We start from the raw sequence: 72,089 nt of genomic DNA on the forward strand, positions 1-72,089 counted from the left end.
AGAAGATACTTTCTGAAAAGGAGTTTAAACATTGAAGCCGCTCATAAAGGGAGAGATGAATGATGAAAATGAAAAAGGGTGTCAAGATGAGAAAAGAGAGATGGAAAAGGCTCATAGTTTTGCTCTCCATCTTGTCTCATGGTGCTATAAAAGGAAGATGAAATGAAGGAGCTGTTGGGTGGAAAAAACAGAAGCTTTACCTGCCTCCTGTAACGGAACAAGGGGGGAGCTAGAATGACATGCATCATTTTTCCTTCACTTGAAAAAGGGGTTGCCTGTCAAGGGAACAACAGCATTTTGAGTTGGGATGATGCAAGTTGAGCCAAAGGGTAAGCAGCCAATTTTTAGCACAGTACTTGTATTCTATGTTTATTTATATTTTTTCAAGAATACTGTGTATTCATTCCACAGAAAGCACTTAAAGAAAATGACTACTCATGGACCTGTCTGGCCTACAAAATGAAAAATGAAACAGACAGAGGCCTCGTATCTATCCCATTTAGGATTGGAAATTGACCCTATGAGCTGTCCAGGAAAATAGAAAAATAGTAATTGTAGAAACAATCCACTGTGGAAACATACAGTAGACAACATGGGCCATTTGAGTCCTGAGCCCACACAGTGAGGTGAGGCATGGCCATATTGCATGCTTAACCACACAGTCAGAAATCACAGCCTCACACCCAGCTCCCCCACAAAAGTGAAAATGAAAACTTTCTCCTTCCTTGCATGGTGGGAGGAGAACAAGCAAGTAGGAAAGGACATGAAAGAGGAAGGAAATGCAAAAGGAAAATAAATTGGTAACCAAGTAGGACATAATGCAAAGACTCTTATCAGTGAACAACATAGCAGGACAAATTAAAAGTTACACCACCTCCTGGAATTATACCTAGTTGTCAAGTTGTAAACATCATTATTGAAAATAGCCATATTTCTAACACACACAAGTAATCATCACATATAATCTGTACGCTCCGATCTGCAAATTCCCAAAGCTGTTTATCATTGTTCTGTAAGTGGGTGTTTGTGAAATGTGAATACGTATTCTTGTATCATCATTGCTTTTGATCTTGGCCCAGTTAAGTGATTAGGTTGAGAAAATAGAATAGGGAGTGTTGCAAATGTGAAACTAGAAAATAAAATGTTAATGTGGAAATGACCTTTCGCCGAGCTGCCATGCCGAAGTAAGACTAGATTACCTTAAGGGAGGGGTCACCAGGTTGCCCCCAAGAGAACCAATTTCGGATAACACCAATCTGACTGGCTGTCGAGTGGATCTTTGGAGGCAATAGCACAAAGTATTTGCTTCTCAGCATTCACAAAATGGAATTCAAAGTTATTGCACACACAAAACATTTTGAGGTCATATTTTAAGCATACCGGTACAATACTTTATACCAGCACTCAAATGAGCATTGTTAAAGACATTAAGTGACTCTTCTTTCAAAATTAATCATTCAGTGTTTTGGCAAATCATGTTTCCAATATTTTATATTTTGTGATGAAAAAGCAGTGTCATAGGTGAAACAGCAGTTCCAAGAACATTGCTTTTAAGTTGATATATACTCACTTTTTAATTCACTTTCTTTCACTGTGGGCCTAAAACTCCTGTTTACCTACATGTGAAAAATCTGTTGGCAGAGAACAAGACAGGTTCGCACAAAAGGTTTTATTTAACAAGTTTACATTTCTTCCCAGTGCTGACAACATTTGCTACAAACTTTGGTGTGATACAGTGGGAAGTGTCATCCCCCATACATCCTCCCCTTTTGTTTTATGTAGGAAAGGCTGACATTTTCAGGAGGACAATGTAAAAAACAAACAGAGTCACTGAAAACTTGAATTAGTCTTTGTATATATCTTTTGTCTCCCGCAGGTTCCTCGGGAACAGGCACTGATCATTCCCTTAAGGACTGAAAGGTAGAGTTAATCGCATCAAACATCCGCATGCCTTCCAGTTATGGCCGACCAAACACATTTGAAGAATACTGATATAATACAAAAGGTTTGATAAGATTCCAATGGCGTAGAATGGACTTTGTGAAAGAATCAGTGGTGTTATTCTCCATCCTTTATTTCTGCTTAGCCAAAAGCAAATTGTCATTAGGTTCATGGCCGTGCAGTGCTTCTGCTGCAAACTCAGTTCCAAGGTTTAGGCTACATCAAACTCCTTCAGTCTCCCCTTTAAAAGAGAAAGGGACATGCCAACCAGGGAGTATGTGTGCGTGTGTGTGTGTGTGTGTGTGTGTACACGCAGACACAATTTGCCTGTCCGTCTGGTTGTTTAAGTCATCGATAGACAATCTTTTCGATCAGTGTCTCGCATTGTCCCACTGTGGCACAAATGAGTCAGTAGCTCCACAATGCAGACCAGACCACATTGTCATCTGTCTGGCAAGAGCACTGAGACGAAAAGGCCATTTAAAAGTTCCACAGAGTTCTACTTTACAACGTCCTGCTTCTCTGCATCTCGTTGGAAAGGTCAGCCCACAGAATGTGCTTCAAGGAAACAAAAACAAGGTGAATTACAGATCGGAAATTCTAATCTATGATTTGCGCTCACATAGTTTATAAGACGTGAGAGCCAAAACATATCACAATTACACTCAGGACATGAAAATATATATATATATATATATATTTATAATATATATAAACTATTTATATAATCCATTATATACAATTTTCACATCACATCTGTGGACTCTGGTTGTCAGTGTTGAAGCACTGCTTCATTGGGTTCTGCTCAAATACTAAAAAAAATACAAAAGACGCAAAAAAGTGAACCCTCTGCACTAACCCCGCACCCACCAAAAGAAAAGGCTGCACGCTGCAAAAATCATCTCTGTGGCAGCTGTACTCAGGCAGGGGTGGATAAAAGTCTTGTGTGTTATGTTCCACTTTGCGAATAGATGCAGGGAGGTTCAATGAAAAGAGTAGTCTTAGTAGAAGTCCGAAAGCAGAGTGAGAACGTCGCTAGTAGATGACCTCGTAGACTGTGGCCTTCTTGTCTCCAGAACCTGTCACAATGTATTTGTCATCTGCTGAAATGTCACAGCTCAGGACCGATGAGGACTCCTTGGACTGCAAAAAAAAAAAAAAAAAGTCATGTTTAACACTTCTATAAGATATACATGAAACAGTCATAACCTGCTGTAAGGAGATCTGACATGTACACTTCTGAAGGGAACACAAAAAATATGGTGCAGAATCTCTACTCTAGTCTAGTTGGACAGCTACACGTTAATAACAAAATACTACAGGAGAGAATGAGGGTCTCCTGTGTTTACTTTGTAGCATCTGGCCATTTCCACAGTGAGGCGAGGAGGAGAGGAGTTGTTGCGGAATACAGGTGTTGAGATGAGTTTTATTCTTTTAGTGACAATCCACTTTTCTCAAAAAATATTTCCTCATTAAAATTAATGGAAATACAATTAATCTTAAAATACCACATTTTTATCAAACTTTTCTAAAATAGAAGGCAGTAGACAGTAAAATAGTCATAACAACAAAAGAAGAGAATGAACTGGTTTTATAAAGCGTACTAATGACCAAAATGCCCAAAGTGTCATGTTTTCCAATTGGTGTTCCATGTCTTCTGTGCTGATTTTGTTGGTAATATCCACCTGTTAATGTTTGCCCTCCTCCCTTGTGTTGGCCATCAGTTATATCCAGCCAGTCATGTTTTGTCCAGGTGTTTCTCGTCAATTTCTGTGTATTAAACTCCCTGGTTTCTTTCAATTCTTGTCAGTCCATTGCTTTGTTGCATATTGCTTTGTTGCCTTATTGGATTTTTGAAGTCATGTCTCTCCATGCCCATGCCATGGATGAGCTCTCTGTAACACATATTGTCTAGTTTAGGTTGACTTAAGTTATACTTTACTTTGAATATTTTGTTGTCTTTTATTTGAAATATATATTTTTTTTTATTCCTGTATTCGTGGCTTGCGTCCCTGCATTTGGGTCCTCCATGCCTTGCCTACCTCGCCTTTCACTCACCCCAAATGTGACAAAACCTCCCATGCAATTTAAATTAGAAATTAAAAAAAAAATACAATCTTCTCAAATGTATTTATTATTTTTTTAACACCAAATAAGATAAACAAGGAAGCTGGTGTAAACAAATTTTGTGCAAAACTACTGCTAAAACTCTCCCAGGCGATGCTGCTGTAAATTTCACTGTTTCTCTGCTTGTATCAAGCCCGGTTGATGTCACACCCCCGAGAACAATATACCCCACCGTATTCGGTAGGATCGTCATCTCTGAACACAATACTATAAAAGTGCAATTAAAAAAAATTCGAATACCACGCCAAGACTAAACTTTCACATTAAGGTGAGGGTCACAAAATATCATCTCGTGGGCTGCAAATGACCCCAGGCCAAAAATTTGAGACCCCTGCTGTTTAGGAAACTCCAACTGGTAATAGCAATGTATAGCTTGAAGCTTTTTTTGTGAAGAATATTGTTTGTCAAATGAGTGGAGTCTCTTTGTTCATCAAGTTTGGGCTTGAAAGTCGAAGGAAAAACACTCCCATCTCGAAAAACCTCTGAGTTGGGTCACTTATATCACAAGGCACCATGTATATGGTTGGAAAACAGACATAGTAACAGATAAATACTCTAGCCACAAAAACACAGCCATGGGGGAAGTCAACATTAGCACATGTTTAATGGCCAATCTGCTCAACCACTCAGTGTCTAGCAGAGATTTATGACAATCGTACAGGTATGTACTAGCTTGACATGCCTGGAAACCCATCTAACCGGATACTAACCACGACCCGGCTTCTTTGGTTTGAAATGTAGTAGAGTTTTGCTAATGAAAAAACAGATATGTAGTCCTTTCACAATTTTTCTCCCCACCAAAAACTATTACGATGAATGATGACATTTTTGGTCATTTTTATGCCTCAAATCATAAGAAGGCCTGTCCTTGAGGTGGGTGGTTGAGATTGTTGTTGGTGCAATCAAATATAGACTGATGTTCACTGTAGTCAATTACAGGTTAAATAATTTGTTGTTGAGCAAAAATGATCTCTACTGCCTTAAAATGGAGAGCAAAACCAGAGACACGTGGCAGAAAACAGAGGATAACCCTCAAAATGGATTGCAGAATAACCAGAATGGAAAAGGCCCAGCCAATGATCAGCTTCAGTACGATCAAAGAGAGTCTGGGTTTACCTGTAAGTACTGTGACAGTGACATCTGTGTGAAGCTAATCTATTTAAAAGAATCCCCCCCAAAAGTCCCTTTGTTTAAAAAAAAAAAAAAAAAAAAAAAAGCCATGTGCAGAAGAGACTACAATTTGCCAAAGAGAACATCAACTGGCCTAAAGAAAAATGGAGGAACATTTTGTGGAATGATGAGAGTAAAATTGTTTTTTTTTAGGTCCCGGGGCCACAGACAGTTTGTGAGATGACCCAAAACGTCTGAATTCAAGCTACAGTGCACAGTGAAGACAATTAAGCATGTTGTACAAGCATCATGATATGGCATCATGGATCAGTTTGCATATCTCAAAATACTTGGGAGTTATGTTGCCTTATGCTGAAGAACAGATGCCCTTGAAATGGGTATTTCAACAAGATAATGACCTAAAACCAAACACACTGGTAAACATGCAAAGTCTTGGTTCTAAACCAACAAACTAAATGTCATGGAGTAGTCAGGCCAATCCCCGGACCCTAATCCAATTGAGAACTTATGCTGTGACATAAAAATGCTGTTTCTGAAGCAAAACCAAGAAATATAAATGAATTGTGGAATGTTGTTAAGGAATCCGTGAAGGCAGAGCCGACCCACCAAAGGTGAAGGACCCAGGGGCTGACCCAAGAGTCACCCCGTGGATGGGACATGCCCCATACAGAGGGACTCAAGGCAGTCCACAGATACCACCAAGCTACCCCATACCTCTCACCCAGCCAACAACCACTACCTGATCCAGACCAAGAAATGTGTGCTACATTTTTTGTTCAACAAATTTGTGCTCCTATTAAAGCTGCAAAAATAAAGGGAGGAGTAACCTGACATGCAGCACCTGTTGTTCCTGAGTCAAACCTTCAGTTAATACAGTCAGCCTCACTAACACAACAAAGAGCACTTTGATTACGAAAGTTTTGTAATGTTTTGCTACAAACGTTACCATGGTGACAACAACAACATGGATCACACCAACGTATTATGCTGGAATACGAGACCAAAAAGTGGACAAAAACATGTCGATGTAACAGGGTGCTTGAGAGAGGATTTTTCAAGGAGAGACTGAGTTAAGTTCACATATGGGCTCGCAAACATGAAAAAGAACATTGTGAAGGTGTGACTCATAACTTCCACGATTGCCATAAACCGTGGGATTGACTTGTTGGGTCGGATCGAGGCCGATTCGGAATAACACAAACAGCCCCAAGTCCATTTGGAAGCAGAGCGAGACCAGCTCAAAAAGGAGGTCCTGGAGAAATTATTTGATGCGCACAAGGATTTGCTTGTGTGGATTTAAACCTGCACAAAAGGTCAAGTCCAAGGGGGAACATGAACATGTGGCAGGTGTGAATATACCCAAAGACACGCAACATCTTGGAATGAATCCACCATTTCAAACAACGCCACCATAGAGTGTTACCTTGCAGGGTAGCTCGTTAGTTCATAGGCTAGTGAAAATAATAATTCCCAGTCCTTTAAATGTCGGTCTTGTGTGTACTTGCTGCACATGGAGGAAGGCTGTGACGTATTGGATGGAGCCTACAACTGTAACAATCTCCACCGGCATTCCATGACCCACTAGCGGCTGATGACACACCCGTCCAATTCTGTCGGTTCACTGTGTAACCTGTCCTCCGGCTCCCCACATCAATGACAATTAACCAAATCTTGTAAAATCTGTACTGTAGTGTCCATTTTATTTATCAAATGATAAATCGATATAGAAGATGTTGTGACAGGCCTACTTATGTGCAGTGAAAAGGGGCAAGAAGGAAGAAAGCTGCCATTGCAGCAGTGGCAAAGACCTGTGTTTTTCTTTAACTGATTAAAGAATTCTAAACTGTTGATGTTAATACCTGGAATATGCTGGCGCCATAAGGAGTCCTCCATGCGTTCAGAAGATTGTCCTTCCCTGTGCTTACAAACCATTTACCTGGAAACACAAAATAGGCATCTTCACAATACATACATAATCTTGAATGTAGTTGGAGCATCTTCTAAAATAGCAATATTGATGCCTTGAAATATAACTCCAGCCATCAGGCAAATGTATAATGACATTATCCATCAATGGCCATAAAAGCTAATTGGGGAAAATAGTACAAGATAAATGATTAGAAAAATCTTATAATGGGGTCCTGTAGTATTTCCACTCAGATAATTATTTAAATCAGCTTCTGAATAATTACCCAAATGACTAGTTGGCTAATGGTGTAATTAATGGCAGCAAGAGTCCAGAAGAAGCATCATTTGAATAAACTAGCTCTGTAGTGGCTGAAAAACGACACTCTGCTTTAGGGGGCTTAGAGGAGAAAAGGGAGGAAATGTTAAATGATGGTAAAAACTCATTTGTCTGCAGCTTAAACGTGAAAGCAACACTCCCACAGGCTGGAAGGGATCTCAACATAGAAGTAGCAATTCTCTCTGAATGGACATGCTTATTTTTTATTAAAAAAAAAAAAAAAGGGGCCCATTCAATCCTCATAAGCCTCTAAGGTGGCATAAACGAACAGCAATCGCACATGCTGACAACCTAATTGGAGGAGTTCCGTGTGCAGAAATGTGTCCAGATTTTTTTTCTTCACAATGTCTGTGTTGAACTGAGAATCTCTCTGCAATATGCTTACCATCAGGTTGCAGATAACAATGGTCTAAATTGCATTTTGCCATGGAAACATCTTAGCTGTCTGAATGACTGAGGTGTGTATAGATGTACTGTAGATTATATAACTTCAGACAGTATTGGACACACAAACCCAACTGACAGTATTAGCTCTAACATATCCACAGCTGCCCCAAAGAATACACCTTTCGTGTGTAAAAATGCAATGAACAAATTTCATACCACAGTAGGCGAACTTGAGTGAGAGGACGCAGCTTTCGTGGAGATGTAGCTGGTATTTGTCAGGCTTAGTGTGGTGCAACACCTCCACATTGCTGCTCTCCATGCCCACAGCTAGCCATTCTCCAGTGGGGCAGTAGCCTAGAGAGAAGATCTGAAAGGAAAGAGCTAACTATCAAACCTTCTACAACGTTTAAATCAAAATGTGAAATGTTGGCTTTAAATTCAAAGAAATCCAGCATCAGTTCTGGTATGTCTCAACCTGTGAGGTAAAGTCATGTTGCTGAAGCTGACGCCCTTCTCTCAGGTCCCAGGAACGGACTGTGTTGTCTAGGCCTCCGGTCCAGAGTTTGGTCCCATCATGCGAGATGTCGATACAGCTGGCTCCATCTGTGTGGCCCTGGAACTGCCTAGAAGACAGCAGAAGGAGAGGACTAAATTAACACCATAGGCTATGACTCTGCTTGGAGTGAGAGATTTATGTTTATTGACATGTTGGGGACTGGCACGTATGCCTCACAATTCTGAGGACCCGGGTTCTAATCCAATCTCGCTTTTTGGAAGTTTGCATATTCTCCTGTGCCTGAATGGGTTTTCTCCGGGAGCTCCGATTTCCTCCCACATCCCAAAAACATACATGGTAGGTTAATTGAAGACTCTAAATTGCTTTTACGTAGGTGAGAATGGTTGCTTGTTTATATGTGATGAGGATGGGTGGTGACCTGTTCAAGGTGTACTCCACCTCTCATGCAGAGTCAGCTGGGATAAGCTCCAGCACACCCGCGACGCAAGTGATGATAAGCGGGTACGAATAATGGACAAAAGAGTGACATGTTGGAGTACTTACCTAACAAGGGTCTGATTATGGAGGTCCCACACAGCAATGTTGCCATCCGAGCAGCAGGAAAAGCAGACCTTGGCATCGGGACTTATGGCCAGTGCGTAGCAGGCCGGGGCAGAGGAGGTAAGCTCCGCTTTAATGCGTGGCGTCTGTGATGCCAAATCCCAGATGGTCAGTGTGCTGGCCTCGCCACCCACGATCAGGGTGCGGCCGTCAGGCAGCAGCTTGCAGGAGCGGATGTAATTGTCCCTGTTCTGGAGCAGAAACAAGAGGTGAGCATTGTCAAATAAATGGAAAACATCAGGGTACCTCCCCCCCCCCCCTACAAAAAAAATTACGATTATACTAGCTTTTCTATGACTACTGCAGTTTTCTAAAAACCTATCGTGTCTCATGACCAAGTGAAGATGACATTGTCAGCTTTAACAAGAAATGCAGTGAGGGAGTTGGGGTGAGAGTAAGGACTGTGGATGCTGTTAGTTGAATTAAAACAGTACAGTGGGGGCTTTACAAGAGCCAATTGCACTCCCAATGCACCTCGAGAATATTTGTGGCTATATGAATAAGATGAAGTCACAGTATGAAAATGAGAAAAGGAAGACGCAATGAGCTTGGAAACGGCAGACAAGGTCAGCCAATCAGAATATCTTTACTCAGCAGGATTTTTTTTTCCTGTGGCAAAGGATTATTTCAGCATAGCACGGCACAACCAGACACTGCCAAATTACTCACATTTGGGGATGTGGGATCAAGCTACAGTGGAATGGGGAATCAGGCTCAAGGAATGAGCTGTCATACAGTGAGTATACTATGTATCACAACTGGTTAGCTTGTATTTAAAAAGAAAGGCTCTCTGCCATGACCATGTAAGAAACAATAGGAATGAATTACCAGACAGTCAAGTTGGGACACAGGGCTCTTGCTGCCTGGTTGGCTGATGTCCCATATCTTCACACAGCCCTTGCCGCCTGTATAGACGTGCCGAGTGGGATTGCTGATGGTGACAGCACACACAACTTCCCCATGGCTCAGTGTGTTGATCTGACGGGCGTGTCGTGGGATGCCTGGCCCTATCAGTGCATCTGGAGGGAAGGGCACTGGCTGCATCTGACCGTCCGCACTCACGTGAAAAGAATATGCCCTGCAAAGGAGCCAAGAGGAGAGAGGGCATCAACTTGATCAGTGTATGTCTCTTGTCAGAAAGGCTTTGTCATTTTCACACAGAAAAGATACATTATACATTTATAATTTCCCCCTTCTGATGCCAGTCGATTAAAAAGAACGTCAGTTTCAACAAGCCAATATGCGCCCGTATTGCAAAACTCCTCTTTACAAAATGTTTTATAGTTCAAGTGGGAGTGCATCAAACTGAATCTTTATTAATCGATGTTTACAACCAAAAGTGTTTGTCATAACATGTTTGGCTCGGTCAGAGTTACAAGCTGAAAGCAACGTGAATAATCTCAAATACTTACGGTTTTCCACCTGAAATGGAAGGGAGGCTTGTTGGCAGGCCGGGAGCTCTCATGTGGGGGTGAGGGTCGAACCCTGCCTGCAGGAACAAGTAAGAATAAAGCATTAAAACAAATGATAACCGCTGGATATTAATTGGGCTATTAAAATATTCAAATGGGTAATTATGCATTGTTTCATCTTCTGACAGCTCAAGAAAGCCCTATACAGTTGTTTCCAGACAAATCCCTTGAAAGCCATAATTTCTACTCCATTGCGAACAGAGAAGCTTTACACAAGATAACACTACATCCCACTTGGTAATACTAATGAAAAACCTGGGAGATTTTCAAACATGAGATTCATTTTAGGGAAGCGCCCTTTTTAATCCTTTAAAATGCTAACGAATGAACATCAAAGTAATGGGATCTTGGCAGTCTTTGTTCTTTTTCATTATGTACACAAAGCTGAAGCAAGGGGAGCAGAGATATTCACAGAGTTATGGAAATACAGGATGAATAGTTAAGTTTCTCAAAGTCATGTTGCATACACATTGTACAACTTACAGCTAAGATGGTTAATTCATGCCAACGCTGGTCAATGCGCGGGTCAAACTGAGGAGGCTGAAGTATACAAAATGTGGGAAAGGTGTGTGCAAAATTAATAACCTTTTACAAATTCAATATTCAAGCCAAAATATTTACAATTGGTGAGCGTCCATAAGCAGCAGCAGCAGCGGCCGCTGCACTCATCTGAGGTGAAATCAGACCAGGATAGACGCCCGGACTGGTCAGGGATCCGTTCATCTCATGATGACCCATCATAGCAAAGGGGGTGGCGTAGGAACCCGCAATAGACAGCGGAGTGCGAAGGGCAGGGGCAGCTACACAAGAGAAAAGATCAATTGATGGGATTCCAAAAAAAAAAAAAAACTCATGACAAAGTGCATGTTTGTGAATTGTTGTGAATTCACAACTTTGGGTGGAACGGGAAATGGTGCAATAACTCAGTCAATGTAAATAAGCAAATAAATAAATGGACTACCTGGGTTACACAACCTTTAAAATATTTAATTTCCTGAGTTTGAATTTGGCACAATCATTGGTTAACTTTCTTTTTTAATCCTTTGGTGCACTTCATTTAAGAACAAAACTGTAAACTTCAATATACTCTGGAGGGGAAAAAATAAATAAATAATCCATAGAAGGTCAATGTGACATTCAATGCGCTGATACTGTCTCAGGTTATTCACAACTCAGAAGCACAAGCAAGAAAATAGATTCATTGTTAGCTAGAAAAAGAGTCATGCAAGAATGGTGCATAGTAAATAGTGGTACAATTCTGGCATCCAAAATAGCTTTACAATTCTGGGGTATGCATGTGCTTAGTACCTAATGCCTCCATGCCAGTCGGTTTGCCCATAGTCAGAGGTCTCAGCCCAGGAGTGGTGCTTGTTCCTGGTGTGGGTGCTTCATTTCTAGGAGTGGGTGTGTTGGACTTCAGGCTTGGTGTAGATGACTTGTCATTCTAAAACAACAAATACCTCTGACTCGTTACGCACACTTGTTTTGTTAGGCCAATCAAATCTTCCATCATGCAAAATGGGGAGGGGTGTGGGTCTGAAAAATGATCCGTGTCCTCAAGTAACTCCTGTCAGTTTAAAAAAAAAAAAAGACGGATGAAAACAGTCCCATTTGCGAGGAAATCCAGAGTGGCATCCTGAGTGGATAGCTCAGGGTAATCCAATCCTACGCTGGCACTTCATTACAGTCATGGTTTGAGTAGTTGGCATCGAGATTGAGGCATAAACCTTTGCTCACAGGTCAAGCTCGTTAAACATAGCTAGACAATCTAGATGATGGTCCAAACACCTTTTCATAATGAAGGTCTTTCTTCTTTCCCAAGGCAAAGGAAAAGAGGTGGTTCTTTTCAGTCTGGTGAAACACATTAATGAGGAATGGAGGGAAGTGGCGTGTCTAGCATGGTGCTGTGGAATGTAATTCTTTAGTGGAATGGTTTATGTCAAACCAGTCCAGGTTACAACAGAGGAGAGGGAGATGATGGAGGGGAGATGAAGAGGGGGAAAAAGGAAATGGAGCGTGTCTCAGTTATTTATAGCCTCAGTGAGGAAGAAATGACCATTTATTGGCTAAGCTATAAAGGCGATTGAGAGGAGGAAGCCACAGGGTTTGAGTTCCACAGTGTGCATCGACCCACTGCCCCTTCACGCCCCCCGTAGTAGCTAGCTGCTAAGCCTCCTTGATAGTAGGGCTTCAAAAATATTCACTTCACTGGACAAATAACCTTTAGTCTGTCAGTTAAAACCTTTTACTTCCTCCCGAGCACCTCATTATTTCAACGAATTTTTTGTTTTGAGTTACTCACCGCCATATGGGTGTGGTCCTTTGCTTTGGAGGATGGCGTGCTTCCTGAGGACGCCACTGAGGCGGGGCTATTGGGTGCAGCATCTTTCTTCAGAACCCGTGATTTGTCCAGGCCATTTTCTGGGGGAGAGTGGGCGGGGCTCACACGAGGGGTGGCTGGATCCTACAGGGTTAAGCGAGGCAGACATGGAGAGAGACTGTGCAAACAAACCCGAGAAAAAAGACTGCCATGTACACGTAGGTCAAACAAACTGGGGCCTCATGTGCAAACACAGATAATATATACTCATGGGTGCTCAAACCCGTTCATATGCAAACACTCCTCATTCACCTGCCGCTCCTATTATCTTTGTCTTATTTTACGCATGGACGCCAAAAGAATGACAACAAAGAAACACACACAGACTTTTTGGCAACAGTGTGGAAGGGGTTGATTCCCCCACCGACAGCTGTGTTTAGCAGCATTAACAATGTGGAATGTGGCTGAGCAGCATTGTCCCACCTCATTGGAAACATCCACCACTAAGTCATCGCTCTTGTCTCCATCACTATCCTGAAACAGAAGCATGCCACAAAAAAAAATACAGTCATGTCTGGAAATAATTTGATAATAAATGTTAACGTGAGCAGAATAGCATATTTTTGTTCGATTTTGAGTAATCAGCAGACTCTGCCCATGTTTCATTCAAACACTGTGAATATTCATATCGACGGTAAATACTTTTACAGAAACCAAGGTAGATTTATATGCGGTATCAGCAAAAAAAAAAAAAAAAAAAAAAAAAAAAAAAAAAAAGAATAAGTAAATTGAGTGTGATGAGATGGAAATCACTGTTGACTGTCCTCGGGCTATATTGGTCTGGCAATGAATTGGCTAATTAGAAGACAAAAAAAAATGCTGTACACTTCAATCAGGGGTTGGGGAAGTACCCGCTGTTTCCTCTGAATATCATTTTACTGAGACATTTAGTTCAACTGAACGCTTTCAATTTTAAATAAAACGTTTTTTGGGAGGGTTCAGTGGCCCAATGTGCTCCTTATTTTGTCCATCACTGATTTTCATTCCAATTTTTATGACTGAACCAAATACACTCACATATCTGTTCATGCTCTCCTTGTCGTCCACTTTGCGTTTCTTCGGGTCAAGCCCATAATCTGATGAGCCGCGGTGCTTTTCACTTGCTGCCCGCAGACTGTCTGACGGCGACACAGAATTATTCTGCCAACAAACAATACAGATGTGTCTTTGTGAAATCAATCCTCCAAAAGAGCTAAAACCTTTATTTACATGAAAGAAATATTACAATAAAATTGAGCGAGTAAATTCAGCTAGTAGTCGCTCATCTTCCTCTATTTTGGCACTGATGGCAAGAAACCCATGAATCGATTCGTTAGTCAAGGAATGTGCCAGATGTATGGAACCAAGAAAGCACTCTTCTGGCAACTTCCAGCCAACACTTAAGTCTGGACATGACTGATTTCTATTCTTCAAAGCTGTGGAAATGTTGGCTAAAACCAAGTGCATTGTGGCTCTGGACTGATTTGTCATAAAATGGGAGAAAGAAAGGCCAGAAGGGTGGCAGCTGGAAATAACCATCATCATTCCTGAAAAATTCAAAAAAAACTGTACCACCTAAAGCAAGGACAGACCAAGGCAGTTAGTGCAAAGGACAGTCGAGGACATGTTTGTGTTCAAACACACATTCATAACTAACTCCCTTACAGATACTTGAAGTAAAATATTCAGAGACCTGCCTCAAGCAATTCAGCGTATTAATTCAAACAAGGATATGAACAAAGATATTTCATTATACACTGGTTAGCTACATGCATATGCATGCAAACAAAAAGTAAAAGGACCAGCCTCTCATCCATCAGCCAAAGTAAATAACTGCAGGAAATTCTGACTCTGTGCACTATGCCAGGTCAGAAACAATGACACCTTCATCAAAAATCAACCCATGGGGAAATGAAAGGCTAAAAAGCAGTCATTTTATTAATGTGGAAATGAGTACTGTACATTGTGTGGTCACAAAGATGGTATCACCAACAGGGAATAGATAGGCAGAGAGAAAAGAAGAAAGGAAAAAGCACAAAGACAAAATAACTGCAAACAATGAAGCATAGTTGTGTAGCAATGAGCTTCGCCCCACTAGTGGCACTCTCAATATTTGCAAACGTGATTTTTGTATTCTGTTCTTTGGAGTTGTGGGGAGGCTTGGCCAAACAGACCGACAGGCAACAACATAGGGTGAGAGGAACTATGAGGGCATCATCATCGGAAAGGAGGAATGAGCAAGAAAAGCGGTCAGGGGAAAAGTCAGACTAAGGCTAAGGGTGGTTTAGAAAAAAAAAAAAAAAGCCCTAACCCCAACACTGGTTGTTAAAGACATGTGGTTAATACTGTTACAACCCCTACAGAAAATGCTTTTCCACTGACCAGCACACCAAGAGTCTGACTTTTTAATACAAGTCAGCACGATTCTGCAATTTCCACTTTTCTGCAACTTGTGTCGCAATATGACAATTTGTGCAACAAAGAACTGGGAGAGAGACTGATTGATAGAATACAGCCCGTCTTCGCATACAAGCCGGTAACCTTTCAAGGGCAGCTTGGACTCAATAACAGCATTTTCCACAGAGTCTGGTGTTGGATCACCGATGACAGCAGAATAGGACACCTTGAAAGCTTGAGTGGAGGGACAGTGTAAAGAGGTGTGCCAACATCAGGTAAGCCCGCATTGGTGTGCGCTTGTCACAACACAAGATCGAAGCATAGTTTGTGTTCCTTTCAGACATGAATGGACCCATTCAGGAAGGCCAGTCAATGGAAACTTAATGTGGGCCACCTAACAGAGCATTACGCTCCAATTATCCGATGAGGCCGTCCAATAAACAGAGACTTTAACATGAGAGGAAGAGTGAGAAAATTGCAAGAGATGTGGTGGGAGAAAATTGTGGAAGAGACCAAAAACTGTCAGCAAGAAAGTCGTTGGAAGGGAGTCAGGTATTGAGCATTCAATCTACCAGGAGGTGAGGAAAGAATAGAAAGGACAGCCAAAGTTGTGATGAAATTAAAGAAGATGGCTGCCTACTAATCCCCTCTGTCTGACTGCAGTCATTTTCCTCAAGGATTAGAAGGCATTGGACTTTATTTGGCTAGACTTCCATATTTGATTTCAGTCAGTGAATACCTTTATGCAAGAGCACTCGTATACACAAAATGTGCTCTTACATGGAGAATATGGATTTCTATGGTGCTTGAGCCGCAGTAAGAAACATCTATCAACAAAGACTGAACACACATGGGCTACAAGGACAGAGTGGTGAGTAAACGTACCGTGCTCGACTCTCGTTCTTTCAGAGGAATAACCAGAGGCGAATGAAAAGATGAGGGGGCAGGAGAGAGAAAAAGCAAAAAGCTAATTAGTATGGGTGTCACAACATCTGTGCATTCATTTGATAAAAGTAATACATTATACAGATCAAAGATTAATCTAATTTCTTATGTGATCAACTGCATATTTCATTTTAATGCTTGTCTAATATAATTCATAGCAGATTAATCGGTTATATTTCAATCCTTTATTACTGATTAATAAATGTAAATGACAAATTGGTCTTGAAATGTCTAGTTCTGGGTTCCTTGTGAGTGTTCAACTAACTGTACTGCAACCTGTATGCCAACATACCCGCCCCATATAATCTATTCAACCAATTAATACTAAAAACCTGTTTCGAAGGCGAGAGGGAGAGAGTGAGAGACAGCGAGAAACCGAGCAAGAAAGAGAGAGACAGAAAGGCTGTGCTCCTCACCTCTGTGCTCCAGGTCATGATGGTTCTTCTCATCCTTTACAGGCAAGTGAGCCTGGCTGCCAAGTGCACCGAGCGCAAGCAGGCCAGTGCCAGCACCCGTCACAGAGGGGAGACCGGGTGGTTGCAGACCTGAAGGGTGAGGGGGCAGCTGCACAGGGGGTCCATGGGCTGCATGGGAGAGGTGTTGAGCCTGTAGCTGCTGCTGCTGCAACAAAATACAGTGAGGCAGGACACAGGACAAGAGGACAAGTGGGTCGGCTGGGAAGTGAATACATGAATGACCGCACTCGATACATGCATTAGAGCTGGGTTAGACCAACGTTTGTTTTCAGGTCGAACAGTTTATAGATAAGTGACATGGCAGTGACTGCCAAAAACCTGATCGAGACTACTAGTGTGGGCAAACATCATCTGGCTGACTGGTGACAAAATCTTATTCCATATAATCTTTTACGTAAAAGAGAATAACAGGTGACAGATGATGTGTCCACAACATACACCATATTGGATCAACAAACTGATTAAGGCAAGTAGCCATTAAAGAAGAAAGAGCACTTGGTTTTGACCTCATTAGTACCAGAAGATGTGGGAATTTAGATGTTGGATTTGAATTTCATGCACTGCTGTTGTCCTGGCTCACAATCTCTATTTTAGTTCATCACACGCTCTGGCGACCCCGAAAGGGACAAGCCGAAAGAAACATTGGTGATAGCATTAAGGGAAAGGCTTTGTGAGGGAAAAGTACAGTTCCTCCACACCACACTCTTAATCTATGCCAGGGGTGCCTGGACTTTTTTTACCCAAAGATCTACTTTTCAAGCTTGCCAGCCTCTCACGATCTACCGAGTGGGGATCTAAGGGTGTTGCACTGTGGTCAGATCCGTGTCATCCATTGAAGTTACATGGCTCATTAAAAGATTCACATTACGGCATTTACATTTCCATCAGAACATTTTTAAGAACAATTTTGTTTTTTGCAAACTTACAATGAAAATGTCAACAAACAAAAAAAATACAAAATACAAATACACATACAACCAAACCAAGCTAACTATGAACTATAAATTTGAAAGGTTGCTTCCAACTTTGTTTCTAATCCACAACGATATCCCCATCTGTTTTTCTTGGTGTAAAACTGAATTATTGCTTGCAGGATTTTTTTAGCAATGCATGTTGAAAGCTGAATGATGCTGCCAAACACTTTTAGGGTTAATGTTACATTGCCTCATATATTTCAAATAAAGAATTAGCCTTTTGTGCACTGTATTGTCCGTGCTTTCATCCTCGATCAGGCTGTGCAAAGGTGGAATTTTCGCATTACACACCATCTCATCCTGTACTTTCTATTTTGGCTTTAGACACTCACTCCAAAAAGAGAAAATCTTGTCGAGTTTCACCACTTTTTCTTCTATTATTCACACACTCGAACATTCATGGCATCTTAAAGCAACAGCATTTCTTCATTTTTTTCATTTTTTTTATTTTTACTTTTGCCATTATTATAGAGTAAACATAAGCAGCATGTCTAGCTCATCTTTGGCCTACGTTGCCAGTCTGTGTTTCAGACTAAAGCAATGGTGGTGGGTGGCGTATAAGGACACAGTCATTATAAACCATAATGATGGGCTGCGCAAGTACTGTAAAAATTGTAATTATGAGTCTACTCCTTTAAGAGTGGAGGGGGGCGGTGTAAACTAGGCAGTAGGTTGTTGTTAGAGAAAGTTGCTCTGAAATGTTCCAAAGAGAAAAAAAAAGACGCCAGGCTAATGTCTTTTTTTTTTTGGAACGCCGTCTCTCAATCAACCAAAATCTCCTCGCGATCGACATTGAGCACCCCTGATCTATGCAATCATGGACCCTGCTTTACTCTCAAAGGAACAATGATGACGAAACAAGCATTCAAGGCACAGAACAGCCCCAAATCGTTAAACACAGAAGTGTGATTCAAGTGCTCCAACTCAAGTCACAATAAATTATTTCAAGTTAGAGACACGTTTCAATTCTTTTGTCCACACTGGGACATGGATTTAAAAAGAGTAGAGATGATTCTCCACTAAATCCCTTTTTAGCGCAGTCATAATACACATGCCGCCCTACAGCTCCCGAGAGGCCTCAGATGTTTGGGAGTGTAAAAGGAAGACTGCTATTCTGATGCTAGACAGTATTAGGGCTGCCAAGATTAGTCCACTAGTCACAAATAGATCACCGATCAAAATGGTCAAAATTGTTAAGCAATCAATGTCATCATTTATCCATCCATCCATCCATCCATCCATCCATTCATTTTCTGAGCTGCTTATCCTCACAAGGGTCGTGGTAGTGCTGGAGACAATCCCAACCGTCATCGGGCAGGAGGCAGGGTACACCCTGCACTGGTTGCCAGCCAATCGCAGGGCACATGGAGACAGACAACAGTCGAACTAGCAATAACACCGAAAGGCAATTTATGTTTTTGGGATGTAGGAGGAAACCAGAGTACCCAGAGAAAACCCATGCAGCCACAGGGAGAACATGCAAACTCCACACAGACGGGGGTGGGATTTGAACACTGGTCCTCAGAACTATGAGGCCAACGCTCTACAGCTGCGCTACCGTGCCTCATCATTTATTTATATATATATATATATATATATATATATATACAAATTGTTTATACATGTGCTTGAATCCTGCTGCTTCGCACCATGCTCACCTGCTACGGTGATGGCTCTTGAAACACTTGCGCAGTAGTGTTCATCGGGGTTTTTCGGGTGACACCCATGCATAGAAATGGCCATCTGGGCTCATCGTGTAACGTACAGTACATGGAAAACTTCAGCTAGTCGGTGTTACCAACGGTGATCAAAATCTTAGCATTTTGCTCTAAATATTGAAGAGGGATGTGACATAAAACCTTTCATGGTTGCACAAGCATCTAAAATGAAAAATCTTTCAATTTTCAATTTATGACAAAGAGGGTAGTTGTCAAATATTTGGCTAGATAGCAGCTCACGTTAGCGTCAATGGCTATTTACTAATTGTATAATGCTGTAAATGTTCATCAAACCCTAAGGTGGGTTGTGATGGGGAGGGTTTTGTCCAGATAGAAAGGAGCATTGGACACGGCTTTCAAGATTCTGTGGTTCAGACCTCGGGAGTTTTATTCCCCTTTCAAGAACAAGGAGGACAATGCACAGATGGCTGGCCACGTCTAGACACCTGCTAAAAAGGCCCAAAAAGCACAAGTTGGCAAAGTTATCAAAAAAGAATAACAGTGACAACTTGCAGCTACTCTCTTAAATTAATATTTGCTTAAAGCTAATGATGACAAATTGATCAGCGTTAGCACACAGGTTATGCACCTGATATGATGTTATGACCTCATATATGAATATAAGATTGATTCACTGTAGGAGGGAGGGCTGAGCAACTTGTGTACATGGCGTTCATGTTGGCAGGGATAACGTTCTCATCGCTGGCAATGTATGTAAATTGAAAATGAATCTGAGCTTGGTCATTTCTAAACTGACTTTTATGAGGTTTATATTAGTGTCAAACTAAGTGCTAATATTACAGAATATTTGAAAAAGAAGAAGAAAAAGAAAAACAAAAAAAATAAATATTGCCTATAAAGGTCATTTGTTTCCATTTTAAAGTGCACTAAATATTTACAGCTATATGTTGGGATTCCTGGTACAAGCTGTAAAGTTTATTAAAAGTTAAATATACTAGTAACAGATCAACATTATAAATAAGAAACTGATCTATCTGGATATATAAAGTTACAAATGATCTTAATGACCTTTTGGATAGTCCTTCCACACTTTAAGGTGGAAGCTTATTACGGTCGTAAAAGAGCGGCGGGGCTTGCTGGTGCGATAAGATGCAATTTACATACCGCTCGCAATGGAAAGTTTTCATACTACCAAAACGAGTCCGACTTTTCAAGAAATGAAAAAGACAGCATCTACTTGATGTGGCGCTATTGGCATTGCATCATCAAAAAGACCAAGCTATTTTTAAAAATTTAAAAACATAGCATTGAATATATTTGAACATCGGAGGTTTCAGCCAGACGCCAGCGATATGACGCGATAGGTGGACTAATAAAAATAATCAGTGACTAGTCGACTATCAGAACAATCATTTGCGGCAGCCCTAAATGATACCATGATTACATCATGCGTACATGCAGTGCAGGAAATTTACAAGAACAGTGCCCACTACTTGGGGTTATTTCACAGAAGGAAATTATTAAATATAATTCGGTTCTAAAACTGAACATGGAACCATATAGTATATGAAATTAAGTGAGAGGCACCATTGCCCATCAATATTTTAAAGGTGCACAAGTTCAAGCACACCGTTTCCTGTGAGGTCTGGGAGCCAAAATGTAAACAATAGAAAGACAAAATCAGTAAATAACAAGAGGGTGGAAGAGGGAGCACGGGATTGGGGCCAGGGCATCCTTATTCAGTGTGCCTAATGAGGAAAAGTGTGCAGGGATCGTTATCACGAAGCCTCATTAGTAAAATCTGGTTGGGCAGATGAGTGAGGAAAAGGGCGAGAAAAGGAATGGGGGGGGTGTAGGGGGAACTGAAATAAATTGCTTCCAATTCAATATTCATGGGTAAAGAGCTGGCTCCCTTTCACTCTTATCTTTTTTCATTATTTGTAAACGCCATTGCAGCCCAGGCAACTTCCACGGGAAACAGGCAATTAAAGTTAACTAGGCGAAACAGACTCCCTGCAGAACAGAACTGTCAGGAAGAGCAAGCGTCAAAAGCAGCACTACCACAAACCAGCTGGCAAACTGGGTCAACAAGCGGGATAATGATCATTGATCACCACATTACTTACCTAAAAACACACCTGACTGATTACACAAATTAATAGGCAGGAAATATTTGTGTGGTTTAAGATGGTGTTATTGCTGTTTACACCTCAGTAATGGTGTGCTCCTGCAAACATGATACCCAGGTAAATATTGATGACTGACAGGATTCCAAACACACACTACTGTAATTAACATTGTCTTGAACACCTTATTTTACAGAAAAAAAAGGGATGCTTTGGTATTGATAGCAAGCAGCTTTTAACAAAGATGGTGCAAGGCTGGATATAGTGAGCTGGCTGCTGCTTGTTGACAGATCAAAAAGGGCAGAAGGAACAGGTTTAGATCAATAAAGATAACTAAAGAGCAACATCGTATATAGAATGTATCATTACCAAGCACACTTATTGTCTTAATTTAGAGCAATCCTTTGGTTGATTTTGAACCCATTGTAAAACATTTACAGAACCCTTAATACCCGATTGAAAATGGCATAGAAACAGGAGTTCCTCAATACAATCTTAAACGAAACATGTAGAACTTTTTATGCAGACACAGTAGCAGCTGCACTGGGTGTGTGATAGTCCCTCTTTTATGTCCCTAGTCTTAACATCATTCTCTCCATGCTTTGGTTACCAAGACAAAAAACACAAATGCATACTTTCAGTAGGAATCATCCTATCCTTTACCAATCACCTGATGAATCATGACATGGAAAAAGATAGCATTTTACACAACGTTTTTGCAAGCCAAGTTGAGCAGTTGAACGCTTGGCTGGATGCTTTTGCGACGTTAAGAAAACCAGGCGAACCAACACAAAAGGCCTGCCTCATGTTATGCACACACACACACACACACACACGATTGACGTATTTTGCATTTAACCATTAACGTGTAGGACCCCCAATTTTGTAAGAAGGCAAATAATAAAAAAATTATAAATACTGTAATATTCAAGTGAAGCAGGAGAAGCAGAGGATGAACAACAGAATGACAAGTACCTCAAGTACAAACCTCGCGTACGTACAGATGGATGCTGGTTACTGCGAGTAAAAATATTACAGTTTGAAAATGTCAAAATCTGGTGATACACTAAAATCTGTACGTTTTGATTGGACTGCCTGTATGGCAGTTTCTGAATGTCAACTCCCACAGTCTCTCGACACGGAGATTGATTACCTGCCACGTTGGCTACCAAATAAAGCTTTGCTTTCCTCAGCCTGTGTTCTGTCTCTTCCTCCCCATCTGTAATTAAAGAAAGGTCATTCCTGTTGCTGACAGGCTGACCCTTTTCAAGGGGAAATAGGAAGTAATTATCTTTAAAACTGAGGGTTGCACTCTGGGCTCATTTAGTTTAATCGAATTTCACTATCCACCTCTCATTAGACTTGACCTCTTGCCACTGCTACAACCTAACCACTGACTAACCTCTACTACAGAGAGGAGTAATCAAAAGGGTCACTTTAACATCTGGGTCCAAACTTGCTATTAGTAAGCATCTCGTGCTTGAAGAAAAACAGATGAATGAAAAAAAGTAAAAGCTCTCTTTGGCACAAGAAGAACGTGTGTATGTTGGCTTAAAAAGGTATTAAAAGGCCAATTACTGATTTTTAAAGTGCATTTAGATCACTGCCCTTGAATCAAAAAGAGGAAAACATTTAAGTGAGACTCCAAACATGGTCAAAGCATACAAAACATTTGGCTCGAAAACACCATTAGCTGTGATCTCACTGTTCAACATGACCCCAAGACTGGGGAGCCAAGTCTTCTTGCTGGAACCTTAACTCCAATCAAGGAGCAGCCAATAAAAATAACATAAATGGTTAGAATATCACTCCTGAATGATAATAAAACTGATGTGTGCGTTGATTCTGCCTTGGAGTACCGAATCCAAGGGAATAAATGAGCATAGCTTTTAAAAACACTGGATTATAGTAAAAATAAACATGCCTCAACACTGAAATCAGGGGCAAGTCTGCACATGCAAAGAGGAACTGGTGATTTGTACTCAGTCTCAATGTCCAAATGCCACAGGTAGGATTAAAATGACTTAACATCAATAAAGCAAACACATCCAGTGCAAGTTTTCTTCCTGAATCTATTGTCTTTTCCCTTTGTCTTTTCCATATAGTAACTGCAAAAGAGGCCAACCTAACTGAATCACATGCAAGTGATAGAAACCCACAAGCCTACTGTAGCAACAGCATTTACGCTTTTAAAGTCCCAGTGTCCCGCTCTACATGCACGTTTGCCCCTGCTCTCAGGAGAAAAAAAGAAAAAAGAGGGGGTATACACACAGTGAGTGGCAGATTGGGAAGTCCACGTACCCCGATGATAGCATTCAGCTCAGTCATCGTCACCTGTTTAGCTCGCTCAACAGCTTGAGCAACCTGCTGTTGATGCTACACATCAAAGGAAGGAAGTGGATTAATTACATTTAAAACAAGAATATTAATTGACTCTTAGCTAGATGGTTATGAATTTCAAGCTTGGTAATTCTCCTTATTAAGGTGTGTGCACAATTAGCCTATAAAGTTGAGCCTCCAAAGTTGTGGTGAATCACACAAACTAAGGAAGTTAGACTGGATTGTGATTGACTGGAGGTTCCACTGCACTTGCTATCCTTTGGGAAATACGTTCCCATCTTATACTTAGGTTACTCATTGCTGCAGTGACACTTACCTCTTGTGACAAGAATGGCATTATCTGAGCTAGAATTGCATTGAGGCGTTTGGCAATCTCAGTCTGCAGAAAAAAGGAGACAAAATATTACAGTTTGTGGGAAAAGAGTGAGCACAGGAAAGACTTCAATAAAAAAGCTAAACAGACTGTGTAACAGATTGTGGCATAATGTATATTTGACCATGCACAAACAGATTTCTGCAAGCTTCAGTTGGATAGACCCCTTTACTAAATTGAGTGCGCCCAAAACAAATTTACGTCCCACTCTCTCCTGCCACCATTACACACCACCATTATATAATTAGGAAGTTGAAATATGCTAATGAAATCTCGCTAGAACAAAACTAATGAGGTCCATACTTCATAATTACTGCCCATAGAGAGCTTGGGGCAGGCTGAAGCAGTCATCTTAACTCTCGGACGCCATCTATCAGAGGCATCGACCAGACCATTAGCTGGGAAAGTAAGCCAATACTGCAGGGTTCCACGGACAGCGTACTTTCCAGTGCTGTTGTATTTGGACAGATGGATGCTGCAGTGCCTGGCTACGGCGCTTGGATATCCCAAGGCATTATTCCCTCTCAGATAATTTACCTTTTTAACCTTTTTAAATCTGTAAATCTTTCCAGAAAATGAGTAAGTGATGAAGACGTGCGGAAAATCTTAGAAAGGGGCAACAGAGATTGGTGATGTGAAATGCTTTCATTTGACACCGAGGTAATCTGGCTTGACTGAAGCAGGGGAGGTGAACTAATTGATTCAGAGAGATTCGGGGTGGAAGCCCAGCAGGTGTGTGCTGCATTCCGCTCGTTTTCACGCTTAGACTTGTTTGACTGTGAAAGTGGGCAGGAGGAGACAGGAGGGCCCACTGGCCGTTTTCCACTCTGTTCATTTTGCAATGGAGGCCCAAGACAAGAATAACCAAATCGAAGGGGGCAGACCAGCAAGGAAACCTTTGTGTTCTGTCTGACCTGGCTCATTGTGGTGCCAATCCAGCCTCCTTCCTCCCGTCAAAGCCTCCTCACCGTCCTCCCTGTGAATCTCCACGACACATTACATCCCCTTCCTCAAATAAAAAAAAAACATCCCACCCCCACCCAATTTCTGTTGCTGGGGCAACACTATCTGGCAAAGATGATCGTTACGCAAATTCCAATGGGGTCCTGACCAAGAACGGTCTGTGAAATCATATTACAGTAGGTGCAGCGCAGAGGAAGGTCATTAAATTGAATTTTCAGCCTGTCCATGTGATCGGCACAGGAAATTAATGAGGGATAACAGGGGAGCGGGCGAGTGAGGAGGGGCCTTGACAAAAAAAAAAGTCTGCACAAGCAAGGGAACTCATAAACCATCATCATTAGCAGGGGCTGGGTACAATGTCACACATTAGGATTGGTGTTTCACCATCACGCCACTTCTCTGGAAATGGTTATAAGGGGCGCAACAATGGGCGTGGTGAAAACAGTGGCATGCTGATTTATTTGGCTGTTACAGCAGGAACAACAAAGAAAAATGACAGCAACACTACTCCTAGAAAACAGCCTCCATTTTTTCCACAGTAAACCGTCAACACAAAGACTGTATACGGTGTTTGATGCATTCCAAGAATCTATTGACCATGTGCTGAAAGGCGCAGATTTCCGTCAGTCCCTTCTTCTCACATGGGATCTGATACACCAGGTGTTTGGCAAACGAGCTTTTTTTCCCCCAAATTGGATTTTCCTGGTTTTATCAAGTTACCAATCACAGATTAAATCAATAATTTCATTTGGGGAGAAAAACACTGTGGCCAATAATTTCCCTTGCTATGAAGTATGCTTCCCGATTTTGCCATTACTGATGTATACTTATACTATACTAAATAATAATAATAAAAAAAGAGCCTGACTCAAACTATCAACCACCAAAGCGAGCCACTGGATGTACAAGCTGCCCTTTCAATTTGTTCTGATGAATGAATGGACACTTGCTGCATTTTCATGACTGCTATTTTTGAAGAAGAAAACTACTGAAAGCACATCACTGTCGCAGCACTCCTGTATTATTCTCACTCCCATTAAAAAGAGACTACTTGTCACAGGGCTTTTAGCAGTCGAGACAGGCATCGGCAAGAGTTTGTCACTTAAAATCATTGAAAACTGAAGCCTTTGAGGGCGACAGGGGCTTTTCACTGCAGCGCCACAATTACAGGTACTCAGGGTTGTTTAGCAGCAACACAGACACAGCATGGAGAGGCTCTCCCTCATTCTCCCTTCACTGCATCCTACTGTCAATGGTGCGTTGAAAGCCATTTGGCTGTTTGTCGCTGCAGGCAGCAGTCCCCAAGTGGAGAGCAGAGAGGAGGATTCAGTTGCAGAGGAAAACAAGTGGCATATGACGTGGGAGGTTGTTTGGGAATTATCTTCTCAGCTGGAATACAGGAAGAACGAGACACTAGAAGTTGTTGTATCTTGTTCATTAAAAATGCATGAAGGAAATTTTGCATGAGTGTCATTGCATTTTGTTTTAGTGTAGTTCTTCCAGAGGAGTTTCAGTATTTTTGTCATTCTTGAACAGATTCTTTTAGTGCAGTTGAAATCATCACATAGACCTTGTTTTTTTTTTTTTTTAATACATAATATTCTCTCTGTACTAAGCCCTTTATAGACACAGACAAGGTGTATCTTCCTTTCTCCTCCAACAGCAATGATCCGGTAGTTGAGAATACAAAAGCACACACGCTCCTCTTGCCTACCTACCAAAACAAAGCATGTCTCACAGAGAACTTTAGTAACCTCATCACCCTCCCTAGAGAGGCAGTGTGTGTGTGTTCACAGAGTTGGTTTGTTTTGGTTTAGAGACAGGTCGCCCATCATCACCTTGGCAAACAATTCCAGGAATCCTGTATAAATTATTCATTTGCACAAGCTTGCTTTCAGCTGTGCTCCGCCTCTCACTCTTTTACCTCAATCCAGGAAGCCAACATCCCCTTGATGGAGCAAAATCAATCTCTCTCTCTCTCACTCTCTCACTCACAGTATGTCAGATGATGGCGCAACAAAAGCAAAAAAAAAAAAATTAAAACTTTTCCTGCAAATATGTTTTCATTCCATTTTAAGAGCTACCACCACACTGACAAATGGCAACTAAGAGGTAACAGGTACTACAACAAACAACTGTACTGGAAATGATGAGCAACCCCCACCACAAAGGCAGCAGGGCACGATGCTGAGGCAGCCTAATGAGCTGCACTAATTAAAATCACTTATTGACAGCAAGCGAGGATGATTACCTCTAACGTTCAGTCTTTGCCATCGTAGCAGACACTGTCAAAACAAATTACCCTCTGGCAGCTGCGGAGATCTCCTCAGCGCTACAGCATGTGTCTTTGTCAAGATATCGCTGGCATTACCATGTAAGGGATAAGAGTATGCACTGTTTTTATATGCACAAGGGAGTGTGTGAACTCATTACGCTGCTTCTCAAATCTGCTTTGTACTGATAACAGCAAAGTCAGTTTATGTCGTTTTCACACAGCAACAAATCTTCCAGCACAGCAAAGTAATATGGTTGCCTGCACCCAATAATCTAAGGCCAGGGGCTGTCCATTTACCTCTCGCTGATGTCATCACAAACACTCGCTCATCAAGGATTTGATAACGGGATGGCCGGAATCATGCATTATTCAGAGCCCTCCGACGACACCAGCAGGTTTATAGATAAAACAAAAAGGAGATTGGCGCACACAGGAGAGAACCAGCCGATTAACTCATTTACCCTCAAGTCTCGCACTCCTTTCCTGTCTCTTTCCCCACTTTACCTCTCTTGTTTTGTACACCGCCACCGGCATGCAGACAGAACAACCACCCACGCCTTTCTTGCTAGTGATAAATGTTCAACAGACAACACTCAATAGATGAGGGAAGGAGGCACCAAGATGCTTGATAAACAAAAAACACCTTGTGTGCGCACACAAAAATAGCACAAAAAGGCTATGGCTGATGAACAGCGCCGTATGCTGCTGTTCCAGCTGGGTTACCCGTTCACCGATGCCATTAAACTTCTAGATTCATGGGCCATGACCTTGCCACACCTCCCTTTCGCCCCACACCCACCAACCCACAACCCCGTCGACTGTCATAAATCATATTGTACTGCTAATGACACCAGGTCCATCATTCACGTCACATCAACGGAGCGAAACCAGGAGATGGGGACGCAATGAGAGAGGACAGGGACGATGTGGGAACAGGGATATGAAAAAATAAAAGTGCAACAATTAAACAAAATGGAAATAAATGTAGTCAATGAAAATGAAACGACTGAGCAGATATCTGATGAGTTTCACAACGATGAGCGCTTGAGCGGTAACTATGCACAGAATCATTAAAAGCCTAAAAAGGGATGTGGAAAATGCAGATTAACATATGCTGATTGAATATCAACGGAGCAGATCTTTACTTTAAGATTAACCGGTATCAACAAAATCTCATGACTCATCATATCAAAACCTCAACCACTGAACTGTAAAAAGCAGTCCTAATTGAAAAGATGCTCTTTCAGTTCAAACACGTCTACCTCCTATACAAAAAGTGCAATTGAGACATACCTTTTAACAGGTAGCTTGAATTGAACAGGTTACCCATCTGTCTTACTATGGGTGTAGTTTATTCAAAATACTGTATACCCATCGTGCTTTGGGCTCTGAATTCTCCCCTGATCGGAAAAAACAACAGCACACAAACATTTTCTTGAATTCAGTTTGGGTCTGAAATGTGGGTACTATTTAAGGATTCTCCCATATACGCACAATTGCATTTCCTCATTTTGCTACACTCGGCTGCTCCATGAAAGTACACGTCTCATCTTTAGCATGAGTAGCCTCCAGTGTCACGCCCTGTACAGGGGGACAGCTCAACTAATGAGCTCCTTGTGCCACTGGAGCAAGGCGAGGGAGCAAGATTACAATACGGAGACATGCGTGCACATACACACGGCGGCGCATTCAGCTAAAACACATCCTCTCAGACAGTCTGCCAAATACTTCACTTTAATCTTATCAAACCATCCCCATCAGGCAGCGTGCCCTTCATGTTGTTGTTTAGCCTGTCAGCATTTTCACTACAGGAAGCCAGTATGTGTGCCTCTGAAAGGCATTCCAAGATGAGGGTAGGAACTTAGGTCAGGTGCGTGCATGTACTCCACAAAGACTGGAGGGACAAGAAGATTGTTTTGGCTAAACACAGACCGGGGGCAATATGGCTACATACCTGTTTGTGCATCTCAATATTGAGCCCGTAGGACATCTCATAGTACTGTAGGCCAAAGATAAGACAAAGCATTGGTACGTACTCATAGTGTAAATCATCTTCAAGGAACAGTATAGAGGACATTATGCATATTTTACGACTTATCTTCATTTAAAACGACATGTGTTGTGGCTACTGTCTGGTTCGTCATTTACTGCTATGAGCAACGCTGTACAGCGGCAGTTAAACAGAGTGCATTTGTTTTCAATTCAAAGATGTTTCCCGGATATCGTACTCTCAATTCTATTGACATGTTACAAAATATGGCGTGACGTTTGAGGGTCTATTTCACAGATAGCAAACTCAAGGCCCAGGGGCCGGATCTGGCCCTCCACATGATTTTATGTGGCCCGCGAAGACAAATCATGTATCAACTTCCATGATTTCTTGTTAAAATCTGTACCAAAATTTCAAATTGTCACACCATAAATTATTAGGTTGAGATATAGCAAAGATTTTTGTGTTACCAAGCATCCACAATAGTTGAAAAACGCATTACCTTTGATTTCTGAATGTAAAATTAATCAATTTCATGTATAAAGAGGCCCCGTAGCTCAGTGGTTAGAGCACTGGTTTGGTAAACCAGAGGTTGTGGGTTCGTATCCCACTGGGGCCTCCACTCCCTGAGAAGGGTTGCGTCAGGAAGGGCATCCGGCGTAAAAATTGTGCCAAACATATATATGCGTTCATCTGAGATGACACGCTGTGGCGACCCCGAAAGGGACAAGCCGAAAGAAACACACAACGGCCTTTTGAGGAAAACCGTAACAACACTGGCCCGCGACAAAAATGAATTTGACACCCCTGGGTCATCCTCTGCAGTATTACATTACGACGTCAGTTGAAGTGCTTTCTACAAAGATCGTTTATAACGTATATGCAAAAAGTGTAACAAGACCAAACATTTGAAATGACTTGCATATCGTGATCAAAACACGTACATAGTAGATTGCACTCTGTGTTTTAACATGATCTAAACACACTGCTTTTCAAAAATGTATTGCATTGTATCTATAAAGCACAAAAAGCTAAATTTAACTTTCTGAGTCATGCATTCGTTGCTTTTACTGTGTTGGAAAAATTTTATCTCAAGTGCCTGGTTATAAATGTTGAATGATCAATATAGTCTGTCCTAAATCTTAACGCATGTAGTTTAGTTGGATTGAACTCCATCAAGTTGATCATTTGGAATATGTCTTAAAATAGACAGATGCCGTTCTATCAACTGATGGGCTGATGAAAAGTACATGTCAGGAGTGTGAGGTTGGGATAGTTAGGAGGACAAAAATACAAGAAAGCCTTTGATTCACCCTCAAAGCCTACAGAGCGGCCATTAACCCGCAATGGGTCTCGCTTGGTGTGTTCAGAAGGGTCGCATCGGGTCATAAAGAGGACCCCCGGGGCCATGGGGGCTGAGTAGGGGGTTGTCACACCCCACAATCAATAGATGGACATTTGGCCCCTGCTCAAGCTTCAACTGCCACTCGTCCGCCTTCCCCTTGTCCCAGCTAATCCAATGAATACACAGACATAGTGAATCAACAACACCACAGTGAGCGCAAGCGCTAACATGGCGTGTGCAGATCATAACCACTCTGCGCCACCTGCGCCCGCTTACTCGAGGCTAACGGGAGGATACGACAGTGAATCAAAGTGACATCTTTACAAGGTCTCAGCTTACCATAACATAGTGGCGTTGCATCTCTGTCTTTTCGTTGGCCAGTTTGTCGTACTCCACTTTCAGACTTAAAGAAAGGAAACAATCCATTTTGGATGGCACAGTCCATTTGTGGCAATCATAATTATTGACTGGCTGCTATTGTCTCATTCAATTTACCCATAAGTGCAGCTGTACTTAAAGCTAATAATTCAAACAACTCTCTCTACGCATGTTTACACAGTAGGTTGTATGTTACCTGTGATATTGAGCCTGCAGGAACTGAAATTCGTCTTTGATTCTGTCGCAGGACTCTGCCACAGTGAACTTGAAGCCAGGCTGCCCTGGCTGGTGAGGAGCCTGCGAAGTCGAAATAACACTTGGTTGAATGACTTTAAACTTCCTCCACACTCAAGTATATTCATATTATGTTTTATATAGGAATATAAAAGTATATGCGTGTACATTGTGAACGCAATATGCCAAGCACTGCACAAATTGGCAAAGCTAGTATCCATGTCAAAAATGCATTTGGAAAGAGATATTGATCCATCAAGTGATCTAGTGCTCTACCAAGACCTCAATGCAGACTCTGTGCAACACCATAAATAGTAAGGCGTGCAGCTCCAGACTGAGAAGGCCACCGGTGTTCATGTCACTTTACAAATCCAACACGTTTACTTACCGGATGCCGGCCTTGTGGATACATGACTATCTTTCAACAGAGGGTCCTCGTTTTTCCCCCCGTTTTTCTTCAAGTAATCCGAGTGCAGCAGCTCACCGCCGCCGGTGCCGCCACCACCACCACCGCCGCCGCCGCCTCCCAGGATGGCGGCGGACAAAGTACCGTTGGCGGGCTTGAGGCGCTCAGTCACCCGGCATCGAAGCGCTCACTTGTCCTACACACGCAAACGCACCAGTGAGTAAGTGAAGCTCACCTTCTTCATCATTTTCGGGTTGATTACTTCACATGAGGTGGAAATAATCCCATTTTGTCAAATAATAAATGAGAATAACCACATTCAAGTGTATTCGCCGATAGTCGGGAGCAAAAACTAAATGAACGTCGTGCTTGTTTCCTCGTAAATCTAACGAGTTGTAGTAGTACGCGCGCCCGCGCGCACAGTTGCTGACTAGTTAGCGTATCTGTATGTCGCTCTCTTTTACCTTTGTCTCGCTGGCCTCCCCTGTTGCACAGGTTAAATTTTAATATCCACACATACGTCGCAGTATATCCTTCGCCCGCATAAGTCAATGTAGAAAAGTTAAAAAAAAAAAGTACAAAAAATAATAATTATTATATCCGGTTCCTTTTCCGTCGTCTTTTCGCCCCTCCACAGTGCTGCAGATCTCCGTCGTCCTGCTGAAGCCCCTCACTTATTAACACCTTCCAGTAAAGGCTACACGAAATCCAGCGCAAGTTAAAGTGGCTTCCAACGAGTCCCGTAGATAAATGTTGGCTAATAGCACTTGCTGGGTTGAAAGAGGAGGGGGGGGGGTCCGTAGTTGTGAAGTCAAGCACAAAGCTGAGCATACAGCCGCTTCCTCCGTCGCGCGTTCTACCACACACAGACTGGGGAGTGACACGAGCGCCGCTCGCTAACCAATTGGGTGCTCCCACCAATCCAAACGGGCCAGACCCACGTGGGTAGACCACTCCGACAGTTATTCTGATTGGCCGGTGAGATGTGACCTCACAAGCTCGCCATTTTGGATCGGAAGTGACAGTAAGTGGGTTCGACGACTTGCTCAAAACAAAAGACAATAATTCACATTTTATTGCACTGTAGCCATTGGTAGATTCATGGAAAATAAACATTGGGATGCACACCGTGTGTGGAACATACTCGATAGAGGCACACCCGATCCTCCTCGTTGCTGGTAAACATTTCATGTAAATTATACAATTTTAAAATGCACAAGATGTGAATTTTTATTTTACAGTAGTATACCTATTAATAGACAAAAATTTATGGACCAATTTCCAAATCTATTAGCGAGTCAGCCGGCTACTACACGACTCTTCTTAATGACGTCAGCCTGTCACGTGTTGCCTTAAATCCAAACCCCCACGTGGGTTTCCTCCCGCCCCAAGCGATCCATATTATCCAATAAGCTCCGAGCTGTTTTCCTATACAGTTTGTAATTGGCCCAGTGGAAACGAAGCCGTCAGTCAGCGCGCTGGGCTGTCAATTAAAACCACGTTGGAGTGGGCGCTGACAAATGCCGGCGCTCGTGTCCCTCCGCCTGCGAAGAGAAGAGAAGAGAAGAGAAGAGAGGCTGCAATGGCTGCTTAATTAGCTTCCAATGGCTTTTCCTTTCAGCTCAAACAATCTGTCACTTCCATGTGGTTAAAAGAGTTTTGCATAAAACAAAAGCAGGGGGTGCGAGGAGCTAGTAGGGGCTAAATATCAGTTTGATTCCCCTCCTCTCCCACCCCCATGAAAACGTTTTCTGCAAAACAAAACTTTTACCTCGCTCAAACATTGGCTTCTTTCACAGTCGTGTACTCGCTTTCACCACAAATTCTGTCATTTCTTTATCTGAGTGGTACATTCTGATGAACTGGTGCACCCCCCCCCCCCCCACGCACACACAACGTGTCATACTGGACGTTTAACAGCAGGACGCGTTAAATAAATAAATAAATAAATACATAAATAAACATGTGAAGCTTTCAAACAGTTGTGGTAGATATTGGAAGAATCGAGCCTCGAATATAAACTGCAGGGGCCACCAAATGAATTATCTAAAAGTTGTTTGCGCCAATTGACGGGGAATTATGTGGCTAAATCCTAAATTCGCTTCCATTGATTAATGATTAATTTTATTTTTTTTCATTTGTTGAAAATTAGTGGTTTATTTTCAGTTGTGGTACAATATGCAGGCAATATTTTTTCAAAAGTTTTTTTTTTTCATTTAAGATGGGAACAAGTTAAGCTATCTTTTTGCGGTGTGCAAATGCTGTTGAAAAGAGAACAATAACATGTATTTTATCCCGCGGACTATTTTTATTGTCAGCACAAACGCAACACCTTATTGAAGATTAAAGAAACCAACTCATACTATTTTCTGCTTCAAGTGACTAAAAACAAAACAAACAATTTCACTAAATGCCGTGAAGTGTTACACATTTTGAACACAATGTAGCATTTTGTCAATTGTACCTGTTGCTAAGCAACAAATGCATCACTCCTGGAGATGCATTGACATGCACTGGGGGCAAGCAGGAAAATCAGTGCAAAATTTGTGCATTTAGGTTAGCAAATGTTTTTCACAGTCAGAACTCCAGTTGCATTTTGAAATGATACAAACTATGGAGTTAATCGCAAGGTAAAGTAAATGTTTTCATTTTCCCAATCATGCATTTTAGCTTGAAACAATATGACAAGTACCAGACATTTCTTTACCCCCACAAATAATGACTCCTTATTAAAATAACATGAACTAATAGTCTAAGGTTATAGTAAATGTTACAGGTCGAACAGCTACAGCAGTTGGTTATGTGTAATCTGGTAAAGACTTTCATTTTTTATTATCAAATGTCCTTGACTGTAATCATGTTTAGCAGTCCTTTTTACTCTTGTTTTGGTGAGCCACAGTAATGTGACTCCGCTACTTCTTCAGGTCTGTCTGATGGAAATGGGCATCATAAACCTTGTGATAAAATAAGGTATGGGGTGTTTATTATTAGGCTACTCCTTTCCCTGAGAAGAAATTAATTATTCATTATTTACAAAACGTTGTCTTCAACAACAAAGAGCTGACTAAGACAACATTGGAGGACTCTTATGACTTGAGTGATTCATGTGATTCATGTGATTAAGACAGTTAATTTAAAATTCCACTCCAACGTGTTGCCTTTTTTTTTTTGTATTGAGTTTGTTGTCACAGTCTTCCGGGCCAATTATTGTTATATTTTGCACATTACTTATCCACTCACTGCAGTAGTCTCACCACGCTGCACAATCTGCACATCTGTTGTCGACCAATACTAGCCTCTTGTACCTGAATAGCATCTACACCCCTTGCACAATTGACAGAAGAGTATCTGCTACATTTGTACAATCGACATTGTCCCAGATTATTGCACGACGAGTCACTTTAACCTGCATACATTCCTTGAAGTCTTGTCAATGGTCATTGCACTGGACAATTGCTCTATTAGGCACTCAAACTGCTCTAAGTGCAAGAGGACTCTGCATCCTTATATTATTACGTACATATTACAATTATTACCAACCCTTATTACTCCCTGACAATTACCGCAATGTCCTTATATCTCAAAAATATTTTCTGTCTGACTATCTTTCCGTCGTACCAGGGCGGCTCCAACTACCAGAGTCAAATTCATTGTGTGTTTTTGAGATACAGTACATAGCGAATAAAGATGATTCTGATGATGGAGTAAATGTAACTTTGAATTGTTGCTTGTCTCTATAACATATGTTAACGGTGCTGGAGGCGGACGTTGTTAACACAGGCCACGACCATTCCTATGTAGAATTCTTTGGATGAATGCTGGTGTTTGGGTGGCACGGTGGATCACCTTGTAAAGCGTTGGCCTCACAGTTCTGAGGTCCCGGATTCAATCCCGGACCTACCTGTTCTCCCAGTGCCTTTGTGGGTTTCCTCCAGGCAATCCGGTTTCCTCCCACTTCCCAAAAAATATGCAACATTAATTGGACAGTCTAAATTGCCCTTAGGTGTGATTGTGAGTGCAGCTGTTTGTCTCTATGTGCCCTGCGATTGGCTGGTAATCAGTTCAGGGTGTACCCCGACTCCTGCCCATTGAAAGATGGGATAGGCTTCAGCACTCCCACGACCCTTGTGATGATAAGCGGCAAAAGAAAATGGATGGATGGAAGATGGTGTTTGGCAAAGTTTTAAGCCAGATGCGCTTCTTGATGAAACCCTCTGAAATGTTTTGCACTGACTTGTGCCCCCTGTTGGTTTGCATTCGGGGGGAAAAATAAAAATCTGTATGTCCAATAACATTAAAACAATTCCCATTTAGGCCAGCAGTTGCTGATGTCACTTTGTAAAGAAAATAAAACTACATATACAGTATGTGTACCTTCTACATACACTTCTGTACAGGGACGTGCACAGACATTTGGGGGGGCTCAAGTGAGATAAAAGGCACATTTTCTCATATATACCTGAATGAATAATAAGACATCTTTGACTCATCTTACTTGTATTTCATTACCCTTACACTCACAAAATTGTGTAATATTCAATAAGGCTAACATGCATATTTCTAGGAGTTGGTATGAACCTGGAACACCTAAAGAAAAGCATGGGGAGAACTTCCAATCTCTAAACAGGAACACTAGAACACAGCTTTCAAACCCAAACCTCAGAAACACCCAGGCAGTTGTGGTCACCAGTAGTGGTATAATCAATGCAGTAATTGTATAATTTTGTAGCACAGCATTAAAATTCTGATTGGAACAGCGTATAGGCAGGCGAAACACTTAACACACAGTGTTGATGAACTGTTCTCTTTCCAGAATGTTAAAATATTTTCATTTTCTGGCACAAAACCAAAGTTGATGTAAAATGACATAACAAAACAACATTTTTTTATCTTTTCATGGAAAAACTGGGTCATTACCAGCCCAAATGACAGCCCGTATTCTTCAGGAACTAGCTATAAGTGAATAGGATACGATCCAAAAGTAATTTTAACACCAGTTTGCACTACAATGCCTATGGTACTCCGTGTACTGTAACATAACCTTTTAGTCCATCAACTTTCTTTTACCTTTAGGTGGGCTCAAACAGAAGTATTGGGCGGCCGTGCCAACATCTGTCAGTTTGCTCAGCGCTAAAACGCTCCTGGGATTGCTGCTAGTGTGTGCGAGAAGGTCAAGGAAGTGGATTAACTCAGAGCTGGCAAACACTATGGCACTCTCCACAGGTCTGAGATGCTGATTGAAGAACTCCACATAGGAAGACATTATCATTCAGGTTTATCTGATCGGTTCTATTTGGAGAGTGATCCTGATTAGGGAGTACCAACGAAGTGGGCTTCACCTCAGGGATAAGGGGGGGCATTCCACACTTGTGGACTGTTCCACTGTTTATTTGCACATGAAACCCAGACGCTGTGAAACTCCAAGTTCGAGGCACTATGCAAATATTGGAGATATTTGTAGAGGTGGTTTTAATTCTTTACAGAGCGACGATTGGCTCATTTCATTCCCATCTCTGCAAGAACTTGGCGAACGGATTCCTTCAGGCTCCTAGCTTCTCTCACACCAACTTACCCAAAAATAAATAAAAGTGAGGCATGTTTTCTATGGCTTTGGTGGTCACTAAAGACTCAAATCTCATTTCTTCTGTGTATAGTATCAGATTCTGAGCGCAAACACATTCTCAGGACTAAGACCACAGCCTCTATAGTGACTGGTGAGTGGTTCCAGGTCCAGCTGCCTACAAAGAGCCTGATACTTCATGAAAAGCGGGACCATGCCACTCACTGACAGTATTTTAACAAGGAGAGGCAGTGCAAAGTAATGTGATTGTTTTCTCAATATTTGGTGCACTCTGTGAACTTCTTAAAAATGAGGCACACATTGCTATGAGCTAATGTTGATCCAGGGCCGGGCAATTATATGATTGAGATCAGAGATGGTGATGATAAATTTCACGTCAGTCTTAGTAATCAGCGTATTTCCTTAATCTAAAATGGTGGGAATTTGCGTGACGGCAACCAATCAAAGTCATCTTTTTTTCCTGTTCTACTTCCATTTGCAAGTTGAGGAAGTAAAGAGAAACCACATCTCCTCAGCTAGTCCGCTTTGTAGAGAGACTGAGATGCCGACTCAGATGTCCTTCCCTGGGCCCTGCTGATTTGGTGGCAGCCTGTCCTTGCTCTGGCGATTGGAAGTGGCCAGTTGGCTGCTCGGTGAGTGGCCGACATCAGTTGTGAGGCGGCGTCTTCCAAGCGACGTGGAGAAATCTATTAACCAACAGATGTGCAAGGTATGTCGGCAACCTCAAAAAGGGGAAACTGTGTTTATGCAGTTGAAGAAGTAACACCACCCAAGTGATGATGTGGAATGCATAAAAATGCAAGTGAGCACAGCCTGTCACTTGCAGCGCATTTAGCATTAGCAGTTAGGCATTGCTAGCGATGAAGCAAGCAGATTGAAGCAACCAATGAATCGTGTCATTAGTGAAGTGACTCGTAAAATGGTAAAACTAGACATCCTGTATTGTTATTAAAGATTAAGTAGCAATAATATTAACAGACTACGTAACATCATAACAAGAATGAGAATGTTTACAATTGAAAAATTTTATCATTATCCCTGAGGGGACAGTTTCATTATTTTGTATCTTGTCCATACATTCAATTTCTGAGACGCTTATTCTCACCAGGTGTGGGAGTGTTGGAGCAAATCCCAGCTATCATCGGGCAGGAGGCGGGATAGACTCCGAACTGGTTGCCAGCCAATCCCAAGGCACATGGAGACAGACAACAGTCGTACTCACAATCACACTTATGGGCAACTTAGAGTGTCCAATAGATACTTTTCATTGACATCACGCCGACCACGTGTTTTTTGTTTACAACACAATTTTGAACGGCAAGAACGTGTCTACATATCATGGCTAGGAAGCAATAAGTGTATACGGTAATGTTTTGGGTACGGTTATCGTTTGAGCTTTTATCTTGAAAGTCCTTTGACAAACAAACACTGTAACCAGATGTGATGGAACACTTGTGCTGGAGTGAGGAATAAAGAAGCCACATGTTGAAACTCAAGAGCAAGTATTGTCTCGTTATTATTCGATTGGGCTCTAGTACTTCTCGTATATAGCAAGTGTAATGTGATTGTGTTGACGTCAGCAGGGGGGCTACCAGACAGGACAAGGAAGTGAACAAGACAGGTTGGGGGGGGCGAAATAATCATCACCCACGTTAAAAAGTACAGTTGGATTCACGTCTACGTTATTCAATAATACGACATGATATGATAACTACGGACTCACGAAAAAAATAAAAAACGAACTTGGAAAAAAAACAAATGTAGACGACGGGGAGGAGTTTGGTGTTCCAACTCATCCAATTTACAAGATGTGTGGCGGAGATTCAAGCAACACGTCAAACCCATCTTCACAAGACCGCTTAAAAACAGAGCTGAAAAGGAAAAGTGCAGTTTCCTCTTGCTGTGGATCGGCGATAAAGGGCGGGATGTCAGCAATCCATGGATACTGGCCGGAGACGATAAATTGCTGAAAACTTACCTCACTCCGAAAGCAAACTCCATACATGTATTTGCTTGATATAACTTTCACAAGAAGGCGCAAGGTAACTGTGAGTCATGTGAGCACTTTGTGACAGAACTCAAGCTGTTTGTTGAAGACTGTAACTACACAAACGGCGATGAGATGGTTAGAGATCGCATAGTTTTCGCTACCAACTCACTGAGTGTGCGCGAAAAGTTACACAACCAGGGACCGGCGCTCACGCTCGAATAAAGCGATCAGCATAGCGCGCTCCCACGACTTAGCAAAAGTGCAGCTAAAGGGTATGGCTCGCGACAGCCACGAGGTTCACCTTATCCATTGCAAATATGTAAATCAAAGTTTCACTGCAGGTCTTAGTCGGCATATTGACAGCCCAAAGACCTCCGAAAAAATATGTAACAAGTGTGGAGGATACCACGATAAATTAGCAGAATGCCCAGCAAAATGTAAACAACGCCTGAAGTGTCAGACCCCTTTTTCTGTCTGTTCTTACAACCATAAGCCACACAATGAAATACCATGATGAAAAGGCCGTAAGACGCTAATAAGCAAACCAATAGTCACAAAAAGATCACTGAAAAACGCGAGTTGTATTGTAGTCGTAAACAAAAATCGTGTGACTCGTGACGTCACGTGAACTATATCGATTAATTTTGCATGTTTTTGGGATGTGGGAGGAAAGCGGAGTGCCCGGAAAAAAAACACAGGCACGGGGAGAACATGCGCACTCCACACAGACAGGGCCAGGACTTGAACCCCAGTCCTCAGAACTGTGATCCCAATGCTCTACAGCTGCTCCACCGTGCCGCCCATTTGTTCCACTGTTGAGTGAAAATTGTTTTTGGATTCTTCTTATTTTAATCTTATTTGCTTGCTATGCGAATATTATGTTGGGGTTCTTGTTTTAGATATTGTCTGCTTGGAGAGTTGTTAACAAAGATGTTACTGAAAAGTTGAACAACTCTCTACCTTTACATGTAGTTTTCCATACTACAGGTGCTTCAAAGCTGGGTATTAGAAAAAAACAGTTTAAAACATGATAAAAAAAAATCCTGATAATACTACAGATTGAATGACGTGAAAAAAATTGATTGTGATATTTTTTTTCTTTCTTACCATCCCGCGAAGCCCTAACGGGTACAACTGCTCGTTTGTTGAGTCCATTTGATGACTGGTTGATTCTTTCTTTCAACCATCTTGGTGTCCCTTTTTTTTTTACAATGGGAGCATAACAGAGCTGTGTTCTGTTTAGAGGGACGATCACAGCGATGCTAAGAAACCACCCACTGACTCAAGATTATTGACATACTTTCCCTGAAGTTAAAAGTCATAAAAGGAGACATTGTTGGCCAATCCGAAACCAACCAATTTGTGTCGTGGACACATGAAAAGGAACCTTAACTGAATGTGTATCACAGGAGCTCATCAATCTTTTGTCAATGCAAACATGATGAAAGGACCTACTGAAAAAACAAACATGAACTCGGAACGAAAAAAAGAAGAAAAGTCATTGGGTTAGTCCTCCAATTGTCTTGCATAGACGTGGGAGAGTAACTGTGTGTGTTTGTATGAATAAATACTGGGGCGCTGTGAGATACTGTGCTATTGTAACCTATCCATCCATCTATTTTCTGAGCTGCTTATCCTCAAAAGGGTTGCGGGAGTGCTGGAGTCAATCCCAGCTATCATCAGGCATGGAGCGGGGTGAACTGGTTGCAAGCCAATCACAGGGCACACAAAGCCAAACAAAAGTCGCACTCACAATCACACCTAAAAGTAACTTAGAGTCCCCAATGAATGCATGTTTTTGGCATGTGGGAGACCACCCAAACTCCACACAGGTGGGGCCAGCATTTGAACCCTCTTCTTCAGAACTATGAGGCTAATGCTCTAACCATTTGCTCCACCATGCCACCCCTATTGTAAGCCGTCATTGTTGTTTTCTAACTTCATTATGTAACAGAGGTGAACAAAATGTATATTGGTTTAAGCAAGCCTATGCGTGTGTTTAATAAACTGGGTAACCAGAGCCACAGGGCTTCTTTAAGTACAAAACCCCAATTTCAATGAAGATGCGATGTGTGAAAAAACCTAAAAACAAAATACAATGATTTGCAAACCCTTTTCGATCTATGTTTTCAATCTATGTTAAAATGAATGCACTACAGTACAATGGAAAGATATTTAATGTGCAACCTGATAACCTTTGGTGTTTTCCAAACAACATTCTGCATTCTGAATCTGATGTCTGCAACACGTTCCAAAAAAGATGGGACAGTGTATATGTACCACGGTGTAACATCACCTTTCCTTTTAACAACAATCAGTAAGAATTTGGGAACTGAGGACAGAAATTTGTGTAAACTTTTGAAGGTGCATCAAAATGCTCCATACATTTTCAATTTGGGAACACGTCTGGACTGCTGGCAGGCAAGTCTAGTATTGAAATTTTTTTACTACGAGGCCACGTTGTTGTAATCGATCAGTCGAACGTCTTGGTCGATCGCAGGACGGCGTCCCCCCCCCCCAAAAAAAAAGCCAATGTCAGCCAATGTTCCCTCTAAACTGCGCGCATGCGCAATTGTGCACTGCTGATGCAGTCTCTTCACAGATATTCTGCATTGCGCACACAAAAAAATATTCCAATGCAAATTGAAAGTTTAACATACAGCTATTCAGTTTGTGGCATTTTGCAATGTGATTCAGTAAGTGAGGGATGACACATACTGTATGTACTGTCTTCTTCTTTTTTTCGTTTTGGCTTGTTACATTAGGGGTCACCACAGTGTGTCATCTCAGTTGAACGCATATTTGTTTGGCACAGTTTTACGCCAGATACTCTTCCTGACGCAACCCCTCTGCATTCTAGCCGGGGAGAGAAGCTTAGAGCACCTGGTATTCCTAGGCGGTCTCCCATCCAAGTACTAACCAGGGCCAAACCCGCTTAGCTTCCGAGATCTGACGAGATCTGGCATTCTCAGGGTAGCATGGCCGTAAGCTCATACTGTATGTACTGTAAAAAAATGAAAAGAAGAAGCCACTGGTTTCTTTTAGGCAGCACACGGAACCTTATCTAACAACGACCGCTGGCCCATCACACTCTCGTTTTCCTAATTTACCTTACACCCCCCCCCACCCCCCGCTCTTAAAAACGTACAAGTACTTACGTCGCCCATCAATGTGTTTTATCATGACAGCGTCCACCACCGCTGCCTTAGTTAGCAACACAGTCTGGGGAATGTAGAGCAAAGACGAGCTAGACATGCTGCTTATGTTTACTTTCGATATTAATGGAGAAAGTTAAAAAAAATGTTGTTTTAAGAGGCAGTTACTGTCAGAGTATGTGAATAATCGAAGAAAAAGTGGTTAAACTAGATGAGATTTTCTCTTTTCTGAGTGGCAAAGGTCTGGTCTCAAGCCAAAGTAGAAAGTGCAGGATGAGATGGTGTGTAATTTTAAAATTCCACCTTGGCACAGCATGATCCAGGATGAAAGCACAAACAAAACAGTGTACAACAAGCTAATTCTGTATTTTAAATATAGGAGGCAACATAATATTAACCTTAAAACGGTTTGGGAGCATCATCATCATCACTCCCCCCTCCTTCCCCACCGCCCCCATGGGTCATCGGTAGCTCGTTAGAGGCTGGCTGCTTGAGAAGTAGTTCTTGGGGTAAAAAGGTCTGGGCACCCCTGTTGTAATCCATGCAAAATGTGGCTTGGCATTGCTTTTCTAAAATATGCATGGGCATCCCTAAATAAGGCTTTGCTTGGATGGCAGCATATGTTGCTCCAAAAGCTGAGTGCACCTTTTAGCACTAATGATGTCTCCATAAATGTGCAAGTTGCCCATGGCACATGCACTGACACACCCACATTCCATCACAGATGCTAACTTTTTGATTTTGTGCCGATAATAGTCCAGATGGTCCAGTTCCTCTTTGGCCCACAAGACACAATGCCCATTATTTCCATAACTGTTTTAAATGTGAACTCATTTGATCCCAGTAGACTTTTCCTCTTTTCGTCAGTCCATCACAGATGATTGATGATTATTATTTTTTTTGGCATTGCCGCTTATATGGAGAGATTTCTACATATTATTTGAATATTTTTATTATATTATGGACTGTAGATGATGAAATCCCTGAACTCTTTCCAATTGTACATTGAGAAACATTATTCTTAAACTATTGGACTATTTGCTCACACAGTTGTTCACAAAGTGGTGAACCTCACCCCATCCTTTCTTGTGAATGACTGAAGATATCGGGGATGCTCTTTTTGTGCTCAATCATGGAACTCATGCGTTGCCACTAAACCTGTTCACCTGTTGAATGTTCCACAGAAATGTTTTTTTTTTATTTATTTCTTTTGTTGTCCCTGTCTCGGCTTTGATAGAAAGTATTAAAGGGCTCAAATACAAAATGAGACAAAAAGAACATTCATGAATTGGAACATAAAATATCTTATCTTTGTAATGTATTTAATTGAATATAAGTTGAAAAGGATTCATAAATCAGTGTATTCTGCTTTTATTTCCGTTTTATACAGCATACCAATGTCAATGAAATTCGAGAGTGTAGATGTATGTATTTTGTCACAATGGTAGGTATGGACACAAATAAATTACTCCATCTTGATGAACAATAAATGACTGTAATTGCTGAACTGATGTCAAGTTATTATTCTTTAGAGAACAAATTTGCGACAAAATCAACAGCATGTTGGAGCTAGCAGCACTTAATTTTGGCTAAATCTTCAATCTTCCATCTTTTTTTTTTTTTTTACCAGTAAACTACTGTAACACACATTTTATCTACATTGAGAATACTATTGTTGAAATGATTACAAGGAATCCGTGGGTTAAGACAATCTCGACCCAAGACGTTTCAACAATGCCCGTCCCCGTTCGCCATTTTGTCAAGCTAATGCCAGTCTGTGTTTATGCGCCGGGCGTATCTTCACATTTTTTGCCCTCCTTTGACATTAGATATTATCAGGCCAAATAAAAAAGCTGTGTCTTTTAGCAATGCTTCTGCAGCCAAAAGAAAATCCATTACCATGGAAAGGAAGCTCAAGATCATAAAAAGATTGGAGAAAGGAGAGACACCAACACAACCAAAACCTCAGTTGGTCTACCGTGGTGAGAAATATTAAAGACAAAGCCTGTATTTTAGCATATGTGAAGGGACCAGGTTCCTTCGCAATAGCAAAGCATAGCCTTTCCGTCATCTTCTCCATCCACCTCTCAGCAGTAATAATGCTCAGTACGTCATCTTGTTTATTTTAATGTATTTGTCATTTAGCCCGCTACATCATTTTATGTGGCCTGGGAAAGCAAATCACTTACGCCAATTTCCGCAATTCTTTGGAAAAATCAGTACATTTTTTTTTGTTCCATGGAATAAATAATTACATTAAGCTTTTTTAAGCATTTCTTGGTACGCCAAATTCCGTAATTCTTGGGAAAAACCTGTCCAAAATTTTTTTTTGCATGTAATAAATACTTACATTAAGCTATTTTAAACATTTCTTGTTCCCAAAACCTTTTTCAGAGAAACTAGAACAATAGTCGAACTATTACTATACTATTACCTATTTTCCTTAACTTCTGATTTCACAACTTGTTGTCCATCACTTTGTTGTGTAGAATAAAATGATGACGGGATGTATGTAAAAGTGTGAAAGGAAAATAAAGAATAAAAATACACACACACACACACACACACACACACACACACACACACACACAACAGGGGATTAAACAATTATATGGTTTCACACTCATAACGGGCCGACACAAGGAAGGAAGCCATAATTATAATGTGGCCCATGACAAAAATGAGTTTGACACCCTCCTCTAATCCTAACATTGGTAGTGTCACATTCATACCTGAAAGGTGGGCTCAATGAATGTGCAGTAAAATATGTTTACATATTTATTTTAATTTGTTCTTGAGATAGACCCTGGAATGTTCCACCAGTCAATCATTCAATTACAGGTCACATACAGTATACAATAGACAAACAACCATGCACATTAACATGCACAACCATTTTTTTCTAGTCTACTCTTGATCTAGCATTTAAGCACAACCATACAACCCTTGCAAGTTCAGGGAGAACGTAAACACCACACAGGTGGCCTTAAGGCGAAATTCACACCCAGAACTTCTTAATTGTGATGCAGATCTTTTTCGTGTCCACGCTCTAATAAACCTCTTGTGGACAAGTGTTAAGAATTAGCACTCACAATGAAACACTTAAAGCAATTTTACTGGTTCGTCCAATCTTTTTGTGATGTCCATACAAAGAAATGAATACAAAAATAAAATGTGCTTTTTTTGGTGGTAGAACTCAGACAATCTAATGATGTTTATAGGTCAAAATCATCAGATGGAGGTACGTGATTTTCTTTGAAAAATATGATGACTGAATATACTGGGAAAATAGTGTATATAGTAAAAATCATCTAACCTAAACAATGATCAATCAATGTGTACAAGAAAGCATTAACACAATTGAAGTATTCTGGTACATTCTGTGTTGATTTGAAACTAATTGCTCTTATCGTTTAAATATGACTGAGCCATCGTATTGTATTCTCTGAACTGCTTCACTCAGCTATTGAATTGAGAGTGACTGTGCCTCTGGTGCAGCGCATGATTAATAAGCTCATCTAACACTTACTGTGACCAGGTCTACAGGCTCACTTAGTGAAAGGCTCTTTAGAGGGGCTAGTGTGATTGGCTGTGATTTCATTCCAAGTGGTTGCTGTAAAAACCAGGTCAACACAATGACCCGATCCTGTCCTTCAGATTGAGAGTGCAAGGCAACCCACCGCTGATCGTTAAACCCACTTTGTCACTGGACTGTGATTGAATCGGGCATTAAAAAACAAAAAATGTACTGCTACTGCCACAAAGTCCTTCATAAAGCTATCATCACCTTATGGAATGGCATGTAAGACAGTAAAGAATGTTACACATGACTTTGAACTGTTATTGACTTGGACTGATTATTAACATTTGTCATTTGTACCTGAAAAGATTTTCTTCAAATTTTATGATATACTGGACTGAATTTGACATTTAACCTTAAAAAATCCCATAATGTTTCGGATGTTTTTTCTGCATTACCAATATACTATGATTAACACACTTGGATTTTTATGTTGAGTGTTTGGCTAGTGAAAAAAATAACCATACTGTCTAAGCATCAGTGAACAGCTGTCAAATTTGTAACAGTTGAGGTATCTTTTCTGTGTAATGATCTATTTTCATCAGCCACTCTGCAGGTGACCTGAGAATGGAGTTCGTTTTGGAGAAGAGAAAAATATGGTTTCCAAGGGAACAAGACCCTCTATGTAGCCCTCCAGAATCGTACAACATTTATGAATGTTCACGGAGAGTGTAAAATACTGTGTGCGTGTGTGCGCGCGTGTGTGTTTCATGTATTGGTGTGTAATGTGCTGTCTTCAGTCACAAGGCTGACCCACAAAGCCTTGCAAGACAAATGGAATGAGATAAGTCACCTGGGAGATTGCAGCCAGGTCATCGATTTTACAGGTCATCAGATATAACCAGGGAGAGCTGTGAAACCCTCCCATCAGCATTTGCAAAAGGCAATCATTTAACCTGATCAATAGCTCAAATTGCCCTGCTCCTCCCATAGCTGTTAATACAGAGGCCATCATACTGTATTTTAAAGGAAATGGAATGCTGAAAACAGTGGCACCGTCTTGACATTGGTTAGATTGTTGGTCTCGCAGTTCTGAGGACTGGAGTTCAAATCCTGGCCCTGCCTGTGTGCCATTTGCTTGTTCTCCCCATGCCTGCGTAGGTTTTCTCCGGGGACTCTCGTTTCCTCCCACATCCCAAAGACATGCGCTAAGTGGACACTCAAAATTGCCCTTAGGTGTGATTGTGAGTGTGACTGTTCTTTTTCTCTATGTAACCTGCGATTTGCTGGAAACGAGTTGAGGGTGTACCCCATCCCTTGTTCGATGATAACTGGGATAGGCTCCAGCATTCCTGTGACCCTTGTGAGGATAAGTGGCTCAGAAAATGGATGGATTTGATGCTAAATATCACACGTGTAATCACATAAAGTTGCAGTTGTATCAACCACCCCACATTGCTACAATACATTCTACAATAATCACATTATTGCTTATAACTGTCACTAGACTTCACTGCCAAGTGCTCTGAAACCTTTTGGTATGCTGTGACATTATCTACATGTATGGTAGAATAAATAAGTAATAAAGAATATATTTTTATTTATATAGGTCAAGATTTGTTGAACATGTATTTCAGTAATCCAGGACAGCAAGTCTAAAGTCACCCCCATAAAAGCAATCAGTTTCATCACAGCAGGTGAGAAGCTCAACATCAGAAGAACTACGGAGGGGCTCCTCAACACCGCTCACGACTGTCAGCTTCAAGCTGAACTTGGAAGACAGGTAAATTTCACAGCCAACATCTCAACCAGGTCACTCTGTCTATATATTGTGTTAACATCAGAGCTAACCAAATGGGTGATTCTGTTGCAAGTGATTGTCCCCCCTTGAAGACCATATTGAAGAAAAAAAAATGCAGAGCTTGTTGTTCAATGCCACAACCATGCCTGGAAAAGGCTGTTGTAAGTTTGTTGAGGCTTTGTTGGCTATTCATTACACAGAGATAACGCTTCTTGGTATGACTGGAAGGACCAAGATCATCCTGGAGGCCACAAAAAATACCTTGCAGGACAGTAGATTCACAGCATGGATCCGTGGAGCAACATGTCAACACAGGTTTGTTTTTTTGTGTTTTGTGTTTTTGTGTTTGTGTTTTTTTGTGACCTGAAACAACCTCTGATGTCACAGATGACGTGTCCAAATATCACCAGGAACTGTATTCAAACATTAAATATTGCCTTGTGTAATAGGCGTGTCCTTCCTCGACCCAGTGCGCACCTGTTCCAGTGAGCAGACAGGCCCACCTGCTTCTTGTTCACACTACTAACCGTTGATATATACCGCCACACATGTGGTCTGGTCCTTAGGCAGATTGTTGTACTTTGATGTCACTTTCATGTAGTTCCATGTTCATGTCTTTAATCCTTTGTGTACCGAACCCTGCCTCATCGACGACTTTGCCTGTTTGTCTTGTGATTCTGACACTGCTGCCTTTTTGGACTGCCTGCCTCTGTATTGAGCTTAGATCAAATAAATACATGCCCCGAACTGTATCTGGTTTCATGAGTCGTGTATCTTGGGTTCCGCCTCGAGTTCTGGATATGATACTTTGAGCATTAATAACAAGATAAGAATGGTCAATACCTATCAAAGAAACTAAAGATTAGGTAGTTCTTTCAATAAGTCAACAAAATTTATGTTATTGTATTTTTATTATTGTTGAGTAGAGTTGTACCAGGGTACATACTGGAATTATGCATTGGGTAAGAATTAGTCTACTCTACACCTTTTACTGATAACCCTTTAATCACAGAACTGACATTAAATCCATCCATCCATCCATCTTCTACAGCTTCTCCGGATCAATTTGCAGGGGCATTGCTCCAGCAGGGATCCCCAGACTTCCCTTTCCCCAGCCACTTCGTCCATCTTTTCCAGAGGGATCCCGAGGTGTTCCCATGCATAACGAGACGTAGTCTCTCCAGCATATCCTGGGTCATCCCCGGGGTCTCTTTCCGGTGGGGCATGCCAGAACACCTCACCAGGGAGGTGTCCAGGAGGCAATTGAATCAGATGCTCCAGCCACCTCATCTGGCTTTTCTCATTGTGGAGGAGCAGCGGCTCGACAGTGAGCCCCTCCCAGATGACCGAGCTTACCACCGTCTCTCTAAGGGAGAGCCCAGACACCGTGTGGAGGAATCTCATTTCAGCCACTTGTATCTGGGATATGTTCTTTGGTCACAACCCACAGCTTGTGGCCATAGGTGAAGATAGGAACCTAGATCCACCTGTAAATTGAGAGTTTCTCCTTTTGACTTTACTCCCTCTTTACCACAATGGATCCATACAAAGTCTGCATCAATAAAGACGTCGCATCAATCTATCGGTTGATCTCCCACCCCATTCTTCCCTCACTCATGAACAAGACCCCAACATACTTGGACTCCTCACCTTGGGGCAGGATCTTTTCCCCAACTTGGAGAGGGCATGCCACCCTTTTCCGTTTGAGGATCATGGCCTCAGATTTTGAGGTGCTGATTCTCATTCCAGCCACTTCACACTCAGCTGTGAACTGCTCCAGTGAAAATGGAAACTGGAATAACCAGAGAAAACCTATTTAAGAACAGTGGAAAAAATACGTATTCTACTTCGATAAGGTTGAGATAAAACAAATTGAAAGCTGCATTCTTCTTGCTCTTCATTAAAAATTACTGGATGCATGCTTCTACAACATCGCATACACATTTTGTTTGCTTCATTGCATTATAGATATCCAGCTCTTCTCATAAACATATAATTGAACTGTATATACAGTGAAGTATTTGAACACCCTGCTATATTGCAAGTTCTCCTACTTAAAAATCATGGAGGGGTCTGAAATTTTCATCGTAGGTGCATGTCCACAGTGAAAGAGATAATCTAAAAGGACAAATCCAGAAATCACAATGTATGTTTTTTTTTAATGATTTATTTGTGTAATACAGCTGCAAATAAGTATTTAAACACCTGAAAATACCAGTGTTAATATTTGGTGCAGTAGCCTCTGTTTGCAATTACAGAGGTCAAACGTTTCCTGCAGTTGATCACGAGGTTTGCACACACTGCAGGAGGGATTTTGGCCCACTCCTCCACACAGACCTTCTCTAGATCAGACAGGTTTCTGGGCTGTCACTGAGAAACACGGAGTTTCAGCTCCCTCCAAAGATTTTCTATTGGGTTTAGGACTGGAGACTGGCAAGGCCACGCCAGAACCTTGATATGCTTCTAACGGAGCCATTCCTTGGTTTTCCTGGCTGTGTGCTTCGGGTCATTGTCATGTTTAAAGACCCAGCCATGACCCATCTTCAATGCTCTGACTGAGGGAAAGAGGTTGTTCCCCAAAATCTCACAATACATGGCTGCGGTCATCCTCTTCTTAATACAGTCCAGTCGTCCTCTACTGTGTGCAGAAAAACACCCCCAAAGCATGATGCTACCACCCCCATGCTTCACAATAGGGATGGTGTTCTTGGGATGGAACTCATCATTCGTCTTCCTCCAAACACGATTAGTGGAATTATGACCAAAAAGTTCCATTTTGGTCTCATCCGACCACAAAACCTTCTCCCATGATTCATCTGCATCATCCAAATGGTCATTGGCAAACTTAAGACGGACCTTGACATGTGTTGGTTGAAGCAAGGGGACCTGCTGATTTCAAACCATGACGTCTTAGTGTATTACCAAGTCACCTTGGAAACAGTGGTCTCAGCTCTTTTCAGGTCATTGACCAAGTCCTGTCGTTTGACGTGGGCTGATTCCTCACCTTTCTAAGCATCATTAAGACCCCAGAAGGTGATATCTTGCATGGGGCTCCACTCTGATTTAGACTGACCGTCATGTTTAGCTTCTTCCATTTTCTAATGATTGGTCCAACAGTGGACCTTTTTTCACCAAGCTGCTTGGCAATTTCTCCGTAGCCCTTTCCAGCCGTGTGGAGGAGTACAACTTTGTCTCTGGTGTCTTGGGACAGCTCTTTGGTCTTGCCCATGTTACAAGTTTGAGTCTAACTGATTGTACGGGGTGGACAGGTGTCTTTATGCAGCTAACGACCTCACACAGGTGCATCAGATTCAGGATAATACATGGAGTGGAGGTGGACTATTAAAGGCGGACTAACAGATCTTTGAGGGTCAGAATTCTAGTTGATAGACAGGTGTTCAAATACTTATTTGCAGCTGTATCCCATAAATTAATCGATAAAAAAAATCATACATTGTGATTTCTGGATTTTTATTTTTATATTATCTCTCACAGTGGATATGCACTTACAATGAAAATTTCAGACGCCTCCATGATTTCTAAGTGGGAGAACTTGGAATACAGCAGGGTGTTGAAATACTAATTTTCTTCACTGTACATGTACTCACTGTAAATTTTACTTAGTCAACCATCAACAATATTCACGCTACATATCAATTCAGGGTGTGTTGGGAAGTTCACTTGGTATGCTCTCTGTGCCCCTGAACGTATGGAAATTCAGGACGTTGTTGGAGTGCGCCATTTGGTACAGGTAGAATTTACACATTCAGTATGGCGGACACACTGACATATCCCTCCCAATAGCGCACTCTCGGGAACAGAACTTCAGAATGTATCCAGACACCGTGGTGAAGCGTGGATTGGTCCGTGACTCCATGACATCACGACAGGAAGCAATGCCTATACAATAAAAGGCTATGACCGAAGTCTTTCCTCCAGGAACTGATCGAGTTACGTGTGGAAGACTTGAGCCTTCACCAATTGTCTGACTCTCTATTTTTGAATAAATTAGTAAACTTTTCATCTGACCTAATAATGGAAGAATCACCTTGACCAGAATAAAAGAATTGTGGAGGTTTGCACCATCGGAAGGCTAAACCCGGGCCAGGAGCTTCCTTTGATCTTTTACCTCAAACACTGTAAGGCAGTGCTAATTGACAGCTTACTGAAAACAGTACAAATAAATGCTTATCTCAGCTGAATTGCTGCTGACTTGGCTCCTGTACACAACCATGCCAACACGAAAGTTAAATCTTTTGTTATGTATTAAGACCCCACTAAATATAAAACAGATATGGATGCATACATAATCAAAGTCTCTTCGAGTTGGCAACTACTAATGATTTGCACTGTATCCCTCACCACCCACATGATGGCACTTTGACCTGCTGTGGTCCTCTCATCATTCGACATGGCCACTTTCCTTTCTCCCAATTGTTTTCTTTCTCTTGCATGAATAAAGTAAGATTTGCTTTCACTCACATGCTTGTAATTTAAATCTGTTCATCTTTCTGAAATGAACATGTAAATGCATGCATACTTACAATGCACCTAAATTATCATAACTTGTCAAAACGGAAATAAACATGATCTGATAGTGCTTTCATTTGTTATTGGTAGTCCCGTATTATTTTGTTTTTCTGTTCATTTAAATGCAGGAAAACAGCCAAGCACATCCAATAATGCGTTGCAGCTGGCTTTGGGGGAAGTGTATCTGTTTAGCCCATAGTGACTGCTAGGAATACCAGTGGGAGAGGTATATCCCAGGAACTTGTTGACAGGTGATGTTAAACTAAGTGGTGGTCCGAGCATGAGGAATAGATGATGCCATCAGAAAAACATGCTCTGACTCACACGGTTCTCCTCAACACCAGGGAAGCCGAATAGAGGATACAGACATCTATGGTCTGTATGTCATCTGCACTGTTAAATTGCACTACTTCACAAAAGGAATTTAAAATAGAAACATTTAGGGAATTTGCTTTAAGCGTATTATTTCTGTTGTAACAATGGTTTTGCCAAAATATTTTTTTTACTACTGTACGTCACATTTATTTTTAACAAATGTTGCATTCGGATGGAAAATGCCAAATGTTGGTACACCATTAAACTGTTGGCAGTTGTGTGCTGACTCACATTTAACATGACTTTGAACAAGATTGGTTGATTCCAGAACACGGCCACAGCCCTAGTTCTATAAGAGGGTGTGCACAATAATGCAACCACATTATATCACTTTATTTTCCTTTCTTGAGAAGAATCCTATTTATTGTATTGAATACATACATATGGAGCATATAAAATGTGGCATCTGCATTTAACTCATGACAGGTTTGAACACTGTGGCACACACAGGACCAGAGGGCTACTCTAGCACCCAAAGGGCAGGAGGTTTAAGCTATCCATTGGCCTAATCAATGGATTGTTCCTTGCTGCATCCTCTCACTGTCTGTCCACACTTGATGAAGATGACATAATAATTTCTCTTGATTTGGAGTTTGTTTTGGCTCACAATCTTGATGCTCAATGAGGTTACAGTATCAGTCTCAGTAATGTTGGAGAACATTTTGAAATGATCAAGGTCGCATTTATTTATAGAACAAAAACTTACCATTTGAATAGGGGGATGTAGATTTTGCTTATCAATTATTTAGCAAAACAGTGGAGGGGAGAAGGGTGCCAAGGTAGGAGTGCAGGACTCTCAGAAATATATATATTTCTTGTTCCAGAAAACAAAAAAGGATACCAAGAAACATGAAGGCTAAAGCAAAATAAAGTGCAAAAATGTAAACTCAAAGTAACAAATGAACACTCGGGAACATAGAACTCTCAAACATGACAGGTCTATCAAATCAACGGAGGAAAATGTAGCAACACAGACTCAAAGATCTACCGACATCCCTATATACATTTTAAAATAGATATTGTAATTAAAACTACATATAATAATATTCACTTCAATGTGTATACGAGAAAAAAAATGAGCGGCAAGCGTGTCACTCATGCGCAAAGTTGCAGAAGCCTCACTCGACATCCCAATGGTGGCCATATTGCCTGCAGTGTCATTTACAGATATCACACTGGGACAGTCGCCATAAAAACACGCTGAGCCACCTGCTATGACAGATGAACAAGAGAGATTTTTCAGATTTTTCTGACGCCCCTTCTGAGACTGAAGCGCTTTTTTGAAGAAGAGAACATCTCAGAAGCAAGTGAAGTGACCAGGACCATATTGCCTTATCGTTTTGAGCCATATTAGACGATATGCGCATCACTTCTAACTGACATCAGACTCCCCGACAGGCAGATGAGGAGGACGAGGAACCGGATCAAATATTCAAATTGACTTGTGTATGTAGCGTACTGAGGAGGACCCATGCCGGGCGAAGTAACTACTTCAGGGGTGCCCAGACACCGGTAGCCGGTGGGAGAGGGGAGCTCCTATCTCCTCGCCGCACGCGGTCAAACCACCTCCCTGCCTGATCCACCTCCGCGTTGAGGCTAACGCTTGGGCGGTGGACGACAACGACACCGGGGTGGCGGAATACGACGACGCTGGCGTACTTTATGATCTTTTGTTACATTCTGAGAGGATTTTTGTTATGGCTGCTTTCGGAGAAGTTTTTTGAATTTGGTCACTATACCTATAGTTACCTAGTTATGTCGTGTTACAGGCTACTAAACTGTTTTTGTACCTCTATTTTATTGTTTTCTGTTGTATTGTATTATGTGTGTGATTAAATTGTCTTAAACGCAATACAAGTTCTTTGCTGGTTTGACCAAAGGGATTTATCCTAAATTCACATGTAGCATATGCTATAAACTGTGAGACAAATTAATCCCCCACAACTATTATTTTTTTTAATAGCTTTATACACACCTACCAGTCATTTAGAACCCACAAAGCTCTCGTCCTTTGCACATGTGCAATCCATTTTTCACAACGAACTGGGTGTTTTGGAAAAGTGTGAAGAGTGAATCCATCCTCCCGAGTGTTCAAGCAATATGAAGTAATACGACAAGGCGGCATTTTGGCTAACACAAAGTAATTTTTCCACCAGTACAATAGGTATAAACCAATATAAACACTCAACCCCGCTACTGTAAAAAATGTCACTTCCTGGTTCTTTGCCAACACAAATTCCCCGAGAGGATTTTCATGGCGAGAGATGCAAAAATCCATATACGACAACATCATGACATGTGAAAAAAAAGGTCCATTCTGGCTGCCTTTTTTTCATTAAAAACATACTAAAAATCCTGCTTTACGTGTCGGTAGACCTTCAAAGAAACAACCAAACTAAATGCAAACAAATTGACGGGACAATGAGGAACACCTGGACAAGGCACGTGTGGTTGAAGGGAGCTGATTGCTTGGCACAAGGTGAACTGGTGGAGACAATACACAAACAAGCACACAAGACATGAACAAGATGGAACACATGAAAAGAAGAAGCAAAATTAAACACAATGTAAACTGAAACATAGACCATCACATTCTTCATTTAATCTAACGTGTGCTTTTGGAAATGGGGGTTGATGGCAGAATACCACACGTACAAGTGCAACGAAAACATGTAGAGGTACACAAGAGGGCTTGAGACATGGTTCATACCTGGAACCTTTTGACTGTGAGAAAGATATTCTATCCACTACTGCATAATTATAAACATGGTCTTATAAGATGTGTTTTAATTGGTTGTTTGGCTACATAATTTTAACCGGCCATGCCAGAGAACCCAGAAAGGGAATGGTACTGAAAATATAACACTTGAACATATAGACAGCACTTTTATTTTTAATTCAATTTCTAATGAACAGTACGCTCACAAAAGGCCCATTGTATTTCTCTCGAAAAGTGTTCACACAGCTGTCTTACCCTATTTCAGCAAGTACCTATCCTTTGCTGAAATAATCCATCCAGCTCAGAGGTGTATCATAAAATGATGCTGATTAGACGGCATGATTATTGCAAAGAAGTGCCTTAGGTCGCTCAAAATGAAAGGCCAGTCTCACGTGTAATTTTACTCTTCTGGGGGTCCAGGGAGGGGCCTGCAACAATGTGTGACAATTTGCTGCACACACTGCAACACATCTCCTTCGCCTAGAGTTGATCAGTTGTGTCCTTCAGCCATAATATAACTCCAGGAAGCTGAATCCATGCCAGTTCTTGGGAGGGGAGCACACTCACCAGAGATTTCACCCATTACGCATGTGTTTGATGTTCTGAATCAGAGAATAAGGGAGGAGGGTTTCAGTACCTGCCAATATGAACCAACATTCCACAGGCCACAAGCAAAGACATGCTCAACTCTATGCAAAGATGTGTTGCACAGCTTGAGGCAAATGGTGGTCTGACCAGACACAGATTTGTTTTTAGACTCCAAACCCGAACCATCCCAACCCTCCTCTCCCACATCATATCATAGACTTCAGCAGCCGTAGGCACATCTGTGTCATAAATGTGTTACAAATAAACGGTCATGCCATATAGTGACCAGATTATTGACATTCTTTCTCCGCTACAGTAAAACAGCACACTTTAGCCTTTTATTGTTGGCAGCCAAAACCACACCTGTGCAATAATTATGGTGTCTAATCAGCATCTCAAAATGCCACACTCGTCAACTGCATTATCTCAGCAAATGGGACCACTTATTTAGAATACACATTTAGGCAGATTAGTGAACAATATTTGGGAGGAATGAGCCTTTTGTGAACATGTGGCTGTTTGTCTCCATGTGCCCTGCGATTGGCTGGCAACCAGTTCAGGTTGTAGCCTGCTTCCTGCCCGTTGACAGCTGGGATAGACTCCAGCACTCCCCGTGACCCTCGTGAGAATAAGCGACAAAGAAAATGGATGGATCGCAACATACTGTGTAAAATGGAAACTAGTTATACTGTAGATAAGGTATACACCTTCCATTTTTGTAGTCTGAAGTTGTGAAACGTCGCCACCAGAAATACTATAAAAGCGGCCATAAAACTTGAAACCCACTTTACTATTAACGAGGTTTTGGTCTTTGGGGAAATTTCACATTATCATTTTGTCATCGTCAGAGGGCTGTTAGCTCTTTGAAACATTTCCCCCAGAGAACAACCCTTCAGCTTTGATTGTGTTTAACTACTTGACAAAATGCTCCCAAAGATGAGTTGAGTTGCTTTAATCTGACAAGCTCCATGCATCATTGAAACACTCACCTATTGTTGGGGTTTGTTGCCCACCTTGCAGCCAGCAATGCCACAAGGTTGGCTTTTTGTAACTTCTGCATTAAACAGTATGTGCCGCTCAATTTGTGCTAGAGGAATAATAAAAAAAAGAATGTTCTGTTATTTACATTATTCATGAAGAAAAATACATTTAGTGCCAGTGATTTCAAAGTTAATGTTAATAAGATGTGTTAATGTTAATAAGGGGGAGATTGTGGTGTTTACATAATTCACCCGCGGGACCACGAGTTGGGTTGCGGGGTTCCGCACGGACTGTTTTTGTTGTTGCTCTTCGGGAGTCAGAGTTCAGTGAGTTCCCGCCATTATGGGAGTAGTGGTTTGATGTCTGCCAATAAAACAAGTTTTGTTCCTGTGTCCGACACTCCGCCTCCGACTCCTTTTCTCCGGCGCTACACTGGTGACCCCGGCGTTTTCGAGACTGAACTGAACATGGCAACCGCCATCCTCAAATTACCGGAGTTTTGGGAGACGTCCACGGCAGCGTGGTTCGCTCAGTTCGCCCTCCACGGGATCTCGGATGATTCCACACGTTATTACCACGTTGTCTCGGCCCTCGGGAGCTCAACGGCGGCCAGAGCAGTGAATTTCATCACATCTCCCCCGGCCGGAGATAAGTATGCTGGGCTCAAGGCTCACCTTCTCAAGGTTTTCGAGCTTTCACAACCAGAGCGTGCCCGACGTCTGTTGGCTATTAATGGACTGGGGGACAGCAAATCTTCCGAACTCATGGAAATGATACTAAATCTGCTGGGCACGTAGGAGCCCAATTTCATTTTCATGGAACCGTTTCTCAGGCACATGCCACCGCATGTTCAGACGGCGCTCGGTAACAGTACTGTAACTGAGCCCCGGGCCCTGGCCGAGGAGGCCGACCGTTTCTTCCTGGCCACCCAGCGCTTCTCCCCTGAGGTGCTGGCCCCGGCGCGCAGTTACTCGCTCCCGGGTGTGGGAGTGGCATCCAGCAGGGGCGCCACCGACGGCCACGCTGGCACAGGCTCGTGCTACTTCCATGCCTGTTTCAGCGCAAAAGCGAAGAGGTGCCGCGCCCTTCCAACTACGACGTGGCGGGAAACGCCAAAGCCCACACTCTGCAGCGGCTGTGAGCGCGGGCACGAGGAGCCGGCTGCTGTTTGTCAAGGACACCCTTTTCGGGCGCAAATTCCTTTGCGACACCGGCGCCCAGAGGAGCGTCATGACGGCAACTGCAGAGGACGACGCTGGCGGCACTCAAGGGCCACCCCTACTGTCCGCTAATGGCTCCCCTACCCGCTCTTATGGCATAAGGACTGTGGACTTGTGTTTCGGGAGTCAGAGCTTCACATGGGACTTTGTCACTGCCGACGTCTCATTTCCTCTCCTCGGCGCTGATTTTTTTGTGTGCCCACGGGCTGCTGGTGGATGTTAAGAAGGGCTGTCTGGTGGATGCACTGACTTTCTCTATGGTTGCCTGTGTACGCAATGAGGCGACTTATGGCGGTCTCTTCAGTTCATTCTCAGATAGCACCAAGTATCAGCTCCTCCTTGATGAGTTCTCTGGCTTGACACGGCCCACTTTCTCCTCTGCCACGACTAAACATGGGGGCGAGCACCACATCGAGACCAAGGTGCCCCCGATTCACGCAAGGGCCCGACGGCTTGACCCAGAGAAGCTAGCAGCCGCTAAGTCCGAGTTTGCCAACATTGAGCGCCTGGGCATCGTCCGGATAGCCTGTGGGCCTCGCCGCTACACATCGTCCCTAAACCGAGTGGTGGGTGGCGACCGTGTGGTGACTACCACCGCCTTAACGACGCCACTACGCCTGCCCACTACTCTGTTCCACACATTCAAGACTTCTCGGCCCACCTGGTAGGCAAAATCCTGTTCTCCAAGGTCGACCTGGTGCGCGGGTATCACCAGGTTCCCGTGCACCCCTCAAACGTTTCCCAAGACGGCATTTCTGAGGATGCCGTTTGGTCTTAAAAACGCGGCCCAAACTTTCCAACATTTAATGGTTCTGTGCTCAGAGACTTGCCCTTTGTGTTCGTCTATTTGGATGACATCCTCATCGCCAGCTCCTCGGAGGAAGAACATCTGAGGCACCTCCGCGACCTCTTCGCAAGACTGGAGCAGCATGGCCTGATCATCAACCCGGCGAAGTGTGTTTTCGGGATGCCCTCCATCCAGTTCCTCGGGCACCTCATCGACAAGAATGGCGCCGCCCCCCTTCCAGCAAATGTGGAGGCTGTCTCCGCTTTTCCCGACCTCGCTTGGCTCGGGGGCTCCGGGAGTTTCTGGGGATGGTGACTTTCTACCACCAGTTCATCCGCCAGGCGGCACACACCATCCGCCCGCTGTATGAGGCTCTTAAAGGCAAGGCCCCTAAACGGGACATTGAATGGACAGCCGAGAGAGTGGAAGCCTTCGAGGCTATGAAGGCCGCGCTGAGTCGTGCCGCTATGCTGGCCCACCCGACCCAGTCTCGTTCTTGACATAAACAGCTCACCAAAGACTGTAGCCTTGGTGAAAATTATTCAGTAACTGTAAATTCATTTATATAATCTTCCAATACATTCACATTAATTGACATTATTACAATCTTTTTGTATTTTATAATTTCAATAACTGTAATTATTAAAGTTCAAAAGAATGGAATAAGTGACAACTGAAAGTTGAGTTGAAATTCTAGAAATCATTTGATAATAAAAGTCAGGGATGCAAAGTTTGTTCTTTTATGTAAGTTTTCATCCATCCATTATCCAAGCTGCTTATCCTTACAAGGGTCACAGGAGAGCTGGATCCTATCCCAGCTAGCTTTGTGCGAAAGGCGGACTTTGACATTGAGAATTTTTTTTTAAAAATCTTCTCATTAGATTGAATTCTAAAATGTGATATTTCTGATGCGACCCCTAATAATGCAGCTAAAAATGAATGAAATAGAATATTTAGGGCTTGATGAATACCTATAAAGAGTGGAGGACACTTGTGAAAAGAACAGGGAAGAAAGAACAATAGGGCTGACTGGAGTAGGCTAGTTTTGGTTGGCAAGCCGACAGCGCTGGGGGACAGACTGACAGCATCCAGAGTGACACCTTGTGTTTCCCGCTGGGTCCTTTGTAGTTTCTGCATTCTGTCAGGTTCAGGTTTTCAAGGTGTTGGAGGCAAGGAAGTGGAGAATCCAATTGCAGGGAAGCAGGAAGGAAAGGTGGGAAAGCCAATTTCTCAAAAAAGGATTTACTTACAAAAAAAGATGTCAAAGAAAGCCCATGACAAAAATCAAAATACTATTGTAAAAGGCAGAAATGTTAATTCACGTAAGAGAAACACGGAAACCAAAATACTGACCACTGTTTAACATGACGGGATATGCAAACATGAGCTAAGAAAATTGATGTAATTCGAAAAATTACAAGTCAGAAAGACTGAATGAGAGCAAGATACGAGTGGCTGGAGGAAGCTGATTGGTCGGCACAAGGTAGGGGGCTGACAAGAACTGGTGGACGCAATAACTAAATGAGCACACAACATCAGACACAGGAAGAAATGAAACAAAACTAATCTAAACTAAAACAGTGACCAAGACACTGCGACACTGTTTGTAGGGTGGGTGAGTGGAAAACAAATGGTACAGTTCAGATCTTGGCCATCTATGCTATTTAATCCACAGTTACATTATAAGTTATAAATATAGTGAAGTATTGTTGTAAACCACAACATGTGTGTGCTTTTAAATTATGTATTTGCATGGCCTGGCTGCAGCTCCCCTGCTGGTCGCTTATTCAAAACATGGAAATGCACTTCAAGCAGTGTGAGAAAGTTTACAAATGTTTACAAAGTCCTCCTTCACAAAATCCACCAGAACATAGCATAATTTTCCTTAATGCTCAGAAATTCCTCAAAAAGTAAATTGAATACATTTATTCCTCAACTCACGAGTTTGGCAAGTGAGACAAATAGGCTTGCACGAGATGCAATCCGTTGTCTCTCAGACATTTTCCTGAGATGAGTGGCATCTCATCTCACAACCACCGAATGGGCAGGTTCTTCAACATTAGTTAGCAAAACTAGTTCACACCTACGGCAAATTAAAATCCATCCCTTTTGCAAGTGCCTTGGTGTTCAATGATATTCAGTCGACAAACTGCATTGATGTTAAACTTAAACCAGGTGCCAGACTCTTTTTGGCTCATTAAACAGTGGAAAATGTGCATTTTGATGGAAGGATGTTGTCCTCTGGCCAATCACTGAACTCTAAATTGCTCCCATTCAGCCTGGCAGTGCCTCGCATGGCAGCCACTGCCACTGGTATATGAATAAGTGCGGTAATCTGTGAGCATCTGAAAAGCACTTCGGGCACAGCAATGGTGCAGTTAAAGATCTAAAACTATAAGTGGACCATTTAAAAATGCATCTTATCTATTGATATACATAACTAATTAAAAAAACAACTCTCTCTCAAATCATTTACAGATTAAAACATATCCTATCAGAGTTTACTATATAGCTGAGACATTGATGATTACTTTTGGCAGTAACCAGTAAACACCTGCTTTACTGTATTTCTGTTTGACTTCACTGTCATCACTTTGAAGCACTAGCGTTAAAAAAGTAAGTTTCTTTCGGCTTGTCCCTTTCGGGGTCGCCACAGCGTGTCATCTCAGATGAACGCACATATTTGCCTGGCACAAATTTTATGCCGGATGCCCTTCCTGACGCAACCCTTCTCAGGAAAGATTGTTCCTCACCACCAAATCTGGGACAGAAGGAGCAGGACACAGCCGTGCATCTACGTTTGAACACCATTGTAGAAAATGTGTATGCAAAAGAGGCCTTAAGTTCAATCAGGGTTCCAGAGCTGTCAAGTAGAGGAGATTGTTACCAGAGGGGCCTTGCCAAAATTACAATTAAACCGTCAGACGTAGAGTCAAGTGCAGCCACTTCAAACCTTTTTCTTATTAATTTGGATTTTGGGAGTACCTGGGTTTCCTTGGTTGGAGGTTCAAGTGGTGGTTAGTGCACGATAGAATGACTCTTGAGCCTTTCCATCCTCTCGGCCTATGAAGATGAGATTGCTGGGAAACGTGATCAACATCCTCATCGGGGTCACGACGTGGAGCTTTATAGCACCTGAAGTGCTATGTGCTTCAGTCTTATGCTCTTTGTAGCAGCATTCAAAAATATATTTTAGGAGCTGACTCAAGTGCCTCTCCAACAACAGCTCCCTCCTTCAAAGATCCATACAACAGAGAACACCACCTCAGTGCTGTGCGTCACTGTTTTTAAGGGGCCCTGTTATTTCATGTCTTTATAACAGACAGAGGCTATTCTAGGGCTCACAAGATGAGCACGGGGTGCGGTTCTGCTGTGTGATGTCTGCATGTTCCTGTGTGCCTGCGTGGATTTTCTCCAGCTACGCGGGTCCCCACCAAGATTCCGAATCATGTAGGACAAGTTCATCTAAATTGTGAACATGAGTGTGAATGATTGTTTATCTAAATGTGCCCAGCAATTGGCTGGACCCATTCAGGGTGTACCCCAACCTCTCGTTCAGAGGCAGCTGGAATAGGCTCCAACACGGATGCAACTCGACTGAGGATAAGCGGTATGTAAAATGGCTGGATGGATTCATTCCCTCCTCATTTACACCCTAGTAGAGGTTAGCTACATGTGTAGTCACAGCTGCCCTAGGTCAGTTTGATGGAAGTGTGGTTGCCATTCTGCGCCTGCGGCTCCTCCGACCAATGCCAAAGAGCCACGCCACCCATAATGACATTCATGGTTACCCTATTTCGCTTTATTGTATTTACATCGGGTGGTGTACAGCATCTTTTTGTACTATCGTATTGGTCAGCGCTGGTATCACGTCTTGCATGCTCTGCTTATCTCATACTGTTTCAGCTTACTACTCCTATCCCGATCCCCTTTTCTAATCTAATTAATGGCTATCTTTAGGAGCACATATAAATGGCCTTGAAGTAGATGATTTGCTTTAGCGCGTTTAATTTTCATTGCCTCTCTGGCCCAGGTTGTTGCAATTTGGCTTAACAAAGCATGGTTGGAACAATAGGAGTGCAGTTTTTTATTTAACACTGGAGTAGTTAACTTGTTTGTCACTTCATCTACGATCGAATACCAATTTCAAATTGTGTCATAATGTAGAATGCTAATAATGATAAAAAGGGGATGACATTCTGGCACTGTTATTGAGATATTAAATTAATGTTACAACATTAAACATTAAATATAATGCAGTACAGTTATACATTAATGTTGACTGAGAACATTAAAGTGGAATGAAACCTAAAAAAAGCAAAGAATACTTTGTATGTGCCAGCATTAGTCGAAACATGGTACTCTGATTGATTTTGTTTTTTCGGGATAAGAGTTAAACAAAACAATTCATAAAGCCAATTGTTATCTTTGACAAATTGTTAGTGACAGAACGGGAAATGACAGGAAGCGCCAAGGGAAAGTTACCTGGTACCTGGGCAGCCCAGTGAATTGCATCGTCTGACATACTGCAGAGTGATGGATTTCCATGTGCTGTCCCCACACTGTTTGTTACTTGTATGGGTTAGCAACCACTTTAAAGTGTTGAAAACACCTTGAGTGCAAATCTAGTAAGGCTCTTGAGCTTGAGTTTACTGTCTGAGAAGTGTAGTGAAACTGCCATGACCCTCACTTAGTGATACATGGGCATTGTTGTCACCTCAAGATTGAGACTGGATGTTTTTTAGACAATAAGAAGTGAAAATAGTTGCGCTTGATACATTTGAGTGAACCTGTTTTGCTTCGGAGGATTCTGCACTGACCGAATGGGACAGGTTCTGAGGAGAACCCCTTCTGCACGTACCACTGTATAGAATCATATCATGATTAATATTGCTCACCGACATTCATTGCAGACAGGCCACCCTGGGACAGGGAATCCCTCCATCTTTGTAAAGTTTCTTCATTATTTCTTACCCCAAATGAGTCTTATCTTCCTCAGAAAGGGAATGTGGACATCTTTAGTTTTTGTTTACTGCTGGCCTATGAAACCCTTTGAGACTCATTTGCACTAAATAAGCCACACTTGACTTGTTTCAGTTATCAAATCAACATCAGATATATAGCATTAACATGGGACAGAAATAAACTTGTGACTTCACGGTTGGCATTTGTCGTATTGAACTACAACAAAACAACACACAATAAGCCAATGACAGTGTCTTGTATTAACATGACAAATGTGGCAATTACTGACAAATGAAATATTGATTCATCCTCCAAATTGAACCGCATTAAACATTCAGCGCTGAAGTTTAATTACAGTCTTCCTAAACCTCTTGTTACTGAGTGCTGACGCTGTAAACATCATCTTCATGTAATCTGAGCCTGACACTGAAGCTGATTAGGCAAATCAACATCAATTAATTAAAATAATAAATAAATGCATGAGGGTTATTTTTGGAGGGGGGGCTAGCTGATGTGAATTAAGATTTCAGCTACACTTTCCCTAATACTAATCAGAAGACAGCATACAGCTCCAAACAACGGATGGGGGATAATACTTCAGAAAATAAAAATAGGTGATTAAGGGTTCTCCATGGCACTGATCGAAACATTGTAGAAAACACCATTTAAAAAAAAAAATTACAAGCTAGTTTCCAATCACAACTTTCAAGTTACACATATGTAGAATGTCTTGACCTACAACATTTTATGTTTGCCTGGGTGTAGATGGACATGGACTTTATTCATCCCGTGAGGGAAATGAGATTGCCACAGCACTGCAGCAATGTACAGCACACCAACAAAAACAAAGTAAAAAAAAGAGAAGAAAATACAATACAAAATCTAATCCATGCAGGAAGAAAAAGAGACAGTGATTTAAGGTCTTGCCCGTTGGACCTGAGCAAGAAATATATAATAAAGTATAGATATGCTCCAAATATCCACTGCAGTAGCCATACAACTAGTGCAAAGGGAAAAATATTGTACTGCCAGTGAATAAATAATGACATGGTGAATTAAATACACCAAGCATTGATTTATCATGCAAAGAAGCTGTTAATATGCGTTGGGTGTATGCATGCTATTGCACATTGTATAATATCGGTTGCACATGTGAAAAATGAATACATTGTTGCACAATGTCGAGGAATATTTTCCTTGCACCCTGCGAGGAAATGTTTTACAAGCTGATACCAAGAGGCATGTAGGTAATATGCTCTGTAATTAAGACACCACTGTTCGAGTGTGTTCTGCCTTAGAAAATAAAATATACTGTGTCGTAGGCATGGAATGCCGCTATAGGTCAAAGATCCTTTGTATGGTATTATTGACTCTTACTTTCAAATAGGTTTGTAAAGTTGAATTAAATTGTCTTTTTCACTAAATACCAATTTTACATGATACATTCCACTTAAGCATATAGTCTTAACGTCATCTAATATTTTTACCTTGATTTATTTAGCATTGTCATCGTTACATAAACATAATAATTTACTTCTCAACTGATGCTGACATCTGTGCACCGCATTCTGAGCAGAGATTCAAGTGTTTCGGGGTTTCATGTATCTGAAGAGGCCAAAAAACAAAAGAAGTTTAGGACGTTTTGGTGAAATCTGAGTCATAATGAGAAGTTAGTTTGGTTTGAGGCTGCATTTTACCATACAAGTCAAGCCAAACCTCCTTTTAGTCTCATTTCTCTCACACTCCTGCTTTCCAAAACAATGAATTAAGAATATTCCTGGATTATAAATCATATTGTTGACCGTATGCACATATCTTATAAGAAAGCAAAGCCCAAGCAATGGTGAGAAACAAGTCGAAGCACAGCAGAAGCTTTCGTTTCGATCTCTTCTGTGACAAAACGAACTGCTGATTCTTGAACTCGCAGAAAACATTGATGATTTCATTGTTTCCTCTGGGACTGGATTCACGACTACTTACATTGTGAAGGAGTCCCAGTTTATATCTAAACAACAGTTGCGAATCAAAAGGTCTCATACTCACATTTGACTAGAGTCACTAAACTCATTGAGATATGAGAGTGACGGGTGGGTAAATAATCTCTGTTCTTAGGTGCTTGCCTATCTCGGCTGTCTTGGGAGGCAGACAGACACCCTTGACTGATCGTCATTTATACAAACAACCATTCCCCCATATGGCGATATATGTGATGAAGTGCAGCTAACTCCAGAGGAGCTGGAATGTGGCCAACAGGACCAGCATGACAGTGATGTATTTTGCTCGCTCATTACGAAGATAGTTATCCAATAAATACTATAGCTTGCATGTAGTGCATCTTCATCGGATGGTCAAAATATTAGAAAAAGCTCTCTGTGTGATGCTTCATCACAATAAAGAGTGGAGGTTTTCAATGCAGTGTGTTTCCATAGATGAGTGAGCGGTTGATTTGTGTTTATTTTGTTCTGCCACTGCCTTGAATGGCACGTCAACTCTTCTAGCTATGCAGAAGAGTGTGTCACAGCACTTTTTCCTGTTGAGTCCGATGTGATCTGTCATTCATTTTGTCATTCGCTCTCTTTCTCTCTTCCCCCGTGGACTTTTTTCGTCACTCGTCTGAGTGAGATGGTGGAGTGGTAGTGACGTGATGAGCAGACTGTCACGATGAATTGCAACCCTGGGAGATTTGCAAACAAACACACTCAAACACTCACAGGCACACAAAGGACACGTGGCATTCAAACGTACACAGTGTGCATTCACCCATACTGACACACACCATTACACAAATGCAAGACCATGCCGTCCAAGACTTTGCTTCATGCACATGCACGCATGGTCCAGTGAACTCTTAGGCCTGTCAACCCAAGGTTGCTCAGTCTGACACAGTGTTTCAGCTGGAAACAGGCTCAGGCAGGCGTCATGGCTTCACTTCACCATAACAAAGACATATTCATGCACCTGGATGATATTTTCTTTCTCCACAGATTTACCCCTGCTTCTTATTTCAGCCATTTTAAATCAGATTTAATACAGTGCATTAACAATGATGCCTTTATGGAACCGTGCAGTTATTGAATTATACTTGATCATAGTAGCTATTAGTTTGCGTAAAGAAAATACAAATTTTGCATTGTGAAGACAAGACTCGTGAAGACATTAAAAATATAAAGGAATTATAGTCCGATTATTTTTGTTTGATTGGAACACCAACTATAACTACAACAGCCTATCACAGCTTAGCTGGGGAGAGAAAAATGATTACGTAACGTTACGTAATGTACAGTACATCATGTTGGCTCGCAGCTGTTCCACACAATTTTTCAACAGAATCTATGAGTACAGTATTTTGGATAATTATTCATAATGGATCTACGCAAGTGGTTGATCAACCATCTTGACTCGTGACTTGGAACGTAGCATCCTAGTTCCCCCCGAAGATGGAAAATTGACAATCGTTAACATGCCTTCAAATGTGCATTGCAAGGGTGCCAACTGTTCTCACGGCTTCCAACCTTTTTCTGGGAGCTTCCACGGCAAAGTGTGAAAACTCTTTATCATCAACACAGCAAGCTGCCAACGACGCAAAGCTCTAGCAATTTACCTTGCTTTTAAAATGTGTTGGAGTTGTGACCGAACATGTTTGCTCTTGGTTAGATTTAACATGGTGATCACACATGTCAGTGTTGTGCGAATACAGCAGGGAACATTTTGGATTGTCAAATATATGTTTTGTTTGCACGGTAATAATAATTGTGGCCCATTTATGAATTTCACCAAGGTCTGGGATTAGGTCTGTCCTTCACAATGCCCTCCAAATCATATCACTCGAGGATGTCACCAGACTGATTTTTTCACCCTGACAAACAAAAGCGGACAGTAAACCCGCTGTCAGCCAAAGATTTAGACTTAGAGCAGAGTAAAGCTTTAAAAATACTCACTTATTGTAATTCATGGGTTGATCTTTTAATGATTGCATCATTAAAAGCTCATTAACATTGCTTTAAAGCAACATTAGATGGGACAACCACACAGCAAATGGATCACTGCTCCCCCCACCTCCATATTAAACAGTGACACTGTGGGTCAAATAAATTAGAGTAGGGACATTTATAAACCATTAGCAACACATTCGCTGAAGGACTAATTGGCTCTCAGGGGTAAAGACTTTGTTTTTTGCACGGACCTGGACAATCACCAAGGAGCGCCCGTGTCCATCATGCTGCTCGGAGCCAGGTGGCCTTTGTTTTGCTTTGAGACACATTTCCACTCCTGTCGCCTGCTCTTTGTTTGCATAGAAACCGTACACACAGGAAGCCGTGGTGCAGGTCATTTTCTTTCATACAAAAAGAGCCTGTCGCAAACAGAGTCAAAAGACAGCTCATTCACTAACAGCGGGAGTGTCAGAAATGTGCAGGAACAGAAATCAACAGCTCAGTCTCGTTGCTTTTTGTAATCTAAATAAAATAGATATCTCTCTCGAGTGAAGAATATCTTTAAAACACAAACAACAACAAAATACCAATTGTGCACAGTTACAACATTACTGTATTGTGAAACTCAGCTTAACACTATGCATGTACAGTGGATTTTTGCATGCTGTCCTGGTAGTGTCTGTGTACAAATGACAGGAGAGGTGGATTAATAAGAAACACGTTTGAGCTGACAATAGCTAACCCCACAGTTACCAGGCACACTCATGCACTCATGCCCTGCGAGACAAGTGTGGAGAAAGACATCATCAGTGTGAGAGTAGTAATTAGACCTCCATCCATGAACACAAGGAGATGCAGGTGTTTGCGTGTATTGGTGGGATTCTTCCAGCCTGTAATTGTTTTGTTGTTGTTGTTGGAATCTGGTCTGTTTTGTTATTTTTCTGTCACTGACACTGAAATAAAGAATTAAATCAAGCAAAGACACACTGAACTTATACCTTCAAAACCCTCACAACTCATGCATTGGACGAATGGCACTCTTTGCAGACATATTTTAAACATACTGAGTTTTTAGGGGGGAATATTCGTAGTTTTTAGTGTTATTTATTTACATATGTTTCAAATGTATTTCTGGTGTGTATTAGTGTCATTTTGTTTGGAATAGTTTAACTTTTTGGTGTTATGTCATGTCTTTCTCAAGTCGCTTATCTGCACAAGGGTTGCGGGAAACCTGGAGCCTATACCAGCTAGTTTCAGGTGAAATGTGGACAACACCCCGAACTGCTCGCCAGTCAGTCGCAGGGGAGATATCACTGAGCGGGAATTGACCCCACGTTCCTCGCACCAAAGGCAGGCGTGTGTACTACTACCTTTTTGGTGTTATTTACAGTTTTATGAAGGGTGATTGCAAGGTATTTGTTTACATATTTATTACTTTAATTTATTTTTTATCAGGAACAGACCCAGAATGCATGAATCACGAGACCAGGTACAGTTCTGAGTCAGACAGACAGGCAGTCCAAACAGGCCACAGTGTCAGAAGGCGAAGTCAAGGCGAAGAGTTGAGGTCGTCAATGAGACAGGGTTCGGGACACAAAGGATCAAAGACACGAACATGGAACTCCGGAAATGTGACATCAATGTACAGTGGTACCTCTACTTACAAACGTGTAGTAACGAAAAATTCAGGTTAAGAAAGACCTGCTCGGAAGAATATTGTCTCGTGTTACAAAGCAAAATTCAGGATACGAAAGTAAAAAATGGGCACTGGATTCACAGCCCCAGATTCCAACGAATATGAACATCCTGTACCTTGTTTGTGTGGCACAATAGAGCTCCTCTCCCTTTGGCTATGGCCATAGCAAATTCCTGTCATTCCATTGGCTAGGAGGGATGGCAATCTTTACCCATGATGCTTTTCATTCCCGTTGGACACTCGACTGTCACCCAATAGCACTAGTGCTGACACATGCTGTCACACACTAGCACATGTTGGTTAAGCACAATTTTCTCACGTTTTTTTTTTTCTAAGTTTATTCATCTTTCTTCATCATGGGCCCCAAGAAACTTTAGTGGAATTAAGTGGTGTGCGTGTGCACATTCGTACGTATGTTTTCTCTCGACTGTCAAACATTTGCCTCCTCCCTCACCCCCCATGATGCCTTTTGCTTGTTAGTCACCCTTCTTTTCACATAGTCACCCAACGTCAAAGGTAAATGAACAGAATTTGTATTATTTTTGAAATTTATCCTTTTTTTTGGCAGGGGGAGCTGGGGGATGGAGTCCGCTTGGAACGGATTAGGCCATTTATATGGAAAATCTGCTTCTACCTATGAAAAATTCACATTACAAAACGACTTCTGGAACAAATAAATGTTGTAAGTAGATGTACCACTGACAATATATTTCGGTGGTAATTAGCGTGATCAAGAAGCAGGTGGGCACGTATGCTCATTGGAGCAGGTGCGCACTGGGTCGCGGAAGGACACTTCCATAACAATTTCGACTATTTGGTAATGCTGTTTAGGGTTTGTTAATCAATCTGTACGTCTGTCTCTCCATTTTAAGAATCCAGCAAGTACTGTAGTTACAAACAAGATGTCTCTCCCAATGGAAATTTGTCTGGGATAATCTGATTAGCCCCTTGAGCCTGAATGGTAGCGAACACAGACTGATGCAATATTTTAATGTCACCTGATGGGATATTTTTAAACCCCATATAATGAGATCTCATTAGCATACATGTTCCCACTTGGTTTCAAATTGACCTTTTACTGTGCGAATTTCTTGATGAAGACAATAGAGGAAAGTTTTCTGGCTGAAAGTGTTGTTCTTGTACAAGAACCCAATCCTGAATTGCATAAGCATACGGACATAATAAAAAAGAAATAATTACGCTTATCATTGCAATGTATTTAAATACACGTGCAAACTGTTCATTATGTTAAATCGGGAGAAATAATACTTCTGATATTTTCAAAACTTCAGCTGTCACAAATAACAACATTCTGTTATATGAACTATAAAAGGATGCAAAACAAATGTTTTGTTTGAAACCTTGTTTATTGCACAGAATTCCTGTGTTCAATTGCCTTAGGACAGGCCTCAGCAACCTTTTTGAGGCTGAGGGCTACTTTGTGATAACCGATTGTATGAAGGGGTACGTAACCTGTTTGCAGCAAATTTCAGACTCAGATCATTACATGTGCATAAAATATTTTTGTTTTAATTGTCTGTAGGAAATGACATTACAGGTATTTTAAAATTTTAATTCACGTAAGCAAGTCATGTTCAGAATTTCAAGCACAAATAATAGTAGCAATTTGTGGCCTATGGTATTTTTAAAACATACCTCTCGGGCACCTTATATGGTCCTCGCAGGCAACTATTTGCCTGCGGGCACCGCATAGGTGACCCCTGCTTGAGCAGATGCAAACCAAAAACTATAAGAACAAGGCCACATACGGAGGCTTCTCCTGTCGGTAACACTAATTAAAATTACATTTTTTTTTTTTTAGTTTACTCTAGGAATAATTGTGATCACAATTATCATACATCTGCTTCCAATAAAGAAATGCTTTGCTCTGCTCTAGTTAACGTGGCAGCCTCCTAGCAGTAGATAGCAAGAACAAAAACATTTAATCATCAGAACTGTTAGAACTGCTGCCTGTTAAAGAAATGATGACCACACATATATTCAGCAATCTTCCACACATGCACACGCACATGAACAAACACGTACACCTTGTTTCAAACTGTTTTGGTTGTCGTCTCCTTTTTGTAACATCCATGTAAATAAGGGGCGTCTTAAAACTAAATAAATAGAGGTGCTGAGGAGAAAATAATCAGAGAGTGCTGTGGTGAATTGTACGAGACAGTTCCTCTCCTCTCTCCTTGCGAGACTTGAATTGGTGTCTTTGCTTCCTTTTTTGTCCTGTTTAATGAATCTCTGATTGGTGAACCTGACATTTACTTGGTCCTTCGAGCCGGATCTCAAGATACCTGAGGTTCCCAGGGGCTGAGTTGACATCCAGGCAAAGACCGAGGCCACTTGAGACCCTTTCCGGGACTGGGCCTCGACTTTGCATCTCGAGGCTGAGGGTTGACGAGAAGCCGAAGGAAGTAAACGCATCTCTGGTGAGTAGGAAACTCCCACACTCATGAGGAATGAGTGAATAAGCATCTGGGTGACTGCAGCAGAACCAAACCTCGAGAATACTAGTCCCTATCGAGTAGACTAATTAGTCTATAAAACTGAGAAAAGG

General features: G+C 41.8%; 1 protein-coding gene, 1 long non-coding RNA gene, 1 other non-coding gene and 1 pseudogene across 10 annotated transcripts; 1 reads left to right on the plus strand and 3 right to left on the minus strand.

Moving 5' to 3' along the window:
- Positions 1–1,659: 1,659 nt before the first annotated feature.
- Positions 1,660–32,597, minus strand: tle3b (TLE family member 3, transcriptional corepressor b). Of its 8 annotated transcripts, none has more exons than XM_061815397.1 (22): positions 32,145–32,597; positions 31,663–31,876; positions 31,237–31,337; positions 31,002–31,065; positions 29,282–29,326; positions 24,033–24,095; positions 23,678–23,752; positions 16,538–16,739; positions 16,062–16,078; positions 13,818–13,940; positions 13,224–13,274; positions 12,723–12,884; positions 11,729–11,864; positions 11,042–11,220; positions 10,904–10,960; positions 10,361–10,437; positions 9,777–10,026; positions 8,892–9,139; positions 8,307–8,454; positions 8,048–8,198; positions 7,059–7,135; positions 1,660–3,084 (listed from the first exon to the last, which is right to left on the minus strand). In XM_061815397.1, the coding sequence occupies exons 2-22, from the start codon at positions 31,684–31,686 to the stop codon at positions 2,977–2,979; spliced, it is 2,358 nt and encodes a 785-aa protein (XP_061671381.1). In that variant the 5' UTR covers positions 31,687–31,876; positions 32,145–32,597; the 3' UTR covers positions 1,660–2,976. The 8 variants fall into 8 exon arrangements, with proteins under 8 accessions (XP_061671381.1, XP_061671380.1, XP_061671379.1 ...); XM_061815396.1 differs by having other exon boundaries at positions 16,538–16,742; positions 32,145–32,596; XM_061815395.1 differs by having other exon boundaries at positions 23,648–23,752; positions 32,145–32,596.
- On the plus strand, positions 29,864–29,936 carry trnat-ggu (transfer RNA threonine (anticodon GGU)). Its single transcript has one exon. It is a non-coding gene; the product is annotated as a tRNA-Thr (tRNA).
- Positions 32,598–36,113: 3,516 nt separating the features above from the next.
- LOC133498486 (uncharacterized) lies at positions 36,114–39,742 on the minus strand. The gene is made up of 3 exons (XR_009794331.1): positions 39,240–39,742; positions 38,367–38,430; positions 36,114–37,947 (listed from the first exon to the last, which is right to left on the minus strand). It is a non-coding gene; the product is annotated as an uncharacterized LOC133498486 (long non-coding RNA).
- Positions 39,743–42,122: 2,380 nt separating this feature from the next.
- On the minus strand, positions 42,123–42,241 carry LOC133498706 (5S ribosomal RNA; annotated as a pseudogene).
- Between the last annotated feature and the right edge of the window lie 29,848 nt (positions 42,242–72,089).

Source organism: Syngnathoides biaculeatus, chromosome 3, assembly GCF_019802595.1.
Source record: "Syngnathoides biaculeatus isolate LvHL_M chromosome 3, ASM1980259v1, whole genome shotgun sequence".
Classification (NCBI taxonomy): Eukaryota; Metazoa; Chordata; class Actinopteri; order Syngnathiformes; family Syngnathidae; genus Syngnathoides; species Syngnathoides biaculeatus.

What these genes read in the sequence shown, in the direction of transcription:
- tle3b (XM_061815394.1), bottom strand. Translation starts at nt 31,686, where the DNA reads ATGTATCCACAAGGCCGGCATCCG. An exon ending in TGGTGGATGTTTCCAATGAG is followed by an intron (nt 12,885 to 13,223) that starts GTGGGACAATGC and finishes TTAACCCTGTAG; the next exon opens with GATCCAGCCACCCCTCGTGT. An exon ending in ACTCAAGTTCGCCTACTGTG is followed by an intron (nt 7,136 to 8,047) that starts GTATGAAATTTG and finishes TTGTGTTTCCAG; the next exon opens with GTAAATGGTTTGTAAGCACA.